Consider the following 60051-nt stretch of genomic DNA (forward strand, 5'->3'; position numbering starts at 1 on the left):
GATGGATGGGTGAGTGGGTGGATAGATGGATGGGATGGATAGGAGTGGATGGATGGATGCATTTATGAGTGGATGGGTGGGTGGGTGAGTTGATCGATTGATGCATGGATGGATGGATTGGGGTGGGCGAGTGGATTGATGGGTGGGTTGATAGATAGATGGATGGATGGGTGTATAGATGGCTTGTCGTCTTACAGGCTTGTAAGATTAATTGAGTAAAAGTTTGATAGATGAACGGATGGATCAATTGATTGATCAAGATCAATTGAACTCGAGGAAGAGATCTACAAAATACTTACTTTACAAGTCTTTTCTTAAACGTTGGGTCTCAAGTTGACACGACAAAATCCCATCCCCATGTTTCTCGCTAATAAACCGTAGCCTTGTCTTCGCAAGTCGCTTTTCTCCCCTGAAACGGCACGCAGTATACGTTCACACACAAATGAATGTCTTAAAAGGAAAAGAATTTTGATTTTAATTGTAGAGTATAAAACGTCACATTTTCCATCTGTTAAAATTTAAGTTACATTTATGTATTCATAACGATATACACACGGTTGGTGAACAAGTGACACGTTAAAACAATAAATGGCGCTTTTCAAGATATATACAATGGAAAGACTTAATCATCCACAGTCGGTGATCATTCAATCAGAGTATGACACGCTGATAAGATTGAAAGGCAATCTGCTGCATCGGTGTAAATCACTGGCGATGGCATTGTTACAAAGGCATTTATTACATACAACATTAATATGGGCATAAGATAGCATGTCTCAAACGTTCTTGTCAAATGGAAATACGTGATTATCGTGGTTGACTATCATATTATTTTGAGGGGAAAGTGTTGTCATTTCACACATGAAGCCGTTTGGCTCAGAACTATTAGTCTCTCTCCATGTACCATCTGATGAGTCTAGCACAACACAACCTTTGGTGTAACTAAACACGTTGCTTGGAGACCATTTCCTATATTCGCCATCAGAGTCGCTATCCCAGGTAAAACGCCCGTGGAAATCTCGAGATGATGTTATTAATAATTTTAATTTTATTGATCGAATTTTTTTTACAAACAACACGTGAATTTGGTCAATGGACGATTTCCAGGTGATGCATATGGAAATTTTACCTGTTGCACCAGTAATGGTGTCAGCATAATCGATTATGTAATTCTCAGTACGCCTTTGTTTCAACATGTCAATGACTTTAGAGTTGACGCGTTAGACGTTTAAGATCACTTCCCTTTTCAATGTAATTTACACTTTCCTAATCATACAATCACAGAGATTAGTAATCAGACTGATATAATGCTAATCAGTTGCATCCTTGGAATAAATTTCGTTGGAACATGGATTTACATGAAGATTTTAAACGTAAATTACAAGACGAAATATTGAGATTTCTAATACCGATAAAACAGACGATACTTTAAATGAAATTTATTCAATGGCTGGAGCTGGTATGGCGGTTACATATAACAATAAGCGAAAGAGATATCAACAAACAACGGTGGGGCAAAACTTGTCGGCTTGCACGCAACAAGATATTTGAACTGTTGAATATATATCGCAGTTCAAACACAAATGATGACAAACGAAATTACGTTGAAGCACGAAATGATTTTAAAAGAATGTGCAATGTCAAAGTGAACGAATACAAAATGAGGCAACGTAACGCTCTCTTAGAAAATTCCAGTGATCAGTGTAAATTTTGGAAGACGGTCAAAGACATCAGAGGTCATAGAAAGGGGTCTTTAGTTCATAATAAAATTGAATCAAACGAATAGTTTAACTAGTTAAACGATTAACTAAATGTTCCTTCTAAAATTGTGCTGTCGCTTTTGACAAAAATATATCTGATGAGTTACTGCAGCATGATACGGACTGTCAGTTGTGTAAGCCTTATTTACGGGGACTATGTCATTGACAGTTGTTTGTTTAAGGTAGCACAGGCCTCCTAAATCAGCGAAAGAATTAAACCTTTGCTCAAACTTTCCTCAATGGAAATTTCAGTCATTTTCGAGAATAAACATGAGTGGTCAGTATGCAAATTTTAGTACTAGAGAAACAATTACATAACATTGATCTATACTTAAAATTTAAAATGGCGGCCATCTCCGTGTTATAACTTTGGAGGGAGATACAATTTTTGATCTCTGTAAAATTAAGACGGTAAATTTTTTTCGTAGTCCAAGAGCTTCAAAATAAGCCCTACAAGTGATAGATCAGAAAATAATTGTGAAAAATTGACCACAAGATCTGACTCCCAGGGGCATTCTGTCTTAAGATGATGACTCTATTGTGTCTTATTCTCTTTGGCATTTGTGTTATCTTGTCATCAAAATTACTTCAACATGTCTTTATTCTACCGCCCTACATACACCCTCAATGCGTAATTGATCTCACATTGTGATGTAATGACAGACTTTTCGTTCACTCTGCGATAAAAATACCGATGGCACACATAAATTTAAAAAGTGAGGATGTCATTCTCAATAAGAGAAACACTTTCGGGAAGTCGAGAGCATTTAGGCCCGAGTGATTGAGGTGTTTGCCAAGCATGTAGGTGAAGTTAGAGAACAAAACACATTAAAATTTCAGCTTTTATCCCCTAAGTATTCATCATTTGATGTTATCACTGATGTTCGTAACTATGAATTTTAATTCAAAAAACAAAAGACTGTTTACCGTAAAACGAGAATCCCGTGATACCATAAGAAATCAATGATATTCAAACTTACCACATTATTCCAATGGTCGTTCAAAGAATTTGCACCGCAAAGTGGTGAACGAAAGAACAAACGTTCATTCAGTATGGGCAGGAAAGAAAACACACCAACTGATTTGCGTTGATTCATTCTTTCAATGACAAGAAGGCAGGCTTAGTTGAAGGACTGTTTCTAATGGCTCGGGCGTACATCTCGCTGTCTGTCAATCTGTCAATAATCGGAAAGGTTGGCTCTAACTGTCTCTTACAAGATAATTTATGGAACTTTGGGGGAAGTGTCAAGTGTTGACATTGAGGTGTTATACAAATTAAAGTGGATTTCCTAAATGGCTACGGATTATTATGAATTTATCATGACTATTTTTTCTCTAACTGCTTAAAACCACCTCGAGTAATCAGTCAAGGTAACGTCAAAAGTCTCTCTGGAAAAGTGAAAAGAAAATGAGATCAGGACAAAATATGGTTGACGTTGATAGAACAGGACAGCTTTAGTGTTTTCTGAAAAAAGTACACAGATTAACATATCTTCAGGAAATATACACCGCCTTTGAGAAACGACCAAGCTTCATTCAAAATTGAGTGTTGGCAATGATGTATAAGGCTAATCAAAGTCTATCGATAGTCACGCGTTGTTTCTATCTTGAATAACAAAATATTATTTTGAGAATGACGTAATCATCTCATTACAAGAATAATGTTATTGATATTGATGTTAATAATTTTTTTCAGAGATAGCTCGTACATCATAGTACGCTTGCTACTGCGCGTTGCCATGACAAATCATCTTCATAAAATATGTTCATCACCAACTTGAGGCGTTCTAATAAACGAAGCAGTTTTGGAGCAGATCGTTTGACTTTCAACATTTTGCGTCTTACGAAAGCTGAAACCAACTACGATGATCATGCCCTCGAGCGTATTGATGCATGATACGGGGTAAAATGCAATCTGTGCTGGGCTTTAGGCTAAGCTTCATCTTCGACTTGCAACCTTGGCTTCACAGATTATTCGTTTACTGTGAGCGTACCTTCTCAACTTTTCCTGTGACCTTTTCTTCTCAGTTTATTGTTATGTTGAGTAAGTACAGAGTGAACCTTACAGGAACAAGCTTCGTAGTCGATAAACACGTCACACGGAACTTTATTTGATAAAACTCTAATTTTTCTTGACTATATCTTTAATGTCGGAAAGAAATTTTATTTCTACTAAGCAAACATAACTTTGTAAGGGGAAATTTATTTTACGTTATTTTTTTTTTAATTTTAGCAAAACAAATTTGACTTATAACAAAATAACTTTAAACTTTAAAAAAAAATATTTGTTTCTCAAAAGTAGTTTTTGTTTGTAAAATAGAAATAACAATTGATAAACAGTATCAACTCAAAACTCATGAACTGTGTTTCCTAAATGGATGATATAACCTTTATGTTCTTAGAGCAACAAATAAACTGAATTTCTTGTAAGCAAATATTTATTCTTCTAGAATAAAATTGATTTCTTAATAGAAAACAGATTTTCTCAGAGCAGCTAATTAAAATAAATTGATTAAAACTTCTGTGGATTCTTGGGGCGAAGTCATTATTTTCTCAAGACAACAAAAGTAATTTCTTTAAGATGCAAACATTTATTTTAATGGCGGCGGAAGTTAAAGTATTCCATCATGCAACACCAAAGTTTGCCTCTGAAATCGGCGGGCATTGATGAGTCAGTTTCTCCGAGACAACCATGCCTGATTTCATTGGTGGTATGGACACGCAAACTGGTAAAACGTTGAGTTGCAACTTTAGCCGAATGACTATAAATGAAATGAAGGCAACATCACACACTCTACGAGTGTAAATTTTTAGTTAGGACAAAATATTGGCAATTAAACAATGAATCAGTCCCTTAAGAAATGAAAACATTTCTTTTTTGAAAATATAAGACTTCAATGTCATATAAATAATATGTGTTATCTTAAAACCAACAGATTTCTTCAGAGTATTAAAAATTATGTTAGGGAAGAAAGGATTCATGCAAATATTGACATTTTGGTCTTCGAAAAATTAACACTGGTTTTTGAACATTGACTTGAGTGTGTATTCTCAATAAATTACACAGCTATTAATGTAGCTATTAAAAGTTTACTCTTCAGAAAAAAAGAAAATCTGGTCAAGGATTAAATGGTCAGTCTTCAGAAATAAATTGTGTTTTCCAGTATTTAAAACTTACTTTTATAAAATGCAACAAGGACAGATTACTTTAAATATATTAATCGATGTAAAGTCTGGCTTCTTAGAAAACACTTAAAGTTTACGTACAGAAGATTATATGTTTTTGAAGAATCAAAGTGCTTACCTTTAAAATAAATTTTGGCAAAGTTAGTTAGAGTTGTATTCATAAAAATTAGACAGTTTTTATTCCAAAATTAGAGTCGCGTCTACCAGAATTAGGGTCTAATCTTGTTCTCGTAATAATAGTTGTGTCCCCTAAACTTAAGTAATACTGTAAAAATTAGAACATTTTGTCCGTAAAATAAGAGTTATGTCTCCTGATAATTACAGTGGCAGCCAACCAAGTTTAAGTTTGTTTTCGGGAAATACAATCTCATAAATATTAACGATATTGTAGGCTTATAGAAAAATGAGTTCATATTTCAAAGTAATTTCTATTCCCGTCACTAAACACAAAGAATTTAGGGTAAAATGGATAGTTAATGTTAAATGGCACACAAGCTTGTTTGATGACCATTAACTGAAACAAAATTATTCAATTTTAACATATGTTATTCTAAAACATCCCCCAAAACGTATTGTTTTACATTTCCTCTTGGTATTCTAAATATTAGCAAGAAATCTCACGTGATATATTTTAGGGACAGGTATCTTTAGGATGAATCATATGTAATCTTTCCAAATATGCAGGAAAAAACTGTTATAATCTGTTATAATTAAACAAAATTAACAAACAAATTTAGTCAATCTGAAAACCTACCCCTGTCTTCAATTTGGACATGCCTGGTACAAGAAACCGTGTCGTAACATACTCGGGACAATATGAACGACATAACTCGTCAAAGTTTGGAGAGCAAAATTAAAATCACATAATTACATGTTAATATCCTTACCATTCCCTCTAGAAATTTAATGATATAGAAAGTATTTTATAATACTTGAGTACATCATTAAATGTATTCATTTGTGCAATGTTTGTCACCCAGCATGTATCACACGAAAATGTTCACTGTAATTTTCTTGCGCACCTTTATCATGACTAAGTATGGACCATTACATCTTACACCATTACATGATTAGTGTCGATTAATGTTCATGTTTCAATAATGTAGACGTCCCGGACGGTTTCAACTTTCTAGCCCCTCGTTCCATGTTGGCTGCCAGATCTGAAAGAGACGTAGGCGTGGCGCAGAAGGCACAGTGGTCCATATGTTGGAAGGGAGATATGTATTGCCTTGTTTAAAGAATATTTGTCTAGTCTGCAGGTTATTAGCATAGCTTGTACATTATTGGTCTCATAGCGAGGCAAAAGATGTCGCTATTTTGATCATGCACATTTAACACGATTGGAACTAATTTGGGATAATTGGATGGTTGTGTAATGTCTTCAAAATCTGCAAATGTAAGCTAATTTGCTTTTCTTTTTACGTTACACACTTCTTTTTATGAGAAATTTGTAATATTGAGACATTCAGCCATAGGGCACCAAAGAGTTTTATCATATACCTACATTCACGTGCCTGTGTAAAGCTATGGGAGAAAGCGCCCTCAGATCCGTGCATTTTTTTACGTATCACGCCCCGGCCCGGTGCCCAAATATGGGCAATCGCGTGCATTTCTGAACTATCTCGATTCTGGTTACTACGCGCGTTGCTATCCGCAAACGTTCCATTCGTACACAAAGCCAGCTCGAGATTTGGAAAACGTTTTATGGAGAAAATCTTTGGGAAGTATTGCCAAAATTTAGGATTTTAAAGATTGCCGTCTTCTCGGTCTAACTGTTGACAATTGCGGGGACAAGTACACGTTTCTTAATTGTTATCTACCAACTAATGCCCAAGGGAATTTTGAAAGTTTTTCCGAATATTTGCACAAGATTAATGATTTTGTTCAAGAAACAGATACCAGCAACATTTTTATCATCGGTGACTTGAACGCTGACGTAGCAGCCAACACTGATTTTGGTAAGGAGTTAAAAGACTATTGTGATCAATTTGATTATGTTATTTCTGATGTGGAGTTGTTAGGTTTGAAATCAGAGGCTTTTACATATGTTAGTGATGTACACGGTACTACCTCATGGATTGACCACTGCATCACTACTCAACAGTCTCATAGCAAAGTTATTTCTGTTAGCATTCTTCATGATTTTGTTGTTTCTGATCATCTACCTCTGTCTATCAATATTCACTGTGATTTCTCACGTGAGGGAAAACAAGAACATGCCTTTGGCGTGTCTGATAGCCAGTACTCCAGGATAGACTGGAAGAAGCTCCCGGGTTACACTAAATCTGCGTACACAAATTGCACAAAAAAGCATTTTGATAATATTAGGATACCTGAGTGCCTCAAGTGCACTAATAGTAATTGTAAAGATTCCTCGCATTTGCAAGCAATCGATGAGTTATACAGTAACATTACCGCTGCTGTGACTAATGCAGCGCATGAGACTTTAAAACCTTCATCAAAGGGTAATTATAACACCGTCCCTGGTTGGAATGACTGTGTCAAGGATGCACATGAGGTTGCCCGCAAAATGTTCGTGCTTTGGGTAAATGAAGGAAAACCTAAGCATGGTCCCTTATTTGAAATGATGAGGAAATCCCGGGCTAATTTCAAGTATCTTTTTCGTGTTTGTAAGAGAAATGAAAATCAAATTAGGGCAGATAAAATGGCTGATCACTTAAAGTGTAATGAACAGAATAAGTTTTGGAATGAGGTCAGAAAGCGTTCGAGCAATAAAGCTCATTTAGCATATACAGTGGCCGATGCATCTGGGCATGCTAATGTTGCTAAAATGTGGCAGAATCATTTCAGTGCAATTCTGAATTCAGTGTCTTCTGTTTCGGGGAAGAGGGATATAGAGGAGAAGCTGAGCAATGTTACTTTCTCCTCTGACCATTTCGTTGTAACGTCCGAAGTTCTGAAAGCCATCCGTCAGTTACCCAATGAGAAATCAGGCGGAGCTGACAACATTACAGCAGAGCATCTGAAGTTTTCACACTCAAATATCCTTCCGCTACTTGCACATTGTTTTAACGCAATGCTTTCTCATGGTTATTTGCCTTCTAGTCTCACTGATGTTATTTTGGTTCCTATCATTAAGGATAAAACAAAGTTGGCCAGTAACGTCTCAAACTACCGACCCATAGCATTGGCTACTATTCTTTCAAAGGTGCTGGAGCATATTGTTCTTAACAGATGTCAGTATCATATGATCTCTCATTATCTTCAATTTGGTTTCAAACGTAACCATTCTACTGACCTCAGTTTATTCGCCTTCAAAGAAATAGTTGATTATTATACCAGCAAAGGGGGTCCAATGTTCGTTTGTTTTCTTGATGCATCGAAAGCATTCGACCGCGTGAATCACTTCAAGTTAATGCAGAAGCTCATTGACAGGAAGGTCCCTCTCTATATTGTAAGATTTCTTTATTTCTGGTATAGAAACCACTTGTTTTGTGTTCGCGGAGGAATTCAATGTCTGATTGGTTCTCTGTAAGTAATAGTGTAAGGCAAGGAGGGGTGCTCTCTCCTTACCTTTTTAACATTTACATTGATGATCTAATTCAGAAGCTTTGTGACACTAGAATTGGGTGTAGTATCTGTGATGTCATAGCAAATAACTTAAGCTATGCAGATGATATGACACTTCTCAGTCCAAGTGTGAAGGGTTTACAGTATCTTCTTTATGTATGTGAAGATTACGGTAAAGAAAATGACATAATTTATAATTCCCAAAAAACGGAATGTATGGTTTTTAATGGAAGAAAGATTACCGTCTCTCGTACACCTTGTGTAATGCTCAACGGAAGCAGGGTAAAATTTGTTACTCAGCACACTCACTTGGGGCATGTTATTACCAGTGATAAGACTGATGATGTTGATATTGAACGACAAAGACGTAATTTCTGTGTTAGAGCCAATATGCTATTGAGACACTGTAAACACTGTTCTCTTGATGTTAAGAAAGTGTTGTTTTCTGCTTACTGTAGAATAATTTATTGCTGCCATTTGTGGTTTAACTACAAATCAAAGGTTTTGAACAAACTAAAAGTTATGTATAACAATGTTTGGAGGAGGCTCCTAGGTGTATCTCCTGGTAGCAGTGCTTCAAATATGTTTGTGTCTAACAATATTATGTCTCTCGGGGAAGTTATCCGACAAAGTATTTACAACTGTAAATGCAGAATTGATAGATCTTCAAACGCATTGATTTCTGTTATATGTAATTCAGACTGGAATTGCCACAGTAAGATTTTCCGTCTCTGGAGGAAGCAGTTGTACACATTTTAAGTCTTTCTTTCGCAAGTGTTTATCATTCTCTCTGTTTCTTCTGCGTTTTTTTTTTCATTGTTTTTGATCATTTCAATTTAATGTTCCTTTTGTTTGTGTAATGTTGATATGGACACATTGTCTGAAATAAACTTTAATAATAATAACTTTTGTGTCAGGGAGAGCAATATGAAAATATTAAAAGCACCAACTCACATTTGTTACTGACGGCTTAGAGTCAGAAATTTGCTTGTGTAAAATATTCTCTTAAGATTCCTTCAAAATGTCAAATTTTTCACTTCATATTTCATATACGAAACATCGAGTTTTAAGAACTTCGCAACTAGTGATATTAGAAAATAGTAAAAAAAGCTGAAAATATTACTCGTTTCTCGCATCTTACAGAAACCTGTTTTGAATTTCACTTCTGATGTAAACGCACAAGATATTTACGAGATACTTCCTCTGATAATCTTCATTTTCAATTAATTTTAAATATTTCTTTGAATTGTAAACGGATTCCTCTGGCGAGCTTTAAGAACTATTGAAAAGTAAGTGTGCTCTGATGTCTTTCATAATACAGCTACTAACCTTGCGTCAGTGCGATTCTACCGATTAAACATGACACATTCGCGGAATGCATTAATTATATGATTGGATTCTAGGCAACATGCCACTATGAATGATTCTGAAACCCAACGGATTCAGCAGCTAGGGCAGACGATGGGGTACTTCCATCAAGGTGCTTGGGTATGTGTTGCCCGAACTGCTCACTTTTCCACAAAAATATCCCTGAACGTGAGATTTCTCATCAAAAAATAATAAACACGGGTCTATAACAATAAAAGCATTGTGTGCGCATCCATAAGGAAAACCTTCACAGTAATTTGAAATAGCGTAACGGTAATAAATTCCCTAAAATTTGTCATCATCATCATTAATATGGGTAAACTTAAAATAATTAAGTGTTTTCATTTCCAATTTGCCTTGTTACATATTGCACCATGAACTTAGTCTTTATAAGCATCAGATGTCTTCTTTGGGCATTTTTGCCATACTTTTTTCAAATATCTGTTAACAAGTATTGATGTAGTCAAATGGAATAGTGCGATACTAGTGGAAATCCATGGCTGTTCTCATCTTACAGATCATAATTATCAACTTAAAGACAGTCATATTTCCTTACGAGAGAAGCAAAAATAGAAACAGAACACAAGAAAAGGCTGGGAAGCAAATAACGAAATTGCAAGATGAAATAAGACTTCAAAATGATCCTTCCCTTTCCACTTAATAAGCAAATTCTTTCGTTAACTCGATGATCAGTTAATGAAGGTCTATTACACCAGTGACGAGTTCTGTATAGAACAGGTACTCAGCTTCTATTCCAGTTATAATTTTCTTACTTCAAAAATGGAAATCCAACCTAATCTATGTGATCAATATTTTCAAGTTCCCTTCAACTATCATATACCAAGATATTCATTGGTGATGTATGCCCAGAGAAAAAATGCATTACGCACTTCTGTGCGCTCATGTTTTACACTACCTTTCATAGCGGTAGCCGACTGGTTTTGTGTGAGGCCCAGCAGCTAGGCGATGTTGCCGTGAGTGTGTGGGGGTTCGAATCCCGTTTTGGTTATAGTAAAAACTATATTTACTTGTCCCCGAGTCTGTCTGATAGCTCAGTAAAAAGCTTCGTGCTTTTCCGATTACTATATGTGTGTGTGTGTGTGTGTACTGTGTCTGTGTGTCGTCTGCTCCATGCACACTGTGTTGCTCGGTCGCGCACAGGATTGTAACATCTAAGTCGGTTGCTGTGACCAACTCTTTTGGGTTGGAAACGGTAGCCGACTGGTTTTGTGTGAGGCCTAGCAGCTAGGCGATGTTGCCGTAAGTGTGTGGGGGTTCGCATCACGTTTGGGTTATAGTAAAAAATATATTTCATGAAGTAAGTATAAATATGCCGTAGTGGTAATAGAAATGTTGTCAGCAGTTTGTAAAGTCATTTTCCTTAGACAAGTTCTTAAATAGAGCATTTTTTTAAATTTTTCAGTTGGATAATGTTTTCAATATTTCTATGCAATGATTTAAATAGAGTTTCTTGCTATCTCTCTGCAGAATGATGAAGCACACAATATTCAGCTTGTCAACAAAGCCTGTATATGTTACAAACAATTGTTGATAATTGAATTAGAGTCCAGACTGAAAGTCAAAATTATCAATGATGTTGTGTTAGCAAGCTGAATACTGGACAGTTCAACATGCTGTAGAGAGTAGAACAAGAACGCAGTTGATAAACTGAACAAAAATATTGTTGTTAGTACAGCAACTGCCCAACTACTGCCTAGGGGCAGTGTCACTGTCACTTCATACCCACAGTGACAGAGATAGCTCTGAATCTAATGTAGTTGAAGAAAAGTCTGGGTCACGCAACGCTCATGACAGTCGAACAAGCAATTCTAGTTTATACAAGAAAAAACACAACAAAAATACTGAAAAGTATGAAAATTTAATGTTTTTAATATTGTTTTTTAAAGAAAAAAGATGGGGTCATTCCTTAATTTTCTACAAACAAAGGATTAAAAGTCACAGTTTTTCAAGAAGACACTTAAAATCTTAAAATCAATATATAAAACTAATAATTTCAAGTCCATGCAGTGATAAATTGTTTGCATTCTCATTTTGTACAACAACACAAAGTTAAAACTTTGAACACTAAAGATATTTAATTTAAATGAAAAAATGTTACACCGAAAATTTCGGTTCGGTAAGTCACCTTGATCGTGTTTTCACTAGTTGGCAAAAGGTAGCAAGGAATGCATAATTTGCATACTCTCTCATGATCAGCATTTTTAGTGTCTTCAGCGAGTTCACGTGACCCGTCCTGATTAAGATTAATTCATGTCGGCTTAGATTGATCTATGCCTGAATGAGAACATGTTGAAGCTTATTTTTAAAGAAAGAATGTTGATGGTCACAATTTTTAATAGTACAATCATAATTAATATAAAGTTCGAGATGATAGCGTTGTTAAATTATCATTAGAACTTCATATTTATGCAATTTGATATTCTTTACTACTTTATTTGTGGTTTATGCTGAAATATATGTTTTTGTATCTTAGTTTCATAGCTTTTAAACTGAATCAGAAACAAGCTATTACGTTTGCATCAGTTTTTATGTATGAACGAAAGCACTTGAAAGAATTCAACATTGAGGGCGCTATACACCAAAGCCCAGACGCTCCTGCTGTACAGCGTCGCGTCAGCTGTAGTGTAAATATACCGTCACATTTCGCTCCCTTCAAAGGCGAATTGATACGTATATGTCATTGTCACTACTAAGCCAATGAGGAAAATCTTTATTAGACTTTAATACAACGCTTAAGAATTAAAAAAAAAAACTGTCCGACATTCTTAAATGTTTGGACACCGGAAGATCTGTTTCGGTCAACAAGAAATACGGAAGGTTTTGGCACGGCTGATTTCGAAGCTGATTTAATCACCTTTTTGGCATCTTAAAAACACCACAATCAAAACACAATATGTAGAAAAGTTATTATTATCGATTCTCCAGCTGTGGGGAATTTTCCCGCCAATCAAAGTGGAAGGACCGTGTCTCAGAGAGCGAGCTCGAGCGTGTTCTGTACTCGCACTCTAAAGATGCACCTAAAACGAGGAAAGTTACAGCCGCGTACATACTAAGACATGAGATTTGGATAAAAATGAAAATTAGAATTTTGGTTCACTTTTTACGAATGAACATTAAATACCTTCGATACTGACCTCCGTTTCTCAAACGTTATTTTCACTTTCGCCTGGAAAATTAAATTATGTACGAACAACCCCACCCGGCGACCCAGAACATTTTGTCGCGGTTTCAGAACTACTGTGTGCATTTACTAAATTTTACCATCCTCTTTTTAATCACACAAAGCAGCCAGGGAAAAATACAATGTGCAGACGGACCCTCTCGATGCATGCCAAAGAAAACAATGCATATTTTGTACTTTAAGAGTTGACCTGATAGAGTCCCTCCATGTCCCACCGAAGTTTTATATAAAATATATGAACATGAACGCAAAAAACACCGAAATAATAAATGATACTGAAAAAGTATTCTGTAGCGATACGAAGGTCAACATATGAATTAAACAACCATGGAAATCTGACATTAAATCGTCCTTACAGCGCATTAGTAACTGTTGAAGAGTTCGTCGATCATTTTCTTATTTACCTTCATCAGTTCATAGGTCAGTGTGGTGTGGATACTTGTCGTGTGATAGCGCCCTCTACACAAGTTGTGTCATAGTTCATCGCGATGGCGTCAGGTCAACATCGTGTTCGTCATGTTCGTGGGGACGTTGGATATAATGACTTTTGTAGGCGTGATTTTGGTTAATCGATCGAAAAACTTGAAACCATACATGACAGAGATAACAGAGGATATGCAGGTAATTTTTTAAAACATTATTTTGCACACACAACTGTTGATTCGCCATTCTCTACGAGTTGAGATGTGATGGAATTGGTTCTGTAATCAGTAAGCTTGTATTGCAGAACACACCTCTTGACAAAATGACTCAAATATTTCAGTAGAAATTCTATAAAACAACTCACTTTTGGTATATTTGTATCGAAGACATGAAGTGACAGCTATGTTAAATATTTCAGTTCAAAATTCTGTTTGGAAATGCAGAAAATAACCCCCATATTGATTTGTTGACATGACTCATGTGTTGTGATGTTGACAAATCACCGTTGATTGTCCTACACTTCTTGTCAAATTTCCTCGATTTTTTCACTGAAAATGTGTCTGAAATTATTAAATTTCATCATGTTCAAACTCTAGAGAAGTAGCGACAACAACTTTGAATATTTTTGGCCCAGAATATCGGTTCTAAATGCAAGAAATAACCGATTATTAGTTTGGAGGGTGATGTAAACAGTGCAGGCCGATCGTTTCGTCACGCTTGAGTGACGATTAAAATTAGCGCGTCAAAACTTTTGAACAAATTTCAATATTTTGATGAAATTTAGACATTTACACATCATCTTGGTGTTTCTGTCTACTTAGAAAATACATAGATTTCATCGCTGAGAGATCCTCTAACAGCAATTCTATCACCGTCGGCGGTCACTGCCATGTACCAGGGGTAGATCCCTTGACGATGGAAAAGATGACCTATACAAGTTCTATCTTCACTCCAAATCGAAATCCTATCATTGTCGTAATCACAAACATAAACATGATCAGCGCCATCAACGGCAATGCTGTGTGGGTAGGACAGCTGACTATCGCCGTGACCACGGTGACCGTATTGGTACAGGAAATTGAACTGAGCATCAAAACACTTGATGCAGTGATTGTAACAGTCAGACACCATGATGACATCCTTACTGTTGACAGCGACAAAGTAGGGGCTGCTGAATGGTGTCTGGCTATCATCTTGATGACCACCAAGACACTCTGCAATGTATTGTCCAGTCTGGCTGTACTTCAGGACACGATGACCGTTGACCTCTGTGACAATAACAAACCCCTTCACAAGAGCTATGCACCAGGGATTTGAGTTTGTAGTAGGGTAATTATTCTGATAACTTTATTATTTTGATCACAAACAACTATTTGCACATTACTGTCATCAAGGATGAAGTAGAGGTTGTCCTGAGAGACAGCTATGGACTGTGGCTGGAATGGCTTGGCAAACTGACCACTGAAACTGCCCAACTCCTTTTCACATGTGTAATCTTGGTTTAGTATGTGTACAATATTGTTGTCGCTGTCACACACCAAAAGTTTATCATTGTGGAATGCCAGACCTCTCACACCTTTGAACTTGTGTCCTTGATGACCCTTCAGAGTTCTTCTTGACCAATGTTCTGAAAGGTCAAAGGTCAAAATAGGATCAGCAGAACATGAAATAGTTTACAGTTAACAATAGGCTGTACTTGATCTTGTATATCTTGGAAGTAAAAACAGATATAGAAACAAATGAAAGTGAAATACAAAGTCAAATATTCAGCCAAACGTTTAGTGCATTTATCATCATCATATCTTAAATTTTGATACCTTATTACCATGGCAACACAAGTGTTTGTTTTGTCAGAAATGGTTGTTTTCCAAATGTTGTTTACCAACATCTCGGCTTCTTTATGTGTTTTGTTGATCAAATTTGATTTTAGCATATTAGTGCTGTAAAGGGAACTGTGTCACATGTAGCCAATGAATTGACAGTTATGTTGCCATGGCAACATTTTGTTGTTTTTGGTTCAAAAATTATAATTTTGGTATAACTTCTTAGTTTCCTTAGTTTTTATGAAAATTCTTTACAAAACTTTTTTTGATTATAGCAAGCATATTGAATTGTCAGTACATTATGAATTCAAGAATCAAATATAATGACAAAATGCATTTTTTTTTATAAAAATGACATTTCTGCAAGTTCGAATTCGCTAGATGAAACAAAGATAGAACTTTCTACAATTTATAGTAAATTCCGTCATTTTATAATGTGAATAACATCATGTCTGTAAATCTTGCACTCATTTGTGAATGGTTGTTGTTGTGTAACTTAAATGTGATAAATTTAGGGATGTTTATGTTGACATAGCAACACTTGTGGACCAAATGTTAAAATTTACAATTGAATTATCCTGTCTTCATCAGTAATATATATTTAAAATTCTCTAACAATACAGGTACAAAATTACAAGCACAGTGGACAATGCCCATTAATAATGAGGACAATGCACTTTTTATGTGTTATTTATTTATTTATTGACTGATAATTTTAATTTTTTTATAGTTCTTAGCCAAAGTTCTTTTAGCGTCAACTTATAATTAGACAATTTGTAAAAATATAGCTCCTCTCAAAAACTAACGATGTCAAAATTTAAATGATAAAGTTGATTGCATTTGATTTATCAAGTCTTTCAGTTACTGTAAAATCTTGCTTTGTTTATCAACTTGACATGACCAACCAAGTTGGTCATTCTCTTTAAGGGACAGTGGATAATTAAAACACATGCACAGTGAACACAATGTCTGCTTTTATGGAGGAGGGAGTTTGGCTGTGTCTCCATTACCATGCACAAAAATTGCATTACATGTTTTTCTGTCCCAACATTTCACCACACATTTTTCTTAAATAGCAAAATATTGCAGTATATTGTTTGGCGTGTACCAGGTCAGTGCATCACTGGCACTACACCAGCATTCTTTTGACATACATGTGGCTCAGTGCTTTTCTAACAATCATTTTAGGTACACTGTATCAATTCATTTCATTCTATTGGTTACATCATTGTGGAGTTTGCACTGAACAAAGATTGACTTTACAAATGTAGAGGTGGTATCATGCCAGGGGTGGTGGTAATTTGTTGGAATTATACCTTGACATTACCAGTTGTATGGGTAGGTATGCCGATACAGAATGAGGCTTGGTTGGATTTTCCCACTTCCAAACTTTTAGGTTTTTTTTTTTTTGGGGGGGGGGGGGGGGGGGGGGAGATGTTCAAGGCCACACGCATTACTTGCATTTACCCTGTGCATGCCTTATAGTAAAAAATTTATTTCTTAATTATCCACAGCTCCTAAGGAGAATAAATGTAAATTTCCTTTGTTACATCAATTCAAAAAAGTAACCATACTCTATATTGGCCATACAGGTGAAACTGGTTTCTCCATTTTCACATATCACCTTTTTCATAAAACTGTGTATAAGAACACTATTTATCTGGAAATTTCCAAGTCTTCCATCAAAAAGTCATCAATAATTTACCTGTTTATTTAAATTAAATGATGAAAATTAATAGGTCCTTAAAAGCAAATTGTCTCTGAATTTTTATACGACTGATTGCTAGGGTTTTCATGTCATTGTACAAATCATGTTGAATTATGGGTAATTTGCATCACATGCTTGAAAAATTACTTAGAGTAATTTTCAGAGGATATCATTTTGCTAACAACTTGATGTTTTTCAGTACAAATGTTTTATTTCTCTATTGTAGGTCAATTTGCATACAATGGAGACATCATGTATGTACAGTATTAGTGTGGGCTTTCTGGAATCTATTCAGTACTTAATGTAAGTTGATGTTAATTCATATTTTATGACTCTCAACATAAACAATAGAAAAGATATTGCCCATTGTTAATGTTACAGATAAACAGTCCAGGGCACATCCTAAATAGGTGATGCTACACCGTAATATTTTTTCCTGTCTTTTAACCAGTAAGCAGCCAGCCCCCATCAGTAAAAGTTTGACAGAAATAGCTCCAGAGTGTATATCCTGGCAACCTAAACATGGGTTCATGGTTACATAAGCCATGGTGTGTTGCCTTAAACTGCTCTAGATCTGCTGCACCTGCCACAAAACTTTTGAATGTACCATATTATTATTGTAGATCTGTGTCAAAAATATTGTCAGTAATTGTTAAAGTGGTTGCACATTCATGGAAATATACGGATGTCATTCGTGAAATGAACTGTCACGCCGTATTCTGTCAAAATGGTGTACCCGGTACCATGTTTAGTCTGGCTCAGACAACCAAACCCCAGGGCTCGAAATTAGTGGTAGTCCCGCGTCCATAGACTACCAACTTTTCCCTGGGGCTACCAAAACCCATTACATGGTAGCCCACACGGACTACCAAAGTCTGGGGCATGAAATTATTTGTGGTCGATATGATGTTGATCGCTGTGAGATGACGGACGCCCATACAGTTGACCCAGGTGGACACAGAGAGGATATCCTATGACTTTGTTGTACAAATTAAAAGGCGACAGTGCAATCGAATTTGTTGGGAAAAACTTTCAATAAAATATCATTATCTGAACTGATGTACTTGGATGACAGGCTCGGGAAATGATGGCCAATGAAAATTCATTTTTATAGTTATTTAATCACAATGTATCAATCACAATTAAACACAAAATCATTCAAACAGCAAAGAAAAAGCTGTTGGGCCATCCACCAATTACTTTTCAAAGGGTACCAAATCATCCCATGATAGTGGAGAAATATAGCCAAAATTGCCACGAAAGTGTTAGGAACATGACGGTACCAATCCTGAAATTCATAGCTAATCCGTATTTAGCCATGTTATGTTTATACGTGCTGAGTAAAAAGTCGTTGTCATGGCGAACATAAAACATTGCATATAAGCTCTGCGTATGTGTGAATAGGTCGTCAAACTTTGAGGCGTCCCCGTTGTCCACTACACATGCTATACCGTTCTCCTAAGGCTATGATCTGCAGGTATTGATGTTAAATGACTAGAAAATTCACTTCCTGGATAGATACCAATATTGTTAAGGGTAGCATACTGTCAATCAACTGTTTTACTGCAACATTAGCTTTCGAAGACAAGTCTTCCCATAGCTTCATCTTCATAATTGCTTACAGGCAGCCTCCAAACCTCAAACAACGCATTGTCACCAGTAAACTCCCTACAACCATCCAATCACATGGAACAACACCCTGTAATGAAACCAAATGCAAACTGTGCCCTCTCATCAATACCGCCGCCACTGTTGTCGGACCCAATCAGAAAGCTTTCAACATCAATGGATCATATGACTGTGACTCCACCAATGTCATCTATGCTATCATCTGTATGTCTGTATGTATCTGTATGTATCCGCTGTATACATTGAGGACAGCCAGTACGGAAACGTATCAACAACCACAAGTACGACATACAGAGCAACAAAATATATAAACCTCATGCTCAACACTTTTACCTAGCTGGACATTCTATCAATGATTTCCGTGTGGCTGTACTGAGAAAGATCCATATTAAAATCACCATCCGAAGAGAGACTGAAGAACTCAATATCATACGAAATTCGTTTGTGTCAAAGAAGGACTCAATCGAGATCACAGATTTTTAACACATTACAAATAACTATGTTGGCTGTGATTTGCCCCAGTTGTTCCCACCATTGTCCTCACTCAATATACAGTGTTTTTAAATCTTTGCTCAAACCCTTTGATTCACTTTGACACTTTCGTTTGCATTGTCCATTACCCATGATGCATTTGGCCTTGTGCTTGTGCTTCTTGTCGATTCCGCAAGTACATCTGATGAAGGAGACTGTTGTCTTCAAAAGCCAACACTGTGCTACCCTTGACAATATTGGTATCAGTCAAGATCAACACGGCTCTATTGAAACTTTCCTTGATATAATCATGAAAATAAATCTTTCATCGTCTAGATATAAATAAAATTATCCTTTACAAAAAATTCTTCATTCATGCATGGGCTACCAGACCCTGTAACTGGGCTACCAACTTTAGAAAATGGTAGTCCAAGTGGACTACCAGGGAAAAAAGTTAATTTCGAGCCCTGAAACCCCATATATTGCTTTGATGCCCACTCTGGCCTGAAGTCATGCAAAATGTCAATGGCGTACCTACACAGATTATTCAGAAAACCCCATTTGTATTGGAGATGACAGCTATCAAAAATTCTAACTGAGAGAGATGAAGGAAATCAGGAAAGGGGTTTTGCTACTTTGCTTGATGGTCTTATTGTTTGTAAAAGTGTTCTTGGAGAACATAGCATCATGTTCATCATGAAAGAAGTGGAAAGTTTTGGATTTTACAGCCTACACGAGGGTAGAGAGTAGCTGATAGTGATTGATACAATGCTTGTAAACCTGCAGTGACTGCGATCTTATCAATAACATAATTCAATCGGTGATTGGCTAATCCTGGAAATAATATCATGATATATTGTTGCCAATTTTGGAAATGACCCTGTTTGTGCCTCAGAAATGATTCAGAGGGTCAATTGAAAGACACTACACAGTCACCTGTGGTCTATTCTGCTCTGCGTCTATGCAGCCCATAGATGTGTACCAGGTACATATGCCTGAGAAGACTTCTCAAGCATATATACAGAATAGACCACAGGTGACTGTAGACACTACCAGGCAACCCAACATGGAGAACACGGAAAAACACAGTGAAATTGAACCCATGTAGGAATCCACGACATAATTTGTCCTGCTGTCGCCGATACAACAACAGGGGATCAGCGCCACGGTGAAGCTCAGTGAGCCGTGATGATGATGCACCGCGGTTACCAAAAAATTCCCGTCCACAACCACATGCAGGCTACAATTCAAGAGCAGTGAGAGACTGAATATCCATGGTTACGTTTTGATGTATAAATATGAATGTATAAATTTGAACACTGCTAGTGCCTGGATTAGCTGCAATACCTCTAACCTTTGGGTTGCCCGATGTGTTTTGACAGCCGCATGTATACCCTTCGCTGTTACATTTCAGCATAATTGAAACACAGCCCAGTTGTTCAAGTTGTTCATTGAACTGTTTTTATCAAAATAATATTACAAGTACATCGTACAATCCGAATTGGCAGTGTAGATTTATTGAACGGCTCATCGTATTTTGTAGTCAGTTTTTTCATCAATCGAGTGTGGAAGTGAAATTGCACATGCAAATACAGCCATTACGCAATTTTAGCAGACTAATGCGTATGCCGTCCGCGATGAGAAAAAAAGTTACCGCGAACACTATGTGTTGATATCACTCTCCAAAAGTAGTAGAAGTGCTAATACAGTGAATATTTCATGGTAGGGCTGGCAATAGCGTTCATTTTAGTAACAGTTTTCAGCTATACCATATTCAGACTTGGCACAACAACATTACTATATACATGTATCATTCTACAGTCAGTGCAAATGGTAAACGAATACAATAACCAAAGTAGCATTTTAGATGTCAGAGAAAGTCAGGCAGTACTGGATCAAGCTGGCTTCCTATGTCAATGTCATGGGGATTGAAACACTGTCTCTAGTATGATTCACACGCTCATTAATTGTCATTCAGAGAATATATTTCCCGAAAAGATTACTCTTGAAAACAAAATTGGTATATAGTGGCTGGATACTCAAAATGACATATCCCTGGAAATATCATGGCAAATTTTATGAATAGCTGATCAATTGATATATCAAGGCTTACCTGTACTGTAAAAGTTTGCACTGTGTATCAACTTGAAATGACCAACCAAGTTGGTCATTCTCTCGAAGGAGATTAAATATATTTCCTTTGTTTCATCCATTCAAAAAGTTACCACACTTTGTATTGACCATACAGCTGAAATTTATTTCTCTATTTTCCTGTAAACTCTTTAATAAAGCTGTCTACAAGAGCATTTTAATCTTTCTAAAAATTGCAATCTCTTCCACAAAACAATCACCATAAATTTCACATTTTATTCAAATTACACAATGAGCATAAATAGTAGCCCCAAACTACATCCTTTAAAGCTACTGAAATTTTTCTCTGAATTTCTATACACTAGATTCTTGAGTTTTTAAAGTCAGTGTACAAATCATGTTGATTTATGGGTAATGTCAATTTCTTTGCACCGTAACCTTTGAATAATTACATACGGAAATTTCGGAGGATACATTTTTACTCAAAAATTGATATTTTTTGTTAAAAATGTTTTCCTCTATAGTTGATCACTTCACATACAATGGAGTCAGCATGCATGTACAGCTTTAGTGTGGATTTACTAATAGCAGTTCAGCATTTTGTGTAAGTAAATTTCAATTCATAATTTGTTCTTTCAAGAAATGAACAATAATACCAAATTGTTACATTGCATTAATTTAAAGCTTCTGCCTTTCCTACAGATTTATGCTGAATGTTCAACTATTTCCTTTCAAACAGGTCTCTCTCATTGTTAAAAACTTCAGCCATTGTACAAATGTTGAATTATGGGTAATATCAATTACTTTCCTCTAGAACCTTGGAAAATTCCCTACAGTAATTTACGAATATATATTTTTATTTACAAATTCATACTTTCTAATACAAATGTTCTTTTTCTCTCTAGTAGGTCAATTCACATACAATGGAGTCAGCATGCGTGTACAGCTGTACCGGTATTGTGGATTATAATCCTGGGAGTTGCTCAGCATTTTATGTAAGTAATTTTCAATTCATAAGTTATTTTAAACAAATGAACAGTAGCACATTACGTTACTTAAAAAGTTAAAAGTTGTGCTGAATGTTAAAGTGTTTCCTTTCAGACCGGTATCTGTCATTGTTATTGTCATTTTCAGTGTTAATTACCTCTATGTGCAGGCCTTATTACAGTACTGGTATGTGTCTAAGAAGTTGTGTTGATATCACTTAATTCCTATAAGGAAAGTGGTGATACACTGAATATTTCATGGCAGTACTGGCATGCTAGTATTCATTATGGTTCACAGTTTTCACCAATATTAAAACCTGGCACTAGAACAATACTGTAGATCATTCTATGGTCAGTGCAAATGATAATCCAGTATTTTGCATATCAAGCAGTACTTCAACCATACATGTATGCTGATGTTGTGTATGTGACATATTGTCTTTAGTATGCTTTACATGCCCCGTCAGTTGGGGGGGGGGAGGGGGGAGTAAAAAGGTGTACGTTTCATATGTAGTTATTAGCTTAACTAGTGTGAGTGGCTGTCTGTCTATCTGACTGTCTATCTGTCTGTCTTTCTGTCCGTCTGTCTCAAGAACAGCTGTTAGGATTGGATTGAAATCTTGTACATATGGTACATTCTGACTTTAGCAAAATTTACAAAACTTGTTATGTATGTGGAACATACTATGATAAAATATTAATGATATTTGTTTAGCATTTTTACATCAGCTAGTTATTAATTTGCATATTTCACAAACTTTCCCAGTACTTTTAGCAGTGACTTTTGTTGCTGCAGCAACAAAAGTCTTGAAGGACTTATTAGCAAAGTTTATGAAACTTATTGACGAGTCAAGGATACAATAATATAGGGTTATTCACAAAATACGGCCCTGTATGGATGAGGGCTCAGTGAGTGACGTATTGGACGAGCCGAAGGTGAGTCCAATACGTCACTTACTGAGCCCGAGTCCATACAGGGCCGTATTTTGTGTATAACCCATTATTATACACTCCCTCCATTAATCGTCCGTAAAAAGTAATTCTATGGTAAATTTTGAGGGATGCTCAGCGTTCTCACCAGGCCGCGATTCCGCGACATTCTCGCGTATTTTTCTGTTTTGTCGCGGATTTCTTGGGCCGTGCGCGCCAATAGTGGCGCGCGCCTTTGAAATTATAAACTTTGTGGTGTGCCAGCCATACGGCCGGCGGCCGTATCATACAGCCAATACTTTTCACCATGGACGTAAATGATTGACGCGAGTATTACACTTCCTGGTTGAAACAGAGGCAATCTGGAGGCAATACCCGTCAGAGGGCGTACTTAAGCCACAGTCACTTGTGATTCATACATGATGGCCGATGTGTGGATGCATTATTACGTATACCACACAGCAGCCGTCGTGTATTGAACACACGAGACTGTGGTAGTCTGACGCACTTGACGTGTTCGCCTTGCATGCATATCGGTACATGTCCACGGAATTCGCGGAAGCTGGAGGCGTCATGGGCACGATAAATTTTTTCATAGGCTACGACAACAATAATCCGAACTACGAAAACACAAGAATGTAAAGCTTGTATATGCCTAAGGAATTACATGTCAATGAACATTTTCGAAAACAACGAACTCGAAGCTGGTAGCATTATACTGTGAGTTCCGCATGGCAACCAAGGTCTTGACGGGAACGACGTTATAGTGTTCGTGCCGTTGAGATTCAGTGAATTTTTGTTCTCGAAAAATAACGCAACTTTGTCTGAGATAATTTTTAGGTCTTTGCTATGTTTGATTTGGAATCATGTATAAACTTCGCGGGAGATACGTGTTGTGTGATGTTATCAGGCATTTGCTCCGTTCCTCGCCCACATGACCTAGTACCCACGACTGGAAATGATCGACAACTGGCCCACTGCTGATTGATAATATTATTCCAAAAGTAGTTCGAGGTTTAAATGTGGAATAGTTGGAGGAAAGTTCTCTTATTATGCAAAAAATTATCAATTCTTGGCTTGCGCATGTGATAAGTATATTATTCCAGGCGAACTTATACGTGAGAACATGGACGTCTTTTTTCCATGCTTCAATCAATTGACAAATTGTAGCCTTGGCTGGCGACCAAAATTTCACGTCAAAAGTTTATGATTGTTTACAAACATCATAGGGATATGTTTCCTGATCTAAATAAATGCTGACTTGGCCTGTTCCTTCTGCTGGTTGTGAAAGGGGGTTTAGAGTGCGAAAAAAAGTAACTAATGACAGGAATCAACTGGGAGCTGAACGGCTGGACACTCTAGCAACTACTGTTATTGTAGAGGACCCCGAAATGGACTTTCACACTGGAAAGAACGAAAGTCCCATAGACTTTTCATTAAAAGGCACTGATATTCAATATCAGTTGATATGTTCACCGAATGTTTACAAAAAAGTTGTTAAGTGAATGAGTTGTTGAGTCCTTTATTTTTCCATGCACAGAATAAGGTTCGTATTTGCAGTTTGACTTTTTAACATATTTATATATTGTCTCACAAAAATCATCCGTTGTCCCGCTTTTTTTTGGTCAGCGGGACAAAATGTCCCACAAAATTTTTTTTCTGGTGAGAACACTGGATGCTGCACGCGCGATATGAGTGGAACGCGCGCGATCTACTGCTCCGTAGTACAAGTCCTTGTGTTGGCATGAAGCCAATTAATTTTCAGTGCAGTACAATAAGCAAGCAAACTTCGCTGAATGTTTTCAATTAATTAGTTTTTTAAAATAAAAATCACTTGCATTTAGACTCAGTTTAGTGCTTAGCGTGTTTAAACCTTATACTACGAATACATTTTGTTATTATGTCTATAAACTCACCGTAAAAATAGTTTGTTACATCTGATAATTGCTAGGTCAAACAGGCGCGTCGCGCGTCTCCCGTATTCGGGACTCCGCGTACTATACAAAATACGGAAAGTTATTGGACGGTCAAACTCCCATAGGTTACGGCAGTAGGTGTATAATAATGGAACATATTTTGTATTTTCTTGTCAGGTAATTGAGAATATGCAAATTTGCCACATTAAACTGGAATGATTCGACCAATCTGATGAAAGTTGCCATTTCTGCTGATTAGTAATTTGTATATTTAACTAACTTTTCAAAATTAGTGGTAACTGGAGGGACTTGTGAAAAGCTGATGACAGTGCTACAGGTATGTAAATTGATAAGAAAGTTATACAACAGTAGTGAAAGACATTGCATTTTTGTTTCATCAAATATCTAATTTGCATATTTAATGATCTTTCACAGTTTGGCATGTAGCTTGAAATTCATGACCAATGGCAGTAAGTGGTGATACAATGACAGCAGTCAAAAAAAATTAGTATTTTCATTTCAACTAATCATACATACATTTATACTGAATGAGTGTTGGAATTAATCTGTTGTGAATATTGTTCATGGTTGACCACAACAATTTCAATGAAGTTCCAAACGTTTGGCAAGAGTTTCAATTTACAAACAACTGCAAGACATACTGAAACACCGGAGCATTTTCAGTTCATACTTTGTTGCAATTTGAGTTTAATCATTGACAAGTAAAATAGTAATATACTAGTGCTAAAAGGGCACCTGTCTCCTCAACAAACATAGAAAATAAATTCTTAAACGTAGAGTGTTTACAATTAACGGTATTACTTACCAGATTTACTTCCAGTAGTTGCTGTACCACCAGACATCTTAGAGGACACTGAACCACTAGGCACCTCTTCACCACCAGTAGTAACTGATCTCCTCTGTTCCTGTTTACTTCCAGTAGTTGCTGTACCACCAGACATCTTAGAGGACACTGAACCACTAGGCATCTCTTCACCACCAGTACTAACTGAACTCCTCTGTTCCTGTTTACTTCCAGTAGTTGCTGTACCACCAGACATCTTAGAGGACACTGAACCACTAGGCATCTCTTCACCACCAGTACTAACTGAACTCCTCTGTTCCTGTTTACTTCCAGTAGTTGCTGTACCACCAGACATCTTAGAGGACACTGGACCACTAGGCATCTCTTTACCACCAGTACTAACTGAACTCTGTTCCTGTTTACTTTCAGGCATCGCTGTACTACCATCAGATTTCTCTTTACGTCCAAAGATACGCTTGGAGATCTTGCTGAAAATGCCACCAGAGTCTTTCTTCTCTGTGGATGGATAAGAAATACCTACATCAACAGTAAGTTCTGTACTATTATTTTAAACACACAGAACTGATGTTTATCAATGGACTGAGGATGAACATCTCTACATGTTGGGAAATTTCTTTTTCCAGCAAGTGTTCAACAAAATTTCCCCAGAATGTAAGATGTTCCATCTCAGATCATTGGTTTGTTGGAATACGTTTCTCATATCTCTCTAATACTTGTAAAAATTACAGTCAAATGCAGTACAGTAGTGTTATTTATTGCACAACAAACCACTGGTATCAACTGGGTATCAAGGACATTCTTTGATTGATATCATTCCATAGTCTCATTCATTCATATGGTACTTAACATGTAACATAAAAGTTTAATTCTCACAGCTGTACCTTTCACCAGGTTACAGAGTCATTATTTTTGATTCATGTAAGTCAAATTAAGCAGAGAAATGAGAAAAATATTCTTGATCCAACAATTCTGTCAGGAGAATTACTCAGACAAATTATAGAATCTCATAAGAGATCTCAGTCCCAAAAAATTCAATGAAATATTTTTCTCCTTCAATGAAAATTTCCCAACTATGATCTATTCTTTAGATCTTCCATGAAAACTCCAATTACTAGTGCTCATTTCAGTTCCTTTAATGTATATAGGCAAAATGCACAGGCATTTATCTGAATATTTTTCTCAAATTATCAATATTTTTCTCAAATTATCTGTTTACTGTATAACAGTATTTTACCCTATCAAGGCCAATATTCAAATTTAAGAATTTGCATATTACAAAACAACAACCAATGGGCTAAATAAATATTTTGCCTTGTGCAATGTTCACTGGCAATCATAGTACAAGTGCTTCACTTTTACAGACTGATGTACAGATCGGGTATTACTTATCAATTGCAATAGACAATGAAAAAATATATTACGTTTCTGATGTTCTTTTCCAATGGTAACTAGTCTTTCTTCATGGACGCTCTTTTCTGCAACATGTGCTTCAGGTAACATTGTTGTTTCTTTTCTGATGCCCTCTCCCAGCACCTGTGGTTGTGTTGGTGTGGCTGTCTCCATCTCACTTCCCTCCTGACAGTCATCTCAGGTTGTGTTGATGTGGCTGTCTCCATCTCACTTCCCTCCCTGCCAGTCATCTCAGGTTGTGTTGGTGTGGCTGTCTCCATCTCACTTCCCTCCCTGACAGTCATCTCAGGTTGTGTTGGTGTGGCTGTCTGCATCTCACTTCCCTCCCTGCCAGTCATCTCAGGTTGTGTTGGTGTGGCTGTCTCCATCTCACTTCCCTCCCTGACAGTCATCTCGGGCTGTGTTGATGTGGCTGTCTCCATCTCTCTTCCCTCCCTGCCAGTCATCTCAGGTTGTGTTGGTGTGGCTGTCTCTATCTCACTTCCCTCCCTGACAGTCATCTCAGGTTGTGTTGATGTGGCTGTCTCCATCTCACTTCCCTCCCTGACAGTCATCTCGGGCTGTGTTGATGTGGCTGTCTCCATCTCACTTCCATCCCTGACAGTCATCTCAGGTTGTGTTGGTGTGGCTGTCTCCATCTCACTTCCCTCCCTGACAGTCATCTCAGGTTGTGTTGGTTTGGCTGTCTCTATCTCACTTCCTCCCCTGTCAGTTGTCTCAGGTTGTGTTGATGTGGCTGTCTCCATCTCACTTCCCTCGCTGACACTTGTACTTTGTTGCAGTGTTTTGTTGTCCTCATTGTCAGTTATTTTTCTTTTACTCTTAGCATCATCCAGTGTAGTGCCAATGACATCTACAAACAGATTTAAAGAACACATATGACAGCTAGTCTATGGTAATCTTTTGTCTAAGTTTTAAAGGACAAGTAGTGTCTGCAACTTTTGGTAATGTTTTATTTTTTGAACATTTATTGAAAGTTGTTGAAACACCCCAACTACCGGTATATTTAGCTTATCAACACAACTCAAAGCCACTGTTAATCTGAGTCACAGGAATAGATATTCATGTGACTCAGATTAACAGTGGCTTGAAGTTACCCAATTTACTAACAGATACATTTATATTAGTGACACTGTACTCTGATTTAATGCTGGATAAATCTTGGTCTGAAAGCATTGACTTTACTCCATGTTTTCTAAGAATTCACTTTTGCATTATGATTAATTTTCCCTGATTCAAAATATCATATCTAATCATTAGTTTATAGTCTTTTTGTCATTAAGATTGAGAGACTCAAAAGATCTTACCTTTTGTTCCTTCCTCATCTTCAGAATATTGACTTCCAACTTTAATTTCATCCTGTCCCTGTATTTTCAACTCAGACTGTATCTCTTCCAGACCTGACAGTTTTGCCTCTAGATCACTGATGATCTTTTCCTTCTCTTCCAGTTCAGATGAAAGTTTCTCATGCATAGACTTGTCAACACGTTTGGTCAATTCCTTTTCAGTTATGTCTATTGTCTGAGTTAATTTTCCGATGTGTTCTACCAAATTAGCTTTTTCCTGTTTAGCTTCATCTAGTTGATGCTCTAGGACTGACTTTTGAAGATCTATTTCAGAATCTTTCTCACTTATTTGTGCTAACAGCTGCTTAACTATGTACTCTGTGATTTGGACCTGGCTAATTTGACATGGAAGTAAACTTCTAGCAAGTAAACTGACATTTTCATCTGATACTGGTAGAGTCAGAACTTTAGTGCCACCTCTGGTTAGTTGTAATTCCATTTCTGTAGTTAGGGAAAATAAGTTCATTATAAAGACTACAATAGTCAAGGTAATTGTTTTCAATAGAGGAAAAACAAACTGACTGATCTGACTGAAGGCTGTCTTTTGCTAGTAGTGATTACATTTATGGAATTTATGGAAGTAGTGATTTCATTTATGGAATTTATGGAAGTAGTGATTTCATTTATGGAATTAATGGAATTAATGGATTTCATTTAAGGAATTGATGGACGTAGTGATTTCATTTATGGAAGTTATGGAAGTAGTGATTTAATTTATGGAATTTATGGAAGTAGTGATTACATTTATGGAATTTATGGAAGTAGTGATTTCATTTATGGAATTTATGGAAGTAGTGATTTCATTTATGGAATTTATGGAAGTAGTGATTTCATTCATGGAATTAATGGAAGTACGGTAGTGATTTCATTTATGGAATTTATGGAAGTAGTGATTTCATTTATGGAATTTATGGAAGTAGTGATTACGTTTATGGAATTTATGGAAGTAGTGATTTCATTAATGGAATTTATGGAAGAAGTGATTACGTTTATGGAATTTATGCAAGTAGTGATTTCATTTATTGAATTTATGCAAGTAGTGCTTTCATTTATGGAAATATAAAAGTAATACATACTCCCATACACAGTATTCAAAACCAAATTGTTGCAATATTTCTCAAAAAACAACAACCATTATCATTGTTGCACAAACCAAGCAACATCTCTTTTTGACACTGAATATAAAATAACAACCTGTACAAAGCAAGGCTTTCCTGTTAATGCATTTTTAAATTAGCAGAATGATATATACATGTACTTTGTGTTTCAATCACTGAGCTGTAATTTTCATGTTTAATTTAACAGTTTCATAATCACACTTATGGCTACATTTGAAGTAATTAAAATTGCTCTCTACACTCATGAATTAATCCAAATTATAAAATAATATTTCCAGTCAAATCTATATAAAGACAATCATATTACACACATTGTACCGGTATTTGTGACTCAAATTTCTTGTTATTGAAAACTATAAATGCACACAGATCTTTCCCAATAATTCAGATTATAAACCATCAGAAGCAAATAACATACCACTTTTAGTATGCCTGTGTAAAACTTTTGATGATTTCATTTTACTTAAATTAGTCGACAGATTTATTAACACAAATCCAGGAACGCACATCACCACAGGTTAGCGTTTGTGAATTTTTTCATTTACCAACAATACTTGTAGGTAATGTTGACTTTACCTCTTCTAATCTGCTTGGATCAATCACAATTGCTGTAATTATTACCTTGAGTATCCATGTCCCGACTTGCTGCATCAGTCAAGAGATACCTTGTAACACCCAGTAGTGCTAAGACATCCTGTCTACAGGATAGGATATGTTGAACTGTGTCTGTATTTGTTGTCAGTATTTGCAGCATATCACACTGCCTTCCTTTCAGTCTGATACACTTCTCAGCTTTGAACATTGTCTGTACACTAGTCTCAGTGGATGACTTCATTTCCAGTGCTGGGTCCACCTCAAGTAGCAACAACTTTGATGGATCCTTTTCTGCATTAAAAATAATTGATACGAAAATGACTAAGGTTGCAACTAATTTGAATAGAATGGTAAATCACTTGAAAGTGACATACGGTAGATGCATTCTCTTGATTTTGCTAGTTTTGTTGGAATGTGACAAGAGAATGTATATTTTGGCCCTTGATGAAAATATGACTTGTTTGTAATGAAGTGAGCTCTGTGCATATAAATTAAAGCCATTGTGTGAGATGACATAAATTAGAAATAAATAGTATGCTGGTTATGTCATGTTTGATGAAGAGCTTTTATTGATTGTTTTTTACTGATTCAAAATGCTGAATCATTCTATCGTGTCAAAGGTAAAACCTACAAAGTTAGGACCTACCATGTTTAAGATCATACTCAGAAATGTCTGCAACGTTGTCTTCAACATAATCAGTTTCCGCAGCCTTCTAAAAGATAAAGATTATTGCGTTATTGTACATTTGCTTGCAAAACCATCTCATGATTGCTTATTAGTCCCTGCAGACAAAGTTTGGGGGGGGCCTCTATGGTTTCTTTTCTATCCATCCGTCCATTCAAGCAAATATCAAAGACATGCATGGGCCGATTCCTTTCACTCTTAGTGCAAGGGTAATACACTATGGAACACATACCAGTATGCTTGTCTATTTTTTTGGGTGTGACATGCATAATAAGTGATAATTTGCATTAATGATTTTTGAAAAAAAGCTCTGTTTCTTGAGAGACAGCTCCAAATTTGGTGAAACTTTGTACAGATTGTGGTACACAGAACCCTAATAGCACACAATGACATTATCAGTATTGGGTCAATAACTTGCTAATTGACATATTTTAAGAATTTGATAATTCCAGTAAACATGTCAAGAAATACTGAGTAGACGCAAATTGGATTTGTAAGAAGGGTGCAATTCTAGAAATACTGCCACAAATTTGATAAAACTTGGTACAGAATTTAGAACACAGTCCCATAATATTGTACAAAGACATTGAGAATTGTCATGTTAATTAATCGCTCATTTTCATATTCAATGAATTTCCTCACATGTTTGCTATGTCCTGAAATATTGCATCAAATTGATGAAAAGTGGTACAGATGCACAGTAAGTGAGGCTACCCACAATTCCCCTTGATTTGTTCACTCAGACATTTTTGCTAAAGGCTTTTTCAATTTTATCAGTTTCTTAACAATTTTTAACTTACAATTTAAGTTCAGGATTATTTGTTAAAACTATGTTCCAAAATTATTGATTATGTTTAAAATTCAAGAGTAAATTGAATGAGAAGTCGATGTTTGTAGGTGCTAAAAATTGCACACTTGTCAAGATAAAGTTATCGGCAACTAAGACGGTCTCATCATACCACCTGTCAGACATGCAAATTTCCTTTGTTACAAACATTTAAAAAAATCAATATCCTTTCTTTTGCCAACACAGATGCAACTTATTCCCTTAGTTTCCTTGAAAATATTGTGTATGGCTGTCAAAAATCTATGTCGACAAAATAACAAAATTGCTATCTCCTCCGCGGAAAAGGGGTTGATCTTCTCATTATTCACAGTGAGAAATCAGAAAATTATGATTATCAGAACTATGTTGCCAGAATTTGAAATATGGACTGAGTTGTTCTCTGTACAGAAGAAATTTGCTTCAGTTCAGTTAGTGATCTCCGTGTGTACAGATCATGGAGAATTGTGGGTAGCCTCACTTACTGTGAGATGTTGATCTCTCAGAGCTCTAATAGCATGCAAAGACATTTAACAGTACTATATCAATAATTGATAATTTACATATTTGATAAACTTTCATAATCAATCATATATGCCTAGAAATGCTGCAGCAAATTTGATGAAACTTGGTACAGATGTTGATCTCACAAGTCTTGTAATAGCGTGCAAAGATAAATTTAGCAGTGTCATCTCAATTTACTACTGATTTTCATGTTTCATCACATCAACACAACCTGATATGTCAAGAAATGCTTCATAGAATTTATGAAACTTTGTACAGCAGCGTTTAGGTCACATCGGTTTAACAGTGAATAAAGACGTGTATCAATGTCATGTTAATTATTTTTTAATTCGCACATTTAACTTTACTAATTTCATATGCTCTGAAATACTACGTCATATTTGAAGATTCTTTGTACAAGTGATAATCCGTCAGTGTTATATTAGGAAGGAAAAACAGTTACCAACATCCTCTCAATTAATTACTTATTGACTTATTAATGATAGTTTGTAATGAGGATCGTAGCCCAGTTGGCTTAGTTATGTTTTCACCAACTGGTATGGACAACCTCATTTTATCTGTATTAAATTTGGGTCTCTAAACAGGGAAAGAAAGTTTTAATTAAAAGCGTTTTACATCCCGATTGATCTCATTAAATGTGATGAAACTTGCTGCAGATGTTTATCATGCAAAGATTTAACAGTCAGGATGCATTTAGCAGTATAAATTATTAATTGTGGTCAGTCCCTTCTGTACTGAATATAGAAGCATTTGTGATTTTTACATATCAAAAGCCATTACGTAGACAACCTGGACTGTTCTAGCTTTAAGTGAATTTACAGTTCACAATATACCTTATACAATCTATCTATCCAAGTTGGTAAAAGTGCAATTCATACTAATGCCACCTTTATCACAATCCAATCCAATATTGGCATGTACCCTATTTCTTTTTCATGCGCGTTGTATCATCTTCAATTTAATTACTTCCAGTGACAGATTCCCAACTACAAGCGGGGGGGAGTATGGCATTTGCATGACATGTTATTAATCATACTGTATTTCATAAGTTCATATCTTTTGAAAGTCAAAAGGTATGTTCCATTACAGACCTCAATGGGATTGACCATCGACATTGGTAAGTTTTGTTAGTGTTGGAGTGGTTGGTGAAGTATATTCACTAGCTAATGTGTTTTACCTTGGATTCAGATAAATACTGCAACTTACTGCGTTTTGTCCAGTTGCAAATAACTCACAAAGGAAGCTGAAATGAACCCCTTGTGTGTTTACATGTGCACATATTTCTACCAGTAACATTTGGAATTCACCAAGGGTCAATCAAAGCTGTAACATTTTGCTGTATATTTTATCAAATTTGCTGCATAGATTATTACAATAAAAGAAGTTCATAGCTTTATTCTAACTCTACCATTGCAGTGTCACATGATAGGTATCATGGTGCCATGTATTGTGAGTTTGAATTGAATTTAGAATTTACTGAATTCAATAGCTGTCATTGCAGACTATCTCAACATAATGAAATGAAATAATACTATAGTATTTTACTCACATTGGAACTCATCTGCACATCTTCAGCACTGTCTTCTGCAAGGACATCATGGATTTTCATTGGTTGAATTCCACCACCATCTCCTGCAGGAAAATGTATGGCAATATTTTAAAACAACACAAAATCATATTTATGTTTTTACAGCAGTGTGGAAACCGAAGAAGTTGTCTTGAGTGATTGCACAATATAGCGCAAAGGATAGTTAATGACTCACTGATTATGCATCAGCATATTAGGAGGCATACTACTTCATTCATGGTTGAATAGGTCATTGTTTTAATTAATGAAATATTTCCCCAATACCCGTAAGCCATTTACTCATTAATTTATATTTGTCATAGTAAAATGAAGGGTAGTTGTATGATAAAAAGTGATTCAATGAAAAGGCAAACAATGATACACAATACTGTAACAATTATCATGCTCAACCTTCCAATAAACCAAAATTATTACAGAATTCCAAGACACTCTATTTAGATGATTTAAACTTACGATTGATGAAGAAAAGTTCAACTTTCTTGAATCTCTCTTGGTTGTATGTTGCCTTCAACTGTAGTTTGATTCCAACTTTTGCAGCAATCTCTCTCATTTCATCTGTTATCAGTAGTGGTTCAAATGCTTTGGCCAGACTTCCACATCTACAAGTCTGCTTTACTCTGTAGAGATTATAAAGAGTTTGTAGCCTAAGTAAGATTGCCAAAGACTCTGCTGTCAAACTTGTTGGATCCACCCCATCACCAAAGTTTTGTCTTGCAGACTTTCTTTACATCACCACTGTCATCTTCGTCAGCCACTACCTGTTCTACTTTACGTTTTAGTGCTTGTTTACAGTCTCTCCATACAGCATTCAGATTAGTCATTTCCTCCGTCTTATCCTTTCTTAGTTGTGATTTTAAGTCTTTCATTTCTTCTTCTAGTTCTTTCAGTCGTTGTAATAGACATTGTTGTCCAATTCTATTTGTACACCAACAGACTCTGTGGAAATGAATGATGAAAATAATTCAGCGTAAATGAACAAAAAAGGACAAAAGACAAAACTTTCGTTTGATACACTGTCTTAATATTGGTACTTATGATGACATGAATTATAACACATCACTTTAGTGGAGGTTTGTTACTTGTTTCCATACATCTTTCATATCATGATAACGGTTGTGTACATTAGTGTTTACACAGCCTAAAACAAGCTGTATGAATAGATTTTGAAAAATATTACAGGAACATATTGTACTATTACACAAAGGAATAATTTGCCAATATTGAATCAGTTTCTCACAAAGTATTGAAATATAATAATAATAATACTGGAAATCTTTTATTGCAAATATGATGATATTTATATCCAATTAATTCTAAAGTTGGTAATTTGACCTTTGCTGCCATCTTTTGAATTAGGAAAACTCCAAAAGTTTAAGACTTGAATTGTGAACTATGAACGTTTATCTGTTGCGTTTTCCATAATCTACTCAATTATTGGTAACGTTTCTCAAATTTAATTTAGTTCTTGCTGTTACAGTCAATGATTGATTTCATTTTCTTAAGTTGGCTGTTTTACAATCACCAGAAGAGGAATTGTAACTGTGTTTACACTTTAATTTGAGTTTACGCTTTATAAGCTATCCCATATTACAGTACTGTTTCTTTCAAAAGTTCTTCCTTAATTGCAAATTTCAGTTCCAAATCTAAGTTCTTAAATAAACTTAAGGAAAGTTCATAGGAAAACTTTGTAAGTGAAAAACTAACCATATGAGATTACAATTTACAAGAAGAAGAAATTAATTTTTAATGTTATCTTTGTGTCTATTTCTGTTGGCTTTTAAAAATTTAGTCATTGTAGAAATTCAAACTAGATGAATACCTTTCTCATATATCTCTGTTCCTTGAACTGTGCTGTCATCTCCACTTTGTAGCTGAACAGGTGTAGTTAAAAGAGTTGCAAATCTTGCATGACTTGTTGATATGACTTCACCATTCACCAAGTCTGTTTTCAGCTGCTCTGCTCTCTTAAAGGCTTTAGCTGTGTCTTGGAGGTGTTTAACTATTGTATCTGACAGATTCTGCTCAGCACTTCTTACAACACAGTTGTCAGCGTGATCTTTAAAGTATTTCATGATGAAGTGAGCTATATGGGAATACTCATAGACAGCTGTTGGTAAACCGGATACTATTGCTTCTAAGCCATTAAAGCTGTAATCCACATAATATGGTGAAGGGAGGCAGAGGTGAGACTGTTGTAGAGATCTGAGCAGAACTTTCACTGATTGTCCTGGAAGAAGTGTGGGTTTGAATGCGGACACTTATCTTAACAGATAAGAACTTTTCAGCAGTTTTGTGTGCTTGTTTAGAAACACCTTGTATCTTCCACATCGGAGGGTTTGTGCACGTTTTCGTCCACTGATTTGACGCTACCCCAATTGAAGCTGCCATGACATCACATCTTTCTAGGGCTTCCTGTGTATCAATCTGACCACATATCAGTATGTGGTGTTGGAATTCCCCTTCTTTAGGATCCCTCCGCAACTCACAACTGACTGGTCTCGGGAGAATTTCTTCATGTGGAATTTCTGACAAGTATTTACCATTGACCTCAGCCCTGTATGCATTCTGAAAGTACTGGTGGATCTTAGGTCCGATGGAAAATATCAGGTCTGCTTTACTTGCCATACGCAGCATCTTTTCTTCAAATTCGTGTATCCCATACTGTTCAGCTTGTAAGCAGTCAGATTCTGGACAAGCATGGTTGATGAGAACTAACTTTGCACCTGGAAAGAGTTTTTCTCTGATATCAGCTGCTGCAAGTCCTGTCTTTGGAGCATACCCAATTACATATTGGACATTCTCCAATTGTTTCAGGTCTGGGTAGTATATTTGATAATGTGCCAGCCTCTTCAATGCAGGAAGTTCATCTTCTGGATCAGCTAATTCCCCTATTTGTGCTGGAATCAAGGTAACACCACAGCTCTGAGCATCTTTCTTCTGGTCATCACTGATATTCACATCAAGTACAGTACAGTAGGCTGTCAGGGCTTCACCACTTTTTGCCTTTCTTTCACAGAAAGAAATCTTGGATGAGAGATCTGTTAAATGCTGTGAGACCTAACTCGTCTTTATCCCAGGAATTTGCAACAAACAACGCAGAAGGTTTGGAAGGCATTTTGTGAACTTTGGCTAAAGGGAAGAGTTATGTACGGTATAGCAGATGCAGCATTCTTTGTCGTACGTTTCTTTGAATGCAACTATTGGTACATGTCAAATATCTTGCAAATTCTGCAGGTGTGATAGTAGTTTACATGAAGCCAGGTTATTACAGGTGGATCTTCGGGAGGATCAGACCATGTGCTGTAGCATCTTAATTCTTCACTCACTTCAACATCAAGGACACTGCAGTGAATTTTAGACAAGTCAGAAGGTTTCTTAAGTCTTCAGTGTGTTTTCACAGAAATCACTGATCAGCTGCCAGGTTGTTGAACATTGTGGATTTTTATTCCATGATGGCAATACAAGCAGTGTATCCATATTGGCCTTTGTTTTTTGCATGTAGTACGGTATTTCAATTGACCGTCTACATTTAAATAACAACACATGACGGTGAGGGCAATATCATGATTTGCGGCCTGCCCAAGGGATGGCGATCCCTGACCATAATATTGATGATTTTCGAGCCAGAGGCGAGGGTATCATCAATATTGTAACAAAATGTGGCAGCCAAAGACAAAATGTAACAAAATGGCCATCATGCGGCCATATTGGATCAAATTTGTGTTCGATCTTCAAAACTTGTGTTCGAATGCCTAGGGCGTAGCAGGCAAGAGTCGAGGGCAAGAGCAAATTGAACTACACCCTTACAAAATGAGGTCCTGGCAGGAGAGCGACAGGAAAGCTGCGGGGAGAGCGACAGGACTGTTCTGGGACTAAAGCTGCAGAGTTCCAGGGCAGATTTCTGGCCCGCAGAATTGCCCCGCTAGTGGGCAGATCACTTTGTTACAAATCTGTCCGGCAGAGCGCGGCAGCAAATTACTTGAATGGTGCAGCATCTCTGCAGGAACATTAGTGGCCTAATAATTGTGGCTGATCAGATATATCTAACAACAAATCTGTCCCGTTAGAGCGACAGAAAATGATAGGAGTGGAGAGAGCATCTCTGCACTTAATGTATTTTGACTATCAGACCATGGAGGTAGCAGAGGACAGATCGACTTATATGTGTCATAGTTGCACAGAGGCGATCAGTAAGCTTAATATTTGCTGCGGTATTGTCTATCACAAATATAAAAAAATAAAATAAAAATAAATGAAGTTTGCAGTTTGCAGTTTGCCTGGGTTGGTAACACTGCTGGTGGACAGAATTGTCCCCGAGGTTATCGTTCGCCCAGTTAAAGCGGTGAAATTCGTTTCTTCGCTTCGATAAAGTGTGTATGTGCGATGTATGATAGTGAGCATGCGTGCGTGAGTGCTCACGAACTCTACAACGTGTTGAGCGGTCACAGTCAGTTAATGTAACAACTTAGCCGGCTATTGAACCACTCTTTATTTGGGAGTGGAGATGTAGCCGAGCGGGTCTGTCTGTGGCCTCTCAGCTAGGCGACTGATGCCGTATGTTGTGGTTCGAATCCGATTGAAAACTATCCGTATGGTATACATAAGCCCAAGCGATGTATGAGCTGAGCGTGGGTTTGCAGTGCTAATAGTTTATTCACAGTGTGATAATTAATAGACAGTAAAAGCTGCTATGATGTGATTGAGGCGATCGAGCTACAAACTGCTAAAAAGGGTATTCTGATGATTAACAATGCTGTTTCATGAGTACACTATAGGCAGCCACAAAAATTCCTATGAAAATGTTTTCTTTGCCATCAGGTTACTTTTTGAGCCAATGATAAATTAATCCGTAAGAAAATTCAAAATTAAATTCATGGCAGCAACGAAAATCTCTCGAAAATCGGCCGTAGTCCACGAAGGAAATAATAATTGATAACAATAACATTTCATTGCTTACTTTTAAATACAGGATTTACATCACGTCTGTGACAATATTGACCTTACAAATTATCTCATCGACAATTATTTCCAAAAACATCATTTTTACTTTGATCAGTGCAGTTACTAAATCGCCGACTTTTGAAGTTTTTAAGACAAGGGAATAAATCTTGTAAATCCATTTTCATTATTGTTATTGTGTTCTCAACCCATGGATGCTGTCCGTGCACGTAATACGTGTAACCTCAACTCTCCCAGAGAAACACACGCGAACACAAGTTTATACAGTTGAACTGATGCGTTGGTGTTCGTATCTCACTCTGTCGCAAAGAATACAATTTTCATTGAAACTTGGGTCCCGTAAAACCGAAAAGGCACACTATAGATTTACGGTAGTAGTACCTTTGTACGATACACAGTTGTAACTTGTAGCACGGCGGCATATGGGAATGCTATACGTAGGGTTTCGCCACTATATTCCTGCTATATTCTGACATCGTGTCGCGCCTTAGTCATGGCCACAGGAGCTCTCAATGTACTGTTGCTTGGATAGTCGATCGAACGCTCTAGGTTTTTTCAATGAACTTTCCGTCAGTGTACTTTTTAAACGCTTTTGAAGTCCGCTGTACTTCATGCTAGTTACACTGCAGCGATCGCGAGGACTTTGTACCGGAAGTAATAGTATCACGCATGATGACATCATAGATCATGTGAAGACTTCGTTATGATTGGTCAGATTGGTAAAACAATCAAAGGTCAAATCTCAGCGGCAATTTTTGGACAGTTACGACCTTTGAATTACTGAGTAAATTGTCGCTGATTTTTCCCTATAAGTTGTGACAAAATTTCGCGTAAATTTGCTGTTTGACATCATCGTGACGACTTCATACACGCTAACAATGTATGTAAAACCTATAGGCAATGTTTACGACGCGTAAAAAAGTCATCGTCGTCATGATCAGCTTGTGGAGATCGATCGGCTCGTCGATTTGAACAATGATCACCATAACATCCCCGTGGATCTAGGCGATCGTTTAAACTTCGGTAAGTAAATTTTCGATTTGCCTTCTCTGCGACGTGAAGACGTAGTTTTTACTGTTTTTGTTCGGCGCAATTCTCGAGTAATACTGTTCAATTGTATGAATTCTAATAAATTGGTATAACTCGTGAGGTTGAACGTAGAGTGTACAACGATAGAGGGACCGTGGTACAGTGTACACAAAAAATGGAGTACATGCCGATACTATTATCTACAATAATATACTTCTCTCTTGCATTGGCAAAGGTAAAACTTTTGCTCATGTATACAAATTTCCCTCAATGTACGATATAAAAGGACAGATATAAAACAAAGAAAAAAACAATACATGTAGGAATTGTTGGATACGAATTAAGTTCTCAAACTCTTGACCAAGTCTGGTACCTGCTACATGTATTCCAAAACGTACTTCTCTATGACATCAATATACATCTGTCTGCTTATAAGATTATTCTGAACGTGTGTCCTTAAAATTGAAGTTTATTTTAAAATTTTTATTAACGTATTTTGACATTTGTTTATATGTAACCTGTAGATATTTTGCTGGCATATTGCAAGGGGAATCAGTATTTAATTTACAATATTTCATTACAATATTTCATTGAACTTCTACATGAACTCTTACATCACAAAAATATGTATACAATATTCTATTGCATTTAATGCTGCAACCTTTTTATAAGCAACTTAGATATAAGCTCGGTACAAAGGCCTACCAGTACCTTTTTTCTAACTATGTTTCAATTTGGCTTTAGAAAGTTCATGTAGGTATGCAATGAAGTGTACTCAAACCAAGCGAGTTTTACATGGTGAAGTCTACAATCTTAACGGAATAACTGCAGGGGATAAATCATCTGCAAATTAAATTTTGTTTTATGCCAATGATTCTACTACTTTCCTAGTTTGAAGCAAATTGCAAGATGAACAGATTGATACTAGACTACTGCTATAAATCACATTTTGTCATTCACAAGTTGAGGGAACATTTTCTTTATTTTATGAATACATGCAAATTTCACAGTCTTCAATGTTTGATGGCTGTTGAACGAGTCAAAATTTTCAACTCCAACGAGGATTCTAACTTGCATACATAATTTTGTCATAAGTTTGATAAACTTTATATCTGACTTGAACTTTTTTATATTTTTTCCAGCTTACACATAGGACAACTTCAAGACAACAAGTCAAGCAATAACCAAAGCTGTAACAGACAAGTAGGCCTACAAGTCTTTCAGAATAATCCGTCGTTGTGACAATATGAAGTTAAGGACTTTACGGACACTTGAACATTTTTTGAACATTAAGTATTTATATCGGTCATGTTGATTGGCTTTAAAAATATGGTGGATTAAATTTTATTCCTACCAAATTTTTAGCCCTGCATTCTTTTTGGGGGGCAGCAGAGTGGTGTAGGTTGTGAGATGATGGCTTGGTAATGGTGATTTTCAGCAGCAGTGATAAGTTTCAGGTTGTTGGAGTAAATGTTAGTCAGATTGCAGAAGGTAGGTTGATTTTTGTATGGCAGAGCAGCAGCTAGCCTGCCTGGCAGAGCAGTAGCTAGCCTGCCCGGAAGAGCAGCAGCTAATCTGCCCAGCAGAGCGGCAGCTAACCTGCCCAGTAGAGCGACAGCTAACCCGCCCGGCAGAGCGACACCTAACCAGCCCGGCAGAGCGGCAGCTATAACTGTCCAGCAGAGCGACAGCTAACCTGTCCTGCAGAGAGACATTAATCTTTCCAGGAGGGATCCAGCAAACCTAATTTGAATAGCAATGCCACGCTCTCCCGGAAAGATGGTCCTGGAGAGCTCCTGGACCACTGCGGGACCTTTTCTGGAGAGCTCCCGAAAATCTTGTCGGGAAGGCTAAAATTTTCATAAGGGCATGTATCAATGTTATATCATCTTTTTTGAAAGTCACATGGTTTACTTTTAACCATGCAATTACAAGATCAGTGCTATAGGTGAGATGTAATAAACAACATATACTAGTCAATGTCAAAGTACCTAGTAGGTTTTACACTATTTTCACGCAGCCAATGTATTTGATCTTACCTTGAAAAAAATCAAAGTGTGTATATGTACGACAAAGGTCCATGTTCTTGTTCAAACTTTGAATAAAGTCGGTTGAGACGTGCCTGAGTTATGGCTCTTAACATAAAAAATGAAACAAAATGGCCACCACACGGTCATATTGAATCGTATCGTGAAAAAAAACCCACGTCTATAGGTATGACATAGGTCAATGTCCCTGTACCAACTTTGAATAAAATTGGTTGAGACTTGTTGGAGTTAATGGCTCTGGACATGAAAAATTGTAACAAAATATGAATACAAAATGGCCCTCATGCAGCCATATGGATCATTCAATGAATCAAATCGACATACAAACGTAGATTGCATGACAGCAATCCATGTGCTTGTACCAGCTTTGAATAAAATTGGTTGATACATGTCTGAGTTATGGCTCCGGACATGAAAAACCTATTACAAAATTGCCGCCAAACAGCCACATTGAATCGTATCGTGAAATAAATCCATGTGCATATTTATTGCTTTAGAGCCATACCCGGGTAGGTTGATGTCCTTGTGCAAACTTTAAATTATGGCTCAGGACATGAAAATATTGTAACAAAATGGCCTCCATGTGGCCATATTGGATCGTATCACAAAACAAATTTACGTGCATACATGTATGTATGACATCTAAGGGGTAATCCTTGTACCAAGTGTGAATTGAATCATTCCAGACATCTCTGAGATATCTACATGTATGTGAACGGACGGACAGATGGATGCACAGACGTACTAAACCTATAAGTGTAATAAAATCACTGCAGCAATCAAAATAAACCAATGGAAAAACACCTCAGCTGTAGTTTAATGGTTCAAGCTTATCAAAAACAAGGAAAAATACAACTTCATCCGCTTCGACATCGAAGAATTCTATCCATCCATCAGCAAAGACCTCCTTAACAAAGCACTTGACTTGCCTCTACCTATGACAACATCACTACCGATAAACATCATCATCCATGCCAAAAATGCCCTCCTGACACATAAACAACAGTCATGGCAGAAGACAAACACTAATTTAAGCATTTTACGTCACTATGGATAGTTTTGACGGTGCACAAAACATGCGAACTGATAGGCAGCTTCCTTCTTTCCCACCTACAGACAAAATTCCATGTCATGATACTAGTTGTAAGTTGACCTTTGGTAAACAATGCCATTTGTTTTATGTACGCGGATTACTTTCATTTAATAAGTAAAGTGGCCTGTCACCCAGGAGATGTGCAAATGTTTACAGGTATACTTTAATTCATTAATCCGCGATTAAGCTGAAATTTGATACATCAAATAGTATCTCCATCAATCAGACATATGGATTAGGTCACGAGCGTGTCAATCATTGTCTCGCGCTGGACCGATGCCTAGGCAAGTCTGCCATCAGCGGACATAGCTTTCACCGCACTAGCAATGGATAACCATAGTATTTTGAGTTATATAGAATATTTACAATTATACCGGTATGTATGAAGTTAATGCAATGACACCATTGAAACAGTAGTTATCATTCTTAGAGATGCTGTGGCTTTTAAAATATCACAAGTTTACGACCTTTGCCAGCCGAAAGATTCAGATCAATGACACACAGAGTGTACGCTTGTAATGGGCACTGCCTCCACCGGTCTCCGCCGTGCCCGTGGCCATCTCAGTCATCAGTTTTTCGTCTTACGGAATGTGATGTTTGCTTTGACACATATACCGGTATCGCCCGTAGGTACATCCCTATTTTGTACTTGACGGATAACTCTGTTCTGTTGTGAGTGTTGGCCGAGTCCACTTTCGAAATACATTGGATTTTACAGCACTGCACTGCAGGGTTTAAAGGCTACAGGTTGACAGCTTATGTCTTTAATGTTCTACAGCCTACTGATTTAGTAAATTTAACTTTCGTTGAGGTGTATCTTTTGGGTTTATCACTGACCGGGATCGCCTGGTACGACGTGTCTTGGTGATCACCAGGTATGACGACGTTCACAATGAGCCTTACAACTGGAGCTGTGACATTACTGAGCCATTAAAAGATCGACGGTATCTTCATTCGATTCTTGCGAATAGCTAAAGCTTAAGCAACTCGAAATTTCCATATCTGGATTTATCGGGTCACCTTTTTGTCAAAATGCCATGAGGCACGTCATTGATTACGACAAATCGGTCTGTGTCGCGATGTGCATGTACGAACTGTACCATTGCAGGAAAAATAGTTCTGGTTGATGACGTACAACAGGAGTAATATGTATTTCTTATCTGTACTGGTGTACGTCACACAGGTGGAGATTTGAGCTGGTTCATGTGATAAATATATATATTACGCTTATTAGCTCAGGCCATGTCCTCATGTGATTTACTTTGTATTTAAACATGATAAATTTGTACCATTTTTTTCTTTAGTAAGCATTAATTTACATCGCCTGGACAAGAGTATACCGTACATGCTGTCAATTTATATTTTGTGAGCAAGTCAGTTGTTATGCAAATCATGTTCATTCTGTATCTGAGAAACAATTTTCTCTAATACCTGAATTGCGTTTTTACAGCTTTCAAATTTGATATTTATCTTTTTCAGTGATGCCGTAATCAAATATTCTTTAACAATTAACAGGCATAAATTTTTGAATTTTTGTCTCATTTTATTCTCTCAAACTGTTTATCCAACACAATTAAATTTGGTTTTATGTCAATAGAAATGACCTCATTATTCAGTTTTGTACATGTGATGACAAAAGTTGCATACGCCAGCCTGTGTAGGTCACTTGTTATCTCGTTACCTTGAATTATTTGGGGTGTCATTATGTTATCCACACTTCAGCAAACCAACATGTATTTGTACCAGGTTATGGAATACGGCTAGTTTTCAATCGCGTTCAAACCCACAAACATACAGCATCAGTCGCCTAGTGGAAAGGCAACAGAGAGAACCGCTCGGCTAAATTAATCTCCACTCTCAAAAAAGAGTGGTTCATTAGCCGGCTAAGTTGTTACATTTTCTGACTGAGATCACTCACACATTGTAGAGTTCGTGAAGCACTCATGCACGCACGCTCACTATCACACATCGCACATACAAACTTTATCGAAGCGAAGCAACGAATACATCGCTTTAACTTGGTGAACGATAACCTTGGAGACAACTATAAATTTATAGCCAGTATGTATGGCTGTCATCATGAGAATTCACTTCATCAAGGTATAATCACCCTACAAAAAAAATCCTAATGGTAATATTTTACCGTAACTTTTTATGATAACAGAAGAAATTTTAGCAGGATATTTACTCGACAACTGATCATGCACAAAGCAATTAAGTCACCATACTTGTTGTAAGTTGACCTTTGTTAAACAATGCCATTTGGTGGAAAATTTTCATAACCTAAAAAATATTACTTCCTGTTAACTTACTCACATACCTTGGTTTGTATAAATCTCATTCACTGATCTATCCTTATTTTGCAGATACATGGAAATCTTACGATGAAGTTGTAAGTAATCTACAGGGAAGCAGTTAGAACCAGACTGATCACATGCATATGTATGACCGTAGGTAATTTGGAACTAAACCAGTATAGGTTGTACAGAGACCAGAGTCCAGTTCACAAACCTTAGGAGTGTTGAAAGTCGGAAGTACCATTATTTGCTGATCAGTGACATTTCAATGCATGTATTAATTTTTAACTTCTCTTGGCACCGTTTTCGGTGAATTGTTTGCAAACAGTTGTATGTCTGCCTACATTACGTCAACAACTCATTGATATGATATTTCATCAAATTGTCAATGTAACCATTCTGCAGTATTTTACTTCTACTCAGGATTCCAAGACATCCCATAATACCGGCTGTCTAATGGTTTATACCACTCAGAGAGAAATAAGTGAAGTGAATTAAGTGAAGTGAGAGAATTGCCTTTTTAGTTAGTTTCTGCATGTTGTAATTTGTCATTTTTATGTTTAATTTTTCTCTGTTTGCATTCAGTTATTGGGCTATGCTTGTTGAATGTCGGAATGAATAGATAAATAAAATAAATAAATAAACTGGTTCTGGATGTCAAGTCAAGGTGATTGATGAATTTGTTAGCATTGTAATCAAGACTTAAATTTCAAATTTAGTTATTTTCATCTTCTTCATTTAAAGCTACATCCCTTTGTTGAGTCTGACCTAAATGAGAGCAAATAGTAAAGTTTATGGATCAGGAACTTTGTGTGGCAATTTTTTCTCTAACAAAGTTTGAAATGTCAGTTCACTTAACATTAATAACTGGAATCAGATTTGTTGCCAGATATTTTGCCGATTCCGGCTCTTAGCCTAGACTCAGTGACTTCATATACCGGTATCATAATAGATATTTGACACTGCTCTTATCAAAAATGATGTTGTATAACGTAAGCTACATGAATTGTTGTATGCTGTTCAATACAATTAATATCCAGTCTGACATTCTATTCTCTTGGACCATGCTACTAATAAATAACGTTTTTATAAATTTTGGAAAGTGTGTTATGACTTAAACAATTCTCTTAATACACTATGCTATACATATAGATTTGTTTAGAAGAACTACCGGTACAAGGTGGATTTGTCTTCACCAGGAAGCTAATTCTAACATTTTCAACTTGTATTGCTATACTGTTGGTTTAATCTATAGTAAATACCAGCAAAATACCATCAATGATGGTGTAGCCTCTTCATTGTGTGGCTAGGTCAGGTAATTGAATTGGCATGGAGTTGTTGGCAAAATAGTTGATGATGTAGCAACACGAGGTGGATATATGGACCCAAAGAATCAGCAGAAATACCTGTATATGAATAATCAATCAGAAAAAAGCTAAAACTACCGGTACAGTAAACTGCCTAAAGATAGTTCAATTGGGAAATAAGTTAAACATGCATAAATGATAATGACAGCACTTCCCAGCTGACCTATGTGCATGTGAAATGCACAACCTGGTGTCTGTTACATAACATGTACTGTATACCAGGTGAAAATTTTAAAGTCACTATTAAAATTGTTGTTTCATGTAATTTCAAAAGTGCTTTGAAAATGATGAAAAATGAGTATATGGTCAAAATCCTTTCAGTCATTCCAAAGTTAAGATTTTCTGTTTCTGCAAATCCTCAGGCAAATAATTGTATTAGAATAAAACAATAGGAAAAATGATGAAATAATTGTTTTTATAGGCACGTTTGAAGTAAATAAGGAATTGTGTGATAACACAAATCTAGTTTGTAAGTCCACAGAGCTAGGCTGCCTGCAGAACAAACCTGTCCTGAAGTCACTTATGCATTGCTGACGTAGACATCTTAGGCGCCAACATGACAATATCTCCTTGAAAACACACAAAGAAGTCTGCATTACACGTAACACCATATGTCCACCCAGTGACCTGTTCAAGATCAGGGACCCAAGGGGCGTCTACCACACTGGACCATCTCGCTGCCAAAAAAGGTCAGACTACCCTGTCTTCACTGGCCACCGTAGCGACGCCTGCTCTCGGTCTTCCACAACCTCTTTCAGTCGCCATTACAACTCCAGAGGACAAAACTGCAGTATCAACGAACAAAGCATTCCCCAATGTTCTCCACCCTGCATACCTTGATGGCCAACAAGGCCACCGCCAACATAGCAAATCCACTACAGCAGCGCCCTCTCACTGACCTGCTTGGACAAGCCCCTACTTCTGGCAAAAACAACAACCCCCAGCACAACCAAGATGGCGGCGCCACACAACGTACAATCCTATTGTCCAAGCGACACTTCCAGGGGTAAACATGGTTCCTCCTGCCTGAACTTTACTGGTAACACCTCCTCATGGCCATGGCGTACCTCTGAAGGCTGCCCAATGCTGAACTGAATCTCCTGCCATTCGCCGGATACCGGTATTCTTGCAGGCAAGGACCTCACTCTCAGATCTTGCCTGCTTACTTACACCCGGCTACGATTATAATGACGGTGAACGGCATATTATCATCCACAACGAAACTCTGTGGCAAAAACCCCTCCAGGACAGCAGGGTTAATAGACCTCTTACCATTCCCGAATTTATTCAAGCTTCCTCCCTTTATAAAACGTCATGTGTGAGTCATTCCCTAATCGTGTAGCAGAATTGGATGCATATGTTAAGACATTATTGGCATGTCAAAACTCTTGAGCAGCTTAGCCCTCAAGGAATACCATCGCATTATGCAGTTCGCGATACGCTCATATATACTAATCACATTCGCTGGTCTCAAAGCCAAGCTATGCAACATATGCAATAGCACAACCCACTCTACTGAAGTGTGCCCTCATTGCGAATGTAAGAACCTAACAGCAACTTCTTGAGGTTTCAATCACCTTCATCAACCATCGACAGAAGCGGGCGAAAAACGCGTCATCTACCAGGGTAAAGAAATCTGCAACAGCCTTAATTCCCAGGCGGGCTGCAAAGAAACAACATTACTGCGGTTTTCCCATGTGTGCCTAATGTGCCACTCATCCAAACACTCATCAGTGAAAAGAAATTGCCAACCAAAGACGAAGCTAACAGAGCCTGACTTCATGATACCCCATCAACGCCCAGCTATATATTGACCCTCTGGCTCCATCAACACGACTTAATATTGACACTCTTGTTGCCATACTTTCTAACCACCCAAACAAAGGATTTGTTGAATACCTGCTCACAGGCCTCTCTGAAGGATTTAACACCGGCATACGTCATCAACCTTCTTCACTGCTCATCTGTCGTAATCGTCTTTTGGCCCGACAGGATCCAGATTTGATGTCACAGCAATTGATTCTGAACTGCAAAAGGCTTTCTTATCGGGCCTTTCACCACACAACCGTATGCCAACTATCGCTGCAGCCCATTAGATATTGCAGAGAAGAAATACTCAGCAAAAAGCGTCTAACTTTCAACTTAACATCTCCTCACAACAACAAAGAAGCACCCAGCATCAATGACCCCATCAAAAAACAAATTGCGGCCACTCAATGTGCTGGCCAAGGGGCGAACTGTCAAACCATCCTGACAAGAAATTTGTTGAATACTTAATCACAGGCCTCTCTGAAGGATTTATCAGCGGCATACCGGTGCGTCTTTAACTTTCTTCACCACTCTGTGGACATGACCTACTTTGCCAGCAAATGGTGGACCAATTGCAGCCACTGGATGCCACCCGATGAATTTCCCCTGCTGCCAAACTCCAGGTGTTGCGGTTTTAGTGGATTATAGAGATGATCTACAGCGAAAGAGATTGAGAACAGCCATTTGTTCTCTGTCCCCTATCGGTACTGTCGTTTCACACCTTGGTGACATGTTTTTTGTCTATTAGGGTCGACTTGTCAATGGAAACCGTCATTTTCCTCTTGCTTACATGTCAACAGTCCACATTGTTGCATTGGAAATATCTTGATATGGAGATCAAAACTGCCAGCATCTGTGTACTGGCTACCCATTCTCTAGTGCCTTAGTTTGCTGCTTTTGTTACCTGGCTACGCTGCGCCGTTTTATGCACTACCATGTTTCTTTTGGTCTGATGATATGGCCACATTGCAAACTGTGTTCTTCCGAGCATTTGTTCTTTCACACACCTTAGACATGACCCGGTGCATTTGCACCCCACAGGGCACATACATTAATAAATCTGTTTTTGTTTCTGTATAGTTTCATTTACAGATGCGCCATTTCATGAAGCCCTACAAACCACTGCAGCTGAGCTTCCACGCTATACACAACAGGCACCGTTGTTCCTTTCAGCTATAACTACATATGCACCGCTTAGCAAGCCCTATAACCCACTGCAGCTCCTTTCACGTCCACACATGTAGCTTAGCATGACATACTTTCGCCAAGCAGCTTCCTTGGCTGCACTGGGCACCCAGACAATTGAATCTCATGCAACCAGAGTACAATCCAAGCTACATTCTCTGCCATGTACCCGTACAGCACACACATACAGACACCTCATTATCCGCCCATCTGAGAAGACCACCTATTCTATTTCGTCATCCACTGTGCACGTACTTACACCTAAAGTACTCCACCATCAAGTTTTATCTTGCCGGCATCATCATCGCTACATAATGGCTGGTCTGCCAAATCCACTAGCCTCAACTAAACAACCAGCCCCGTTTTGTCTCCAGTACACCTTACGGCCTGCAAGGACCATCGGTCATGCCCACGTTACCAATTACATTTGATCTTGGTGCCAACTGTGCCTGCTGCTTCGCTGGACCATGTATGGCCCATAGACCTCCTGCTGGAATCTGCCTTCCTTTTAACCTTCTTCAGTTTCCTTCATTGTTGCAAAATTACCTGCTCCGGATGCTCCATTAACCCCACATATAACCTGTGTGATCTCAAGGTTCCAACCGATACTCACGGCCATCCGGATGCCCTCTCTGTGAACATTAAGGCATCCAAAACCAAAGGATCAAATGCATCGTTGTTTCAAGTGCCGTCTCTTCGCCACAAAGTCTACGCTATGCCCAGTCACAATAATCCACCATTTCCTCAAAGTCCGCCCCAAAACGTGTTCTCTCCTCAGGGACCCCTCTTCCTCCTTCCAGAAAGAGTACCGCTAAGCCGCGTGACATATTCTCCACTCTGCTCCATTCCTTGCTTTTGTGACTCGGGTTTCAGCCTGGTTTGTACACCAGACATTCACATTGGGGCAGCCACCACGGCCGCACATGCCCACCTTCCTGACTACCTAATTCAAACTCTGGGCAGGTGGTACAGCGACTGTTACCACACTTATATTCGGACACCAGAAAGCCTGCTTCGTCAAGCATCTCAAACATTGACTATGCCATAGGGCTATTACGTAGAGACATTTGCCACTTGCAATTCACTTCTTTATACTCTTGCACCTATACGCCACCGTTTGGACATATCAGGACTGTGCAGGGCCACCTGCCTCCCACACACCATTCAGATGCATTCCATGCTGGAGCTGTACAGGGGCACCTCCCCCCCCCCCCGATCATAACTCCCCCGAACTGTGCTGCCCGCCACTAGGCCCGTGAGCCCCATTCTTTCAGGTCGAGTGGAGCGAGTCAACTCTGTCTGTTGAGCATCACTCCTAATCGCACAAGCACCAACTGTCATTGCACCCCTCATTCTTGGGCCGTACAGGGGCACCTGTACCCCCCCCCCCCCAGATCACAACTCCCCCGAGCCGTGCTGCTGCCCCTCGGGCCGTGAGTTCCATTCTTTCATCTCCAACCAAGCGAGTCAACTAGGTTGTTAAGCGTCGACTCCAATTCATTCATACATACATACCGGTACATATATACACATACATCCATATACGTTACGGTACGGTAGGGTACATACATACACACATACATACATACATACATACATACATACATACATACATACATACATACATACGTAAATACGTACACATCGACAGACATACATACCGGTATATATACATACATACAGACAGACATACATACCGGTACATACAGATATACCGGTACATACCGGTACATACATACATACACTTTCATGGGGGTCTCTCCATCCAGTCTGTCCGCCTTTCTCTACTTGGGCCGTCCATTACATGTACGGTACCCCCACTCAAGAAGGTGATCTCCACTGGCCTGGTGGAACCACTTTCACTTTCGGCTTTCCGAAGGTCAGCAAACTCCAAGTTTGCAACCCAAACTTTTCCCCCAGAAGCAGACTGGCAGAGAACCCTTGCCAAATCTTTGAGTTGTTTTAATTACTTAGTTGTGACATGGACTTTTTTGCCTAGTTCTTAACTTTCTTAGTTTCGACATTTCGCTTATCTGTAGTCAGGTTATCACTGCTAGTTTGTTCCTCTTGTATTTGTTCACTGTTGCATATTAAATTTCTTTAAATGCCGTATCCCGTGTAGCGGTGTGTACTTACAAATTGTTTTTAAAGGCATGTTTTCCGTGAAATACATGAACCTGTAAAGAATATGATGCTAAAATTGTTTAAATTTAACTTCTTTTCAAACAAATATTTAATATATTATCGAAGAAAATATAGTCTTTGAGTTTAACACATTCAAACATTTCAGTGTTCAATATTGTGCAGTATATTATTTATAAAATGACTGAAAAGTACAAATTTTGGCAGATTTACAGTCTTTGTGATTTAAAATTATAGGTCGACATACAAATAATTTTCTATTTGTTTGCAATACTCCAGTACTGTAATGAAAAGAGTAAATTCATGCAGAAAAAGGTAACATATATTGTCAGCAATGTAGTGTTAATTTTGACTTCACTTCAAAAAGTGCCTTTGCTGGATACCAAATATATGCGTGAAATATTAAAATCAGCCATGTTCAGCAAAATCTAAGAGCATTGATGCTTCTCTGATTTCATTTTTAAGCGGATGTAATCCTTGTATGACAGTAAGTACAATATGAAACTTCAACACAACACTGTTAAAAAGTATGCTGTAAATAGAATGGTGTATGGCTGCATCTGCATGCAGCAAATAGGAATGCCTTTGTCTCTCGCCCCTCATTTCCAACCTGCCCCACCCCTTATAAATAGTTTGGCCCTGTATTTATTATGTTGATAATTTCTGTTTTATTAAAATGTCCATATTTCAAAACTGCTAAATCCCTCTCTTTTAGTCATAAACATTTTTCATAAACATTGTCATTGTACCGTATTTCCCCCATTATGACTGAGTAGTCTGTACACTGTTTAGTCTGAATATTTGTGCGTATTTCCTCAGTATTTGACATTTCAAGCTTTCTGAAGGCAGCGCATCCAACAAGCATCAAAAGTGAAAGGTACTTCATATTGGAACATTGCTCAAGTCTGCCTCTGGAGGGTGGGCAACACAAACCATGTTTTTTAGTTATTTCTCCACCTTAGTTTCTAAAGGGTAACGGGCTGTGAGTTATATGTAAATATGGCAGCCGTAAACACCGATGTTAGATTTCCCTATCTTAAATTAGTCATTTTAAGTTGTATGACTCTGTACCGAACACACCTAGTACACACAGAACGAGCAAACACAAAGCAATAACCCCTACAATGACAGCTCAGTTGTCTGTAATAGGTTGCAGTCAACTAAGTGCTTTTGAAGATCGGCTTAGTAGCTAGATCATATTTGATTTTTTTTTCACAGCTCAAATCGCTCCTGTACCTCAACTCGAGCCATCAACACCCCACCAGTTTATGATATGACCCATCAGAGTGCCTGGAGGTTGACAGACGGAAGTTGCTTTCACACCATTTTTGAACTAGAATAAATTATCTCTCTATAAATAGACAAGAAGCTAAAAATCACGTCTTAGTGTCTGTGGTTTGCATCATATCAACACAAATTTCCACACGTAAATCAAACATTAAACAATTATAAAGTGGTGATTTACCGGTATGATGACCATTTGCGGGGTCAGTCAACTCATACTGAATTTTCTGTGAATACTTGTATTATCAGTTGCAGGTATCTGACAGATACTTATTCTGGTATACTATCAACATAAGCTGTGAATGATCGATACCGGTATTTTGGATATCTAGAAATTGCTAAATGAGAATTTGTCGCTCCACTGTAAGCGACATGGAGCCATCCATGATTGTCTGGTGACCTCTGTCGACTTTGTACTTAATCTCAAAATCTGCGGCTTGGAAAATCTTCCATGACTGCACTTAACGGTAGATTTGTTCAAAAAGAAAAGGAAAATGTATTTGCAGATTTTCTTAGCTACATGTTATCAACTTTTGTAAAACTGCCTTTTCATCTGATATTGCCTGTCTGTTAGCATTCAAATTCAAAGGCATTATGCTTCTGAGTAATGCCCTTATTACGTTTCAGGAAAATTACTGAACACATTTTACTTGTTCTTTAAAGATCTCTGTACACATCTATCAAATAGAAAATTGAACTTGGGTTTGAAGTTGACATTTTGTTATCTTTCTGTTGTGTTCAAATAATGATAAAAAAGCATTTGCAAAACTTTTGCAGCAAAATTTTCACTCTGTATCTGAGAAACGATTTTCTCTAATATTGCTGGTTTTATAGCTTTCACATTTGATACTTCAATTTTTGTAGTTATTAAATATTCTTAAAAATTAGCAGGTGTGAACTTAAAAAAATTTTTCTCATTTTTTTTCTTTCAAATTTTATCCAAAAACCATCAAATTTGGTTTTATGTCACCAGGGATGACAGTCATTCAGCTTTGTACAAATTATAATGAAAGTTGCATATATCAGCTGTAGGTCACTTGTTACCCTAAAGAATTGAATTATTTGAGTTGCTATCATGTTATCCAAGCTTCAGTAAACAATTTGTATTTGTCCAATGGTAAGAACTATTAAATTTATAACAAGTACCGGTAATGATAGGCTTTCTTCAAGGTATAATCAGCTAACAAAAGAACCATAACGGTAATTTTTGTAGCTTTCTATGGTAAAGATGATATTTAGCAGGACATTTGCTCGAGAACTGACCGTGAACAAACAAAGCACTGAAAGTCACCATACTTGCTGTAAGTTGACCTTTTTGTAAGCAATGGCATTAGGTTGAAAACTCAGCACAAGCTATCCACACAATTACTTGCTGTAAAACTCTCTCACATACCTTAGTATGTATAAATCTTATTCACCGGTCTATCCTGATTTGCAGATACATGGGAAATTGCTTGACGGTGATGATTAAATCTGAACATAATATTTGCTTAACAACTCAGCTAGCACAAACAAAGCAATAAAGTCGCCATACTTGCTCTAAGTTGACCTTTTTGTAAACATGCCATTTGGTGGAAAATTCAACACAGGCTATCCACACAATACTTCCTGCAAAACTGTCTCACATACCTTGGTATATTGTTTGAATATCATTCACTAGTCTGTCTGATTTGCAGATACATTGAAATCTGAAGCTGAAATTGGAGTGATCCACAGGGAAGCAGTTAAACCAGACTGACATCCAGAAATAATGCATGAATGACCCTAAGTGGTTTGGAACCAGGCCAATGTAGGTTGGTACAGAGACCAAAGTCCAGTGTACAGGCATTAGGAATGTTGAAAGCTGAAGTACCATTTGTTTGCTAATCATTGACATTTCAATGCGTGTATTAATTTTTAACTTCTCTTGGCACCATTTCTTTAGAATTTATTTTGCAAACAGTTGATGTCTACCTACACTGTACTTCAACAACTCATTAATTAGATTTTTCATAAAATTGTCAATGTAACAATTCTGCAGCATTTTACTTCTACTCAAGATTCCAAGACATCCCATAATACTGGCTGTCTAATAGTTGATACCATTTATTAACTTAAGACAAATCTGAATTAAACAGGTTCTTGATGTCAAGTACAGGTGATTGTAATTTGCTAGCATTGTAGTCAAGTCTTAAATTTCAGATTTAGTTATTTCCATCTTATTCATTTTATGCTAAATTGTTGAGTCTGACCTCACTGAAAGCAAAGACCAGTAGTAACGTTTGAATGGATCATGAAGAGTACTTAAATTTCTATGACATTTTTCCCATTACAAAATTTGAAATATCTATTCACCTTATGATTGGAATCATATTTGCTACAAGATATTTTGCTGATCCAGACAATGGCCCAAACTTAGTGACTTCAGTAATATTTAGACACTTCTCTCATCCAAATTGACGTTGTGTATGTAAATGACATGACTTATTGTATGGTGTTCAATACAATTTTAATACCTGGCTGACATTCAATTCTCCTATTGCATGGCTAAAATGAATAAAGATTTTATGAATTTGGCAAAGTGTGTTATTTGCATGATTCTGTCCATACAGAAAACTACTATGTATGGTATACTATCAACTTAAACGATGAAATGTGATTGGCTTGGGTAAATAAAGATTATATATCTGATGAGAAATAGAGGTGTTTGAAATGAACTGCAAGGTAGATTTTGTCTTCAACCGGAAGTTAAATATAACTATTCAAGTTACTGTTTGTTTACATCTGTATTTCTATTGACAAAATCGGTCAGAATGCCTGTGTTTTCATTATATCAACACAAGCTTGATGTGTACAAGTATTGAGTCCAAAATTTTTCAGGATTTCTGATTTTAAGTCAAAACTGGGAAAATTGTATTTCAAAATACCTTGAATAAGTAACAGATGAACTTAGCTGCTTTTCTGAACAAATTCATTTTAATCATTACGGCTGGAATACTCATAATTTGCACAGAATTCCTAAAAAGCCAGTATTCTTCTGTAACTATTGGCATTTGGCACACGTCAACCATTCAGAAAAATGAATGAAATGGTATTTACTAAATGCTGGAAGTCAACATTTTAGCTCACATTTGGTATTTATAAGGGTTGCTGTAGCAATGACACGTGACTCACTCGTCAAGAGACTAAACTGGTGTGAACATACATCTACATGGGCAATCTGATTAAAATCAGATGTAGAGTACGGCGACGTCTCTGTACTTGCGTGGTATTCTCTGAGAGGCGACAGCAAGAGAATACCGCGCAAGTACAGAGACGTCGCCGTACTCTACATCTGATTTTAATCAGATTGCTACATGGGGTACACATCGCTGATTACTCAGATGGTAGAATGTTTGTTGATATTGACAGTTCGTGCATGACAATTTTTGCAGCGTGATCGTGTAACATAATATTAGAAAATCATCCACGATCTCACAACTGAGAATTCTTTTGTGACAGTAAATCAATAAGATGAGAAAACATTACATTCATAAAACGTATGACAAATATTAACAACATATCTTACTCCATGAAACTCATCGATACATAAAGTAAGCTCAAAGACGCATTCCCTTCTGCTCGCAAAAGATGACAGAATGGACATTTCACTTGCATTGAAAAACTTACATGCTGCTAGTCTGCCATGGTAGTTGTCTGAGTTTTAATAGGTGAAACTACTTTTACTCACTCAATGCTGAGTTAAAATACTATTTGCTGAGATAACTTTTCTGTTTACAATCCAGAAGTTTAACACACATCAGTTCTGGTTGTGAATTTTAAAATGTTCACGGAAAACGTTCACTTTCAATTATATTATGGATAATACACGAAAAGGTTTTTTAGCTCACATTTGGTATACCAATGTGAGGTTATCGTATAAGCTGAATCAGTTCATTTGCATCCGATTTGCATGTCTGTATGTATGTATGTATGTATGTATGTATGTCCGTCCACATCAAAAACACCTAAACCACAGCACCTACTGTCTTGGTATTTGGTGTGCAGATGCGCCTAGGGGTGGAGATGTGAATTTGTTCAAATGAACTTGTCAGTGTCAAAAATATGCAAATGAGGGAAAAAAAGGAAAAACCGTGCAAACTGCTAAAACTCTGTAACCATTGGTTAGATAGGGTTGAAACTTGGTGTGCAGGTTCCTTTAGGTATTCTAAATTAGGTGTATAAAATTTTGGATGAAATTTGCATGTTTCTAGTTTTTGGGGTATTTTTTTCAATTTTTAGTCAAAAAATGTTAGTCTCTGAAACCACTCATCTGATTGCTTTGAAAGTTGGTATACATGTTCCCCAGGATGACCTCAGTCAAGTTTATACAAATTGAATTGAATTTTTTATATTTGTAATTTTGGGGCAATTTTCCGAGTTTTTGGTCAAATTTTTTTTTATTCAAAAACTGCTAATCTGAAAGCTTTGATATTTGGTATAATAGGTTTCTGAGGTTGTATGACTCTGTACCGAAAATCAATTTTATGAATATCGTGAAATCAAAATCAATTTTATGAATATCGTGAAGATATCTCAAATTTTGTATTTTTGCTGAATTTTTTGGTTATTTTTCTCATTTTAAGTAAAATTTCTTCTTCTCTGAAACTGGCTAGCCCAATTGCTGTCAAATTTGGATTGCAAGGGTGTTTCTCTTCTAGTTGTTGAAATTACGACAAGATTGGAAATGTTACTGTTTTGGGGCAATTTTTGTCATTTTTGGTCAAGAAATCTGAAAAAATATTTACTTTTAAAGTCCCTGGACAGACAGCTTTTATATTTGGTGTATAGATATCCAGGGATGACAATAGTTAGATATGTGGAAATTGACCTGATATATAAAAAATTGTATTTTTAAGACAATTTTGTCATTTTTGGTCAAGAAAACTTGTTCTTAAAATAACTTGTCTGATAGCTTTGTAATTTGCTACAAAAGTCCCGAGGGATGTTATTAGATAGATTTTCTGCTCAAAGTGTTGGGAGACCCCCAAATTTTTATATTTTAGGTAATTTTCTCAGTTTGTGACCTTAAATGACCTACACCAACCTAGGATATGTTGTGAGAGAGTTTCGAAGGCTGTGAACATAATTTTGTCATATTTAGTATCAATTTGTTGGAAAATTTGATCAAGAAAACAAAGCTGAGGTAAATTTTTTCATTGTGAACCAATTTTTGCAACTTTTGCATGTAAGACACACAAGAACTGATGAGAAATTTGGATCGAGGATAATTCCAGATGTCGTAATCCCCCCACAGTGGAAGGCATTTCACAATCTGTAACTGATTTAAGTGCTGTTTACATTTGAATGATAGCACTCATAGCATTAATTAAAACATCCCCAAGGTTGTGAATACATTTCCTGCCAGCTGGTCTTATGTAAACATGATCAACAAAGGGATGGAACATTTGATATTCAGGAGGGGGTAGGGGCTAGAAGATTGATGAGGTAGCATTACTTTTTACCAGATCCCTTGTGCATTTTTTCCCACTCTTTATTTTTTCCCCATTCTCCCGACTTTTCTTTTTGTCAAGCTTCGCTGGCTAATTTTTTTGTTGACAATTGCTCATGTATTTAGGATCTGCTTGCCCCATTGCTCATTGCTATAGAAGTTGATATGCATGCTCCTAAAGATGACCTCCAGTACCTAAGTTGCAGATCTTATTTGCTTTTGTCATTCTTGTTTTTCTGGTTTAAATATTTCTTGAATTCACCAATTCAAACCGAATGTGAGCACACTGTCCTTGTCCTTGACGGTATTTTTTATAAATATCAAATTCTTACGTTGACTTACGGAGCATAGCTTTTGACTCAATTTATGGTGAAACTCGATATAAGATCAAATATTTATATACAAGTATGGCTTTCTGTGATATACCTACCAACTTTATGCCGTTTTCCTTTTGAAACAGCGATTGATAAATTTGCAAATTTTGTTTTTTTTCCCTTTGGCCAATATTTCAAACTGTAAAACTTTAGTACGCATGCGTGAGGAATGTGCCCCTGAGGCTGTCGAGATCAAGACAATTGATCGATGAATATTATGTGGAGGAAAGTTTCCTGTACTCTAAAGAGTCGTCAATGACCGACTAAATCAAATGTATATATCAACTATCTCATGAAATGTCATCAACAATCAAAATGTCTTGAACAAGTCTATTCAATTGCAGCAAGTAATCCTTAGGCCATTATCTGATGTTTCCATAATGTTAATAGCTGTGTCCCCTTTCCAGCTTGTGAATTCCCTCCTGGTCTCAACGTCGCAAGGTGCAAGCAACGGTTCAGAGTTCAGACAGAAAGAACCTCGATTCCGGGTCTGAGAATGTTGTACCAAAGCTAAAAAGGGTTCATTTTGTGACGGATAAAGAATACCAACCTTGGTAGGAAAGTGGATTTGGAAGAAGTTGCAATAATATATATAAACAGGTCATAACTTACAGAGAAGATTGTTATCGTAAGTGGACATTGCGTGTATGCTTCATTGGATAGCTGAAGAAGATTTAATTTATTTGATGAATGGTATAAACATAATGATAGTTCATATCAAGGTTAAGGAGTCTTGTAGCGTATACAAGTAACACAAGTCTTCACAAATCATCATGAGTTTCATATGTAGAGAAATCTGTTTTGGCATTAATCATGTCTATTGTGTCACAGAGGTAAAGGACATAACCATGCATATGCAAACATTTTCCTAAAATATTTCAGACGTATATCACAGTAAGAAGCTGCGGTCAAACTTTTTTTCTTTTTTCGATATAACACTGATAGTTAATCATTTGAAACAATGACACAAATAATAAATATCACGGTAGATGCATAGAAATTGCCAGTCATAAATTGTACTCGTTTAGTTTTCAGTTAAAGAATATTGAGATCCG

At 37.1% G+C, this 60051-nt stretch overlaps 1 protein-coding gene and 2 long non-coding RNA genes across 4 annotated transcripts; 2 read left to right on the plus strand and 1 right to left on the minus strand.

The window, feature by feature from the left end:
* Positions 1–14768: 14768 nt before the first annotated feature.
* Positions 14769–54930, minus strand: LOC139141050 (kinectin-like). The gene is made up of 9 exons (XM_070710625.1): positions 54782–54930; positions 35759–37281; positions 34393–34875; positions 33901–33983; positions 30965–31031; positions 30346–30609; positions 28568–29047; positions 25851–26345; positions 14769–15097 (listed from the first exon to the last, which is right to left on the minus strand). The coding sequence occupies exons 3-9, from the start codon at positions 34487–34489 to the stop codon at positions 14769–14771; spliced, it is 1815 nt and encodes a 604-aa protein (XP_070566726.1). The 5' UTR covers positions 34490–34875; positions 35759–37281; positions 54782–54930.
* LOC139141060 (uncharacterized) lies at positions 17222–55665 on the plus strand. 2 transcript variants are annotated; one of them, XR_011554124.1, is made up of 6 exons: positions 17222–17304; positions 21717–21796; positions 22098–22187; positions 26259–26377; positions 54366–54453; positions 54829–55665. It is a non-coding gene; the product is annotated as an uncharacterized lncRNA (long non-coding RNA). The 2 variants fall into 2 exon arrangements; XR_011554123.1 differs by having other exon boundaries at positions 54366–55665.
* On the plus strand, positions 39752–41285 carry LOC139143340 (uncharacterized). Its single transcript, XR_011554583.1, has 2 exons — positions 39752–39921; positions 41070–41285. It is a non-coding gene; the product is annotated as an uncharacterized lncRNA (long non-coding RNA).
* Positions 55666–60051: the final 4386 nt, after the last annotated feature.

Source organism: Ptychodera flava, chromosome 1 (assembly GCF_041260155.1).
Source record: "Ptychodera flava strain L36383 chromosome 1, AS_Pfla_20210202, whole genome shotgun sequence".
NCBI classification, from domain to species: domain Eukaryota; kingdom Metazoa; phylum Hemichordata; class Enteropneusta; family Ptychoderidae; genus Ptychodera; species Ptychodera flava.

What these genes read in the sequence shown, in the direction of transcription:
- LOC139141050 (XM_070710625.1), bottom strand. Translation starts at nt 34,489, where the DNA reads ATGAGAGAGATTGCTGCAAAAGTTGGAATCAAACTACAGTTGAAGGCA. An exon ending in TGAGTATGATCTTAAACATG is followed by an intron (nt 30,610 to 30,964) that starts GTAGGTCCTAAC and finishes TTTTTAATGCAG; the next exon opens with AAAAGGATCCATCAAAGTTG. An exon ending in AGATGAGGAAGGAACAAAAG is followed by an intron (nt 26,346 to 28,567) that starts GTAAGATCTTTT and finishes ATCCATCCACAG; the next exon opens with AGAAGAAAGACTCTGGTGGC.